Raw genomic sequence first — 65,825 nt, 5'->3', positions numbered from 1 at the left:
CTCCACAGCCCCTGTTATGTAACTGGTTTCTGTCAGACTGAGGCAGGCAGGGAGGGGGCGAGAGACTGGTTTTCTTCCTGTCTCCTCCTCCTCCTCCTCCTCCTCCCCACTCGCTATACATTAAGCCTCAACCTCTCAGAAAACCAGGCCGCCGCCTTGCAGCAATGAGCTATGGGAAAAGAGGGCGGGGGAGGGGAGGGGGTGTTAGGAAGGGACGTCAAAAGAGGTCACGTCTGGCTGCGGGCGGAGATTATGGCTTTGTATGTAAACATACATACATACATGTAGTATTTCTGCGATCTTTGGCTCGTTATTCATGGCAGTTATGATTTCTTTAACCCTTTAAAAGCTGAAAAAAAATGGGCTCTTTAAAAACACGAGAGAAGTAATTACAAATTTACAAAAGTTAGCAAGAAATGAGTAAAAAATACAAGAATATTAAACGAAAATAAGTTAAAAAAAAAAAAAAAAGAAAACATTACTTTATAAATCAATTACAATAATAATAAATAGAATTTTTCCGTAGCTGTTCTCTCTGTGGAACATTTCTTACCAAGTTGCAAATTAACTTGACCTAATTAAAAACATGAGGAGAAAGAAATTACAAATACCCAAATGTTGGGAAAAAGGACTAAAAACTACATGAAAATAAGTTTAATTTTTTTAAGTGCTTAAAAATTGTATTAATTCTTTAAAATCATTTGAAACATGTAATTATGATTATAATGCGAGAAATCTGTAAAAAAAAAAAAAAAAAAAGTACAAGAAAATAAAATATAAAATAAAAAGAGCAATAAAAAAGATTACATGAAAATGTGCTTAAAATGTATAATAATTCTGTAACTTAATTTAAAATATGTAATCATTTCTCCCTAACGTTTGTCCTTTTCCATAGACATTTTTCCCAAGCTTTTTGATTGATGATTTTTTTATGTTTTGCTTTGACTAAGTAGCTCATTACCTTTTTCCCACGTTTTTGAAATGAATTGCATCATTTTGCTCAGAGGTCAAAGGTTAAATACTCGAGAAAGCATCGGTCAGAAACACGTTTCATGTTATGCACATAAAGTTCCTGCCACATATTATTTGTATGTTGAGGTTTATTTAGCCTGGTGTCATTTCGCTTTGTGTCACTGCTGTGAAGCTTCGTTCTGAGAGAACACACACACACACACACACACACACACACACACACACACACACACACACATTAATAAATCTCTGCATGGTTACAGAAAACTAATAAAAGCCAGCGGCTGCCAAAATCAGATCTGGGTTACTGGGGGAAACTCTTGTAAACAAGGTGAGTGCTTCCTGAGTAATTTCATGTCGGCCGGCTCCGTGCACTCCGGGGAAATATTATTTTTGGTTCCCGTTTCACACTCTGTTCTGGTTTTACGAGAGTTTTTTGTCCTTCCTGTGCAGGAAACTTCCTACATGAAGACATCACGTGTGCACTCTTCACCGGATTCAAATGACAAATGAGTCATGGCATGTCAAAAAAGGTCGCAGCTCCTCCGCTACGATATTATTTGCTTGCAAGTAAAAGGTGGCGTGACAGGCTCTGCTGCCCGCTGTGAGGCGGAGGAAGCTTTACTGTCAGCGTGACATTTGAGGTCCAGAAGTGAAAAACCTTTAATCCTAAATTTAACCTGATGTGTGTCTCCGTCACCTACCTGAAGCCACGATGTCTCCACCTGTAGCTCTGGAGCCAAACTCGTACAATCACGTCTGACGGTCCAACGCTGACGCGGACGATGCTGCCTTCATCCTGAAATTTAAACACAAAAAATGAATCCAGGGACGCTCAACTTGCTTTGGGGTCGTTTTTTGAACTTTAGGACAATTTTTTTATTTTATTGTCTTATTCATAACTTTTATATAAGCAGAAAAAAATCTTGAGATTCTAAAATTATTTTTTAAGACTGTCTTTGCCGAGATCTGCAGCAGCAAAAATTACAGTCAGACAACATTTTTTGCAAGTTTCTAGGGTTTTATGACATTTCTGTTTTTGCAGTTTCTGGCTGTGATGAATTGTATCATTTTGCAGATTTTTGTTTTTTTATGGCCCACCATTTAGAAGGCATGTTTTTCTTTAAAAAATCCCAAAATTGTGTTAAGGAAAAACATTTTTTTAAATAAATAAAAAAAATTAAGTTTAAAGAAAAACTATTGCCCAAAATTTCTATGGAAAAAGCGCCAAAAAATGTAAAAAAAATCACCAACATTTTTCAGAGAAAAAAATATGCCAACAAAAAGAAAGAATAAGAGAATCATTCTAAAGAAAATTTAAAAATCTCCCAAAAAAGTTTAGAGACAAAGTAAAATCTGCAGAATTTTTTAAAACATTTAAACAAAAAAAATCAACAATGTTTTTTACAGAAAAAATAGAGATAAAGAAAACCTGCAATTAAAAAAAAAAACAATTAAACAATTCTGTTTAAAAGAAAAAAAAAAAACTGGAAAAAAAATGCCAATTTTGAAACTATCACCAAACATTTTAGAGAGGAAAAAAACACAAACCTTTTAACATGTTTTAACCAGTTTTCTTTTAAAAATGAGAGTAATTTCTTTTGTGACAGGGGTCCGGGGGTCCAGCCCCCGTGAGCTAAAATCCTAGAAGCACCCCTGGTTTTCACTAATTCCACTTTATTTTTGCAATAAATGTTAAATTTCATTGCATTTGCAGCCCACTGATACTAATAACTTGAGGAGAAACGCGGAGCTCCGCTGTCACACACGCAGGACGGACAGGAGGTCTCCAGGAGCCCCCCGTGGCACAGTCTGCGCAGACCTGCGTGGATCTGTGACAGCAGAGGAATGCGGCCGGTGGCGGTGCAGCGTATCACGCAGAGGGGCCGTATATCCAAGTACATACCGCGGCGGCAGCAGCCTATAGACTGCCTATATGTTGGCTCAAAGCCCGATCTCTGCACCGCCACCTCCGCCTGGATAACATCTCTCACGCGCACAGACTGCGCGGCCATGTAGGGCAGAGTGGAGGTTAACAGGTCTCTGACTGCAACGATCGCGCGCTCTGGAGCCCTACCTGACTTAGGTGCATCAACACAACCCCGCGACAGGAAGCACATGGCTTCAGCTGCAGCGGCTCTTCCTCACGCGGCTGCCGGAGGAGAGGTCCGGAGTCCCGGGGCCGGTGCGCGGCCGGTTCGCGTTAACTTACATGTATACAGTAGAGTACAGTAAGCGGCGGCGGCGGGGCCGGTGCAGAGCGGAGCAGCGGCCGGGTTGACATGAGGACAGCGCTCACGTTGCACCGCCGCCCCGTAAAGCACCGTCACCGTATGTGGCTCCGTGCAAACTCACTCACCGGAGCTCCACTCGCGGAAAAGATCCTCCCGAGCCGCCGACATGAAGCCCAAAAAAACCAGCCGGAGCGGAGAAACGGCGGCACAAACAACAGCGAGTCCAGCCGCCGGTGAGGCGTCTCCAACGGCGCAGCTAACGCGTGTCCCTCCCGGTGGTCGCTCCCCGGTCAGTCCGCTGCGAGCAGAGAGGAGACGGGGACTGCCACTGCCATGTTCGCTCCGCACGGGAACTCGAGCGTGTTACTTAGCGCTGCGTGCTCGGTCCTCCCCCCGCCTGTACAGTACGGGTGAATGCGGGTCAGCAGCAGCAGAGAGCCGAACACGCGCACGCGCGTGCACACACACACACACACACACACACACACACACACACACACACACACACACTTCTTCGGTAGGCACCAGTCCGCCCTCTACCGGCCCGATGGTGGCGTTACAACGGGGGGTTGCATAATCCCGAGAGCCCGGAGAGTTAACCCTTTGAAACCTCAGCATTGGCTTGATTTCTTAAAAAATAAAATAAAATAAAAAAAAACACAGCAATGAGCAGCTGTTGAATAAATGACTCCAAAATGAACAAGACATTAGTGAAAAAAAAAAAGAAATTATAAAACCATACACAAAATTGACCCAAAACCGTTAACATTTATCCCTAGGTTTTTATAAAAAATGAGAATCAGTGAGAGACATTTTATTTTTTAATATTTACATACTAGTGCTGATAGTGCACTGTTACTGTATTTATTATTATTATTTATTTATTTATTTATTTTACATTTTGTGCTGGTATTTATGATTCTGATAAATAAATAAATAAATGACATCATAAGAGGCAGCTGGACAACTGTTTTTCCTGTGCATCGGTGCTTTTTATTGCAATAATACATCTGCATGTTGTTATATATTTACACACACACACACACACACACACACACACACACACCAATGGTCCAGACAAAACAAGAACATGGACAAAGCACTGAACACATGACATGAGAAAAACCCACAAATTAACCACCAACTGTTGAAACCTGGACACACACACACACACACACACACACACACACACACACACACACACACGCTCACATTCAAAAACACTACCTGCCAATCACACACACACACACACACGCTCTGACACACTGGACACATGCAGCGTTTAGTTGCCCACACATGCACACCCACCGCTGAGATACTGAAGGTTCTTTAGACTCGATGTTAAAAGTGCAGAATATTTTTTAATCGTTAACACTGATTTTTTAGCGACACGAGCTCGACTGAACTGAACTGCACGCAAACACAGACAGACGGCCAACAATCCAACATTTACGTCCACGGTTACAGCAACCCGGGAAAGAAGAACCATACTGATACAGAACCAAACAGACCCGTCGTTTAAAGGATCATCCTCATGATATACTGCTTCTGTCTATATATACTATGTACAGAACATGAACATACTGTGTGTTTAAAGGGTTAACATTCACACATGAAACAGCTTCGTTTTTACAGCCACTACAGCAGAGACGCTCGACTCACTTCCCTCAGGGGCCACGTTTACAAAACGACAGGAAGCCAGGGGCCAGCGGGACTTCAGGACATTTTCCGGACTTGAGGACATTTCTAGGATTTTACGTTTGTAAGATTTTAGGACGTTTTCCGGATTTTATAATATTTCTCCAATTTTAGGAAATTTCTAGTGTTTTAGAACATTTCTAAGATTTTAGGATGTTTCCAGGACTTGAGAATATTTCTGGGATTTTCCGACATATACTGTATACGATTTTAGGACGTTTCCCAGATTTTAGGATATTTCTCGAATTTCAGGACATTTTTAGGACTTTAGGACATATCTGTGATTTTAGGACCTTTCTAGGATTTTAGGACATTTTTCAGATTTTAGGATATTTCTCGAATTTAGGACATTTCTAGGACTTTAGGAGGTTTCTTGGATTTGAGAACATTTCTAGGATTTCAGGATGCTTTCTGATTTTAGGACATTTCTTGTATTTTTCAGACATTTCTAGGATTTAAGGATGTTTCTCGTATTTTAAGACGTTTCTCAGATTTAGTACATTCCTAGGGTTCTAGGACATTTCTAGGATTTTAAGACATTTCTCATAATTTAGGACATTAAGGCCTTTTTATCGGAGATGAAAAAATGTTTGCGGGGCCACTCGGCATGCCATCAGGGACATATTTGTCCCGCGGGCCGTAAGTTGAGTGTCACTGCTCTACATATTCACTAAAAGCCTCTCATAGATTCACATCTTAAATATTCTAATGGCTTGTGTCAGTTGTGTTTATTCTGCTTGTGAGGACACGTTTCGTACTAACACTAACTATCTTTAGCAGGACGAAGGAAATGCAACAAATACAACAAACACTAGAGCTGAAAACATACTTTTTTTGTTGTTTTTTTTTACGCACGATGCACAAAACAGCACTTTTTACAATCATCTATTGCAGTTTTCTTTACAGATAACAGATTGTTTAACAGTACGACTTCCAGTAGTTTTGCTGTGATATGTCCATAAGTAGAGATGATGGTGGCGATGAAGAGGAGGAGGACGGTGATACGGCGGTACTGCCTACAGAAACATGCTGAGACCGAGAGCGTGTTCCTCTCTTTGAACGGGTGAGTATTTAGATGGACGGATGGACGGACGGAGGAAGACATCTTCTGCTTTTCCTCTTCCTCGTTTTGTCCCACTGACGGCGTGTTGACGGCGCGATGCTTCATCCTCCAGCTCCTCTACTCATAGAAGCTGCGATCACTAAAAAGGAGAAAAAGCAGAAGTTTTTTCAGTTTCCTGTTGGTTGTGTTGCAGTACTTCCTCACTAAAACGCTCCCCATTTAAAGGGACAGTTCACATTTTTTGAAGTGGAGTTTACGAGGTGCTTATAGTACATATACTACAGTCACTCAGTGTGTAACATACAGTGGATGTCAGGCGGCACGCGCCGAGTTTGGAGACGCAGGCTGGAATACCGTCACAGAAGAAGAAGAAAAAGTACTGCTGAGGACGCAGCTAAACAGATTTGAGACAACATCATAATATTTTATATTTTTTTACATTTTGTATTTTGTACTTTTATTTGGTAAATTTACATGTTTTTCTAGTATATTCTTGATATTATATAATTTGTAGACATTCTTTCTCTCTTTATCTATCTATCTATCTATCTATCTATCTATCTATCTATCTATCTATCTATTCTACAATCTGCTGCCACATATTAATTTTATACATTTGGAGCTGGACTGTTTATTAGTAGCACTATTTATATATATATATATATAAAATATATTGGTCATTGATTGGTACATTGATTGTACGACACTGTCAGTGTGCAGAGCGTACTCTGGGCACAGACGGAGCAGCAGAACATCAGATGCAGTGAAAGTGAAACTTAAACATTCAAGTTTGCTTTCACTGGCTTCTGCAGCAGCTGCTCCTCTCGTCCACTGATTACAGCCGACTGACGTCCACTGTGACGTTGACTATGAAAACATAACAACCCAAACCCAAAAGTTGTGAACTGTCCCTTTAAGAGTGCCCATTTTTATCAACTCCAGAGTACTCACACAACACCAGCACAACGCTGGGCGGTGTCTTGAGTAAAATAAAAAACGGCGAGCTGGCTTTAACCGGCTATAAAACAAGAAGAGAGCCACAACAGAACAGCATCACTCACTGAACTTTACTGCACTCTACGCTGTGTACGGAGGGGCGCCAGAATACCGAACCACGGCAAGCCCGAAACCTCCGACACATCATCCAAAAAAAAATACTGTTGAAAGATTTCACTGGAGCCCTGCAGGCTTTCACTCCATCGACTCTGGATTCAGGGTGACTGCAGGAATCAGACACTTAAATTTAATGCTTTTAAATCAGATTGCATCTGTCATTAAAAAGATTATAAGAAGTCGGCTGGGGTGCAACTGACTCCTGAAACCTGCAGGACTTAAAATTATAATCAAAATATAAAATTTAAAACATGCTAAAAAAATCTTAACACTCTGAAGAATCACAGATGTTCAGAAATAAACACAGTTGAGCTACAATGAGTCAAAATATTGATTAAAACAATAACATATTGATGAGGGGGAGTAAAAAATGCAATATGACATTTAGAATGTCATGTTCTATAAAATCAATAAATATTCTGAATGATTATGTGATCTGTCGGGGCAGACGCAGACTGTGTGTGAGATGCACCGGGCGTAGAAATGTCAAACGTCCCGTTTAAAGATCCTTTTAGCTAAAAACAGACATGAAGATGAAGATGCAAAGAGCCTTAAAATATAACTGAGAGTATTTAAGTGACACTTAAACCTAAATTTCTGTAACAAACTACACGCTCAACGGATAAGAAATAAAAAACAGGGTTCCCAGACATATTCAAGGACAATTTTTCCCCAAAACTGTTATGTTTTCTTGCAAAAAAAAAAAAAGAATAAAACAAATAAAAATAGAAAATACATGTTTAAATGAAGTATTTTGGTGATATGCTTTCTTTAAAAATCACCAAAAATGACACTAGTTGTCACAGCCAGAAACTGTAAAAAAAAAAAAAACAGAAATTATCATTGGATTTTCAAATTTCTAACAGACCTTGAACACATCGCATGTTACTTAACAGGTTTGTGAAATGAATGTGCATAATTTCCTCCAAAACTGTCAAGGTATATTTCATTTTCAAAAGCTTTTCCAGGCCTGGAAAATGCTATTTGCAAATTCGTTGAGTTTTCCAATGTTTTTTTATGACTGTGCAACCCTACCAAGTATTAAAAAAACACTGAAAAAATAAAATAATAAATAAAAAATTCACACATATATATGTGTATAAATATATATGTATTTTTTTTTAGAATTTACATTTTGTACAGTGTTGTGGAAACATTAATTATGAATATATCTTACAACACATTTCAATTAATTGGGCATGAAGTGTCATCTGTAATTTCAGTTACTATCAGATCAACATTAGATTAATAATTGAGCAGCGTGGAATTACCAAAATCTTGCTCAGGGACAAGGAAATACAGCAAAAACACACATTAAAGACCACTTTTATACACTTTTATAAATAATTTATGATTTAATTTTTCTATGTTACTTTTGGTTTTCAAGCACTTGTGAGAAAAATAAAATAAAAAATGCGATTTTTTTATGAATTTCTGACAGGGACACAACAACAGCTGAAGAATCACCTGTACGTGTGTTTCCAGTGAAATGCACTAAAAATACCATTTAAAAAAATGCAATAAAAAAAAAACAGGGAAATAAATGTAAATACTAGTTTGGTATCTAAGGGGGAACTACAGGTTTAGCACATTTAACTAGCGGCTCTAGTCTGGTGGTTCTGCTGTTGATCTTACCGGAGCTCAGCCAGAGAGACCGACTGCTTAAATTCGGATTTGATCGCCTTCGTTCAGCCTGGTGATCGCAGAAAAAACCGTTAAGGTCAGTAGGTAGTGATGGGGGGTTTGCCTGTCTGTTCTGTGTGTGTGTGTGTTGTGTGTGTGTGTGTGTGTGTGTGTGTGTGTGTGTGTGTGTGTGTGTGTGTGCAGCATTAATGGAGTCAGTCAATACGTTTATGGAAACAACAAACTGACAAAAAAGAAAACAAGTTTAAGGAGCAAATTAAGATGGAGATGCGAATAAAAGAGGAGGCGGGACGACAGAAATGTTAATGATTGTGATTGGTGCAGAGCGGCTGTACTCACGCCCCCTCGTCTCTGAGCAGAGACAGGAACTTGGACACTCTGTAGTCCTGGTCCATCTATAGAGACGCAGAGACAGAGAGAGCAGAGGGACAGACACTGAGCTGACTGCTGACACGAGAACTCACCTCACTGAAAAAGTTCAACAGTTTGAGAAAAACTGTTAATTTCTTTTCTTTTTTTTTTTTGACAAAACTTGACTTGAAACGTTCAAAATAATTTTTTTCAATTTCAAAACAAACATTTGTGACAATGGTCAGAGGATTTTTTCCCCCACAAATTCATTATAACTTATTTTTTTAAATAAGTAGTTTTTTTATTTCATATTTATTACTTTAATTTCAGAGAATTTTTGAGGTTTTCCCCACAAATTTCTGATTCCAAAATCTCTGATAATATTCCCTTTTTTCTAATAAATTAGTTTTTTTTCTATGAATAAATACTTTATTTAATTATTTCTGTACAGAGAAGTTAAATGTTTACCTGATGTTGTTTATTTCTGCGTTTGTACATTCAGAATAATAAAAAAAAAAGATTTTTATTCCTTTAATGTGTTCACACTGACTTTTTTAAAGCTGATTCTGACTCTGCCTGCATACCCAATTACCGTGTCATTTCCTGCAGTCCTCTTTTCTCTCCTGTAAATCTGCTGTCTAACATGTCACCGGTGACGCGTGCGTCCGTACCTGCAGCGACATCTCGATGAGCACCAGCAGCTTTTTGATGCCGATCCAGACTCGCTTCCCTTTGAGCTGCTGCGCGATGCTGGCGCGCTCTTTATCTGTGAAGCTCCCCAGCAGCTGCAAACACAACAAAGACGTCAGAAAAGAAAGGTGGAGCCTTTTTCATCGCCGCCTTCAAAACCCGCGACCGAAAAAAGCAAAACGAAGGAAGAGCGCCGGTGAAAAGATCTTTTAATTAGGTTTCTGCCCCTTACTTTTTTCTCTACCTTTAGTGAATGGAGCTTTTTCCTCACAAACACAGAGTACACAGTCGAGGCTGTGTGTGTGTGTGTGTGTGTGTGTGTGTGTGTGTGTGTGTGTGTGTGTGTGTGTGTGCGCGCGCTCTTGAGAATGCCGGATGGTTTATGTATAATTCAACACATTCATCTGTGTGTCCTTGTCCGGACAATCTTTACCTTCAAGCAACCGAATGTGTTGATTACATTAAAGTGAAGCCTGTGTGTGTGTGTGTGTGTGTGTGTGTGTGTGTGTGTGTGTATACCTCTAAAGCGTCGACTAGCTGCTCTCCAGTAGAGATGTTGGGGATGTGGATGGTGGTGCTGAAGGCGTCCAACATCTCCATCTCCTGCAGGACGTCCTTCCTGCTGGTGGTGCCGATGATGAGCAGCTTCCGACCCTGAAGACCAACAAACGCTTTATTCTTCCTTCTGTTAATTACGACGCACGAAAAATTCTCCAGTTGATCTCCACGATGCAGAATTATTATTCAAAGCGTAACACTCATGACTGTGAGTGTTAGAGAGCTCTAATCACAGTGATACTCAACTCACGGCCCGCGGGCCAAATCTGGCCCCTGATGGGGTGCCGGGTGGCCCCCTGACGTTTTCTAATTCACAATAAAAATAAAGTGATTGACACTGAGAATTGTTTTTGTACTTTTAGTCTCCATAAGGTGTCAGAGAGCATAAAACAGCATCAAATAGAGCTTGTTGATCAAAAAAAGCGCCAGAGCAGGATCCCCCACACCCCCGACAGAGGACACAGCTGAGACACTGATGTCCTAAAATCATGAAAACAAGCAAAAATCCTTTAACTGTACTAAAATCCTATACTCCTAGAAATGAATTAAAATCCTAGAAACCTCATAAAATCCTTAAAACTTTACTAAAATCCAAGAAATACCTTAAAATTATAAAAACATCCCCAAAAATCCTAGAAAATTCTTAGCATCCTACAAATGTCAAAAAAATCATAGATTTGTGCTGAAATAGAAAAAAACTTAAAATATCTAAAATCCAAAAAACTTCCTAAATCCTAAAAATGTCCGAAAATCTTAGAAATTCCCTAAAATCTAAGAAAGATCCTAAAATCTGGGAAATTTTCCAAAGTCTTGGAAATATCTTGGAAACTATCTTGGAAATCCTGGACATCCTGTAATCCTAGATGTGTCCAAAAATCCCAGAAATGTCCTTAAATCTTTGGAAAATTCTTACAATCCTAGAAATGTTCTAAAACCCTAAATAAATGTTGTGAAATCCTAGAAACATCCTATAATGCTCAAAATGTCCTAAAATCCGACAAATTTCCTAAAGTCTTTGAAATTTCCTAAAATCTGAAAAATATCCTAACATCCTAAAGCCGCTCTAATATCGCCGTAATTTCTTCGTCTCGGATCAGAGTGAAGAAGATCTCGGTCTCTTCCTCCGTCCTCACACACCGAGCCGTGTTTTGGAGGATGTCACATGACTTCGTTTTTCTTCTTTTTTGGGTTTTCATCCATAAAGTCGCATCACCGCCGCCCGCTGTTACACATCGTACGAGCTTTAAAGGCGAAAAAAAAGTGTTTCTTTTGCAGTTTTGCCAAATCTGAAATTTCACCTCATGCCAGCGTGAAAACTTTTGCAGTAAACGGGAGTTTTTTTCCTGAAATTGACGTGTGTTTCCATTAGGCGTATTTCGTATTCGCAATTTCAATTTGTGGCGTTTGAGGGTTAATGGAAACCCGCCTCGTAAGAATGATGACCTCTGACCTTTGGCGGAGCTTTCTTCAGCAGCACCAGCAGAGCCTGGAGCACCAGGTTGGAGAAACGAGGCCCGATGGGGACGTAGTCCAGCAGACGCTCGATGTCGTCCACCACCACGCAGCTGAGCTGAGACTTGTAGGCGTCGTCAAAGACCTGAGACGGAGGACAAAGAGACGGGGGGACGGCTGATGAGGACATGGACAAAGGACAGACAACAGCCGGTGTCTAACCCTCTGAAACCTGCGTGTACTGACCTGATTCAAAGACATAAGAAGAAGGAAATGAGTAATTTTACAAGAAATGACCCAAAGTCTTACCAAGAAATAAAAAAAGAAATGACAAATAAAGAAAAAAGCAAACAAGGAAATGAAATGACCCCTAAAGAAGCACAGAAATAGATTTCAAATACATAACTTTAATAATTCTGAATACTGTTTTCAGGCTTTTTTTAAAAATGAAATTCAGAATAATTTTCTTTCTCTCTTTCTCGTCACCTTTTATTATTTTTTGCAGTTTGCGGGACATTTCTCGGGACAAGTTGCTCATTGCCTTTTTGCCGTGTTTTTTCCAAATAAATCAAACCAATCTGCTCGCGCTTCAGAGGTTTGAAATGCTTGTGAAAGGTGTCTGAGTGCAGCACAAGAAAAGTGATGAGGATCCAGGTTTCAAAGGGTTAAATGAAAAATGCCTCTCTTTTTGCCGACACGCTCGAAGGGTTAACCCTCGGCAGCACGTACCTTTTTGATTGCCTGGCACTTGGAGATCTCTGAGTGTCCAATCATCTTGTCCGGAGAGCAGATCTTAATGAAGGGGAACTGCGAGTCCTCTGCAATCTTCGCCGCCAGGGCCGTCTTTCCACTGTGGGGGGGTCCTGAGACATAAATGTAGTCCAGATTGTGTATTTGAATGTAATCAGTGAATTTGCAGCTCAGCTCCTACAATAAGTCTAAAATACACTGTGGAAACTAAATAGTTACATTCAGACTGTTCAGGTCCAAAAATGCTCCATTGAAACCCATTCAAACTGACATTTTTGATCCCACAGCCATCAGAGCAGAAAAACAGGACTTGTATTATTTCTGGGTGTCATTCTGGGCTTTTGACTCTGAATTTGTCATTTTGACGGGTTGTTTACCTTCCAGCAGCACAGCCACCAGCGGCGTGCGGTCACTGTTCTTGGTCTGCTGCACCAGCAGCTCGCCGTCATCCAGCACGTGAGTCACCGGGTCGCCCCACTTGATGATGCCGTTCATGATGTAGCTGGAGTAATCCTCCTGGTTCGTACCAAAGGCCTGCAGAGCAAAGGGGAGAGTCAGGAGCAGCAGGATTACACTGTACTCTAAAGCCTGAGGAGGCCTGAGGAGGCCTGAGGGGACCTGAGGGGACCTGAGGAGATCTGAGGAGGCCTGAGGAGGCCTGAGGGACCTGAGGGACCTGAGGAGCCCTGACCTGAGGAGCCCTGAGGAGGCCTGAGGGGACCTGAGGGGACCTGAGGAGGCCTGAGGAGGCCTGAGGGGACCTGAGGGGACCTGGGGGACCTGAGGAGGCCTGAGGAGACCTGAGGAGACCTGAGGAGCCCTGAGGAGGCCTGAGGAGGCCTGAGGAGGCCTGAGGAGATCTGAAAGACCTGAGGAGACCTGGTACGTACTGGTTTAATGTCGTTGTTGAGGGACCCCATGAAGTCGTCTCTGGTGACCTGCAGCTTCTCGGCTCGCTCCATGTCCACCTCCACTGTGGACGTGGCCTGGACGAGAAGAGACACATATAACTGCATCAAAACAATGTCAGCTTTAACGGAAACTCCACCAATTAAAGAGACCGAGTTCAGTTTATTATAATAATATTAATAATAAGAATTTAATCTTTTTTTATATAGCACTTTTAAGCTTAAGCACAAAGTGCTTCTCAGATTTAAAGATTTACACAATTAAAATAATATAGAAATAAAATCAGAAACTCATGTAGCGAGAGTTGTTTGTAAGATAGTGAATCTTGTGTGTATTGTTTTTTAATGTTATGAATATGTTTTTTTTAAAAACAAGAAGGTGACTCAGCCTGAGTGCCCTGCTGTTGTAGTTGTATAAAAAAAAAAAAAAAAAAAAAAAAAGTATTATTATTAATCATATATTATTATTTTTGAAAAAGAAAAAACATACAAAAATCTAAAAATAAAAAAAAATAAAAAAAATAAAATAAAAAACTACTAAATAAGAAGACAGAACATCCAAAAAAAAGAAATTGACTGAACTGGTGATTTTATTTTTTTGTGAATATTATTCACAAAATTAAAAAAATAATAATTTTAAAAAAAACACACATCACATTGGACACATCTCTTGACTTCTCGCTGCAGAACATCCCAGCCCTCATGTGAGAATATTTGCTCTGTGTGTGTGTGTGTGTGTGTGTGTGTGTGTGTGTGTGTGTGTGTGTGTGTGTGTGTGTGTGTGTGAGGACCTTGATGTGTCGGTTCATGGCGGTGGACTGGGCGGCCCTGACCAGCCCCTCCAGCTCGGCGCCGCTGTAGTTCTTGGTCTCTGCCGCCAGCTCCAGGATGTTGACGTCGGCGGCGAGCAGGTTGAAATTTCGCATCTTGTTGGTGTGGATGGTGAGGATCTGCACACGGCCCTTCTCATCAGGCAGACCTGGAGGAGAGACGAGGAGGACGCAGAGAGGGAGAGAGGAGAAGATGGACGGAAAAGAGCGGTGGAAAAAATGTGAGAGAACAGAAGGAGAGAGGGAAGGATGGAGAGACAGAGGAGGAAATCAACATGAAAGAGAAAATTAGGAATGTGACACGAATACGAAAGTCCCTGTTCAACTCCACGCTGATTTATTGGCACCATGTTGTGATTAAAAACATAACATATATGTATATGAATGTAGGAATGCTTATACATATATAATATTTCTATTCTATTACTATTATTATACAGATAAGATTTTTTCATTATTTTTTTTGTATTTTTTTTTATTTTATTATTTATTTATTTCTGTGAGTTTGTTTTTCCTTCTTCTTTTTAAAATTGATCAATTAATGTGAAATTATATGACATCACAGGTCACTCTACGCAGCTGGGCTGAGTAAGGGAGGGAGGTTTTTTTTTTTCTTTTTTTTGATTGTTAATGAGCACAATGTATGAGATACGGCTGCATATACGTGATCTGATATACTAATTGTTAACTAAAGAAAAATGTGATCATAAAAAACATAATGCTAAACAGTACAAACAGTGAATACATAAAAAGTAAAATACATACTACAGGAAATGAAAGTAGTACACTTACTGTATTGTATTTCAGTATTACGATAAAAAGGTGTTAAAACTGAAAAGGTCACAACATTTAAGTATCTTGGTTTTACTTTTGATCAAAACTTGTCATCCAAACCATTCAATGTAAACCGTGTTTCCAAGGAATAAATCCTGTTCTTCCCTCCAGTAAAGAAACACTTGATGTCAGCAACATTTTGACCGTTTTTGGACTGCGGTGATTTTTTTTCTACTTGCCTTTTCCACCACAAAAAAACAACCTTTTCACTTCTAGCGTTCATGTTTGTTGCGAATGTCGTAATTACGGCTGCACAACTGGGAAGTACAATATTTCTGAGGAGCACATGAAGGCAGCAATTTCTGTGTCATCTGACTCATTTTAAAATAAAAGACTTGAAACTGAACAGAAAGGCAGAGAGAGGAAGAAGTCCCGTTAAACACTCACTGATTTCCATCTTGACCTCAAACCTGCCGGGCCTCATCAGAGCGTCATCGATCAGGTCGGGCCTGTTGGTCATTCCTGCAGAGAAAAGAGGAAAAACAGACTGAGAGGGAGGAAGGAGGGCGGACGCAGAATCAAACGAACATTATTTAACCCTTAAAAACTGTTTTCTTGCACAGTTTTTAGATGCCATTTGTAAGTATTTTAAACCTTTCAAATAGGGCTGGGTGATATGGAATAAAGTTTTATCACAATATTTTTTTATCAGTCGATATTGATATATATCACGATATACATCAAATCACTGTTTCTGTCGAGCTTAAAGGTTCCTTTGACTCCTCAGTGAGATATGAAGATATCATCAGGTTCATTTTGGTTTAAATATTTATTTTCTGTCAGACATTGAACATGACAAATATACTGTAGAACAGCATCACCAACTGGAGGACCTATTCTACTAAAACTCACAGAGAGCCAGGCACTAAAATGTCCTCCCAGCAAAGGTCCGAGCCTCAAACCTAAAATCAATATCACCATTAACTGAACATTTTACTTCACGATTATATTATATATATTATATTGTATAAAAATGAAAAGCTCCATCTGAAACAAACTTCAGGTAAATTGAAGCACATTGTGCTGATAATAGGCCAACCTCTCCTGACTGCAGGACTCTGACTTCAGCTTCTGTCAAACTTCTGTGCTATTAATCATTTTACTCAGGAATTAAAAACTTTTGAGTCGGCCTACTTCTCCTATAGCTGCCGACAGCCTGCCGACATTCACAGTTAGAGAAAGGCTGAAAATAAGCTCATGTGCTTGTGGCCCCGGGCCCCCAAAACATTACATCTGCCCCTGGTAATAATAATGAGAGCTCAGCGCGAGCGGCCGGATGAGACACGGAGCGATATAACACCTTTCATTTATAAAATGCAGCACAAAGTGCTGCACATGTGAGAGCGCTAAAAATAATAATAAAAATATATATAATTATAAATGAATAAAAATAAATAAATAAAGAAAAGAAAACAAACAAAATATAAGAATTAAAAAATTAAAATATACGGAGATAAGTATGACAAGAAGATGATTACAAAAAATACAATAAAATAAAATTTAAAAATAAAAAAATAATAATTAAATATTCCTACTCATCTTACCCAGATGATAATGTAAAAGGACTACTACTCTAAATGCACTGCGTGTACACATATACTGACTTTGTACATGTATACACATGCCTACACATTCATATAGTATTCATATAAATACTGACCGATGACCAGGATGTTGTTCAGCTGCTCCACGCCGTCGATCTTGGACAGCAGCTGGTTGACCACGGTGTCGTGCACGCCCGTGCTGCTGGCGCCCGTTCCTCTCTGCTTGCAGATGGCGTCCAGCTCATCGAAGAGATGATGATGTGGAGGCCGCTGTTGGCTCCCAGCTGCAGAGAGGTCGGGTTTAGAAAGGATGAATTTGGTTGTTACAGAATATATAGAAAAGCACGCCGAGCGTCTCTCACCCTCTTCTGCTCTTCCTCTGCATCGGCGAACAGTTTGCGGATGTTGGCCTCAGACTCTCCCACGTACTTGTTGAGGATCTCGGGGCCGTTGACGACCTTTGGCTCGCGGGCGTTGAGCATCTTTCCGATCTGCCGGGCCATCAGTGTTTTACCACAACCAGGAGGCCCAAACAGCAGGATGCCCTTCACGTGCTTACACCCTGAAACGAGGAAGAGGGGACGAGGAGGAGGAGGAGGAGGAGAGGAAGATGAAACGTGCAATAAGAATCAGAGAGGAGAGAGAGAAAGGAAGGAGACAGGAGAGGAAAAGATGTATTCATGTTGTAAAATGGTTTAGTGCTCAAAGCCAGCGGGAAAAGAAAGCAGATTAATAAAATGAATCATAACAGCGATGAATTTATTGTCTTACTTGTGTGTGTGTGTGTGTGTGTGTGTGTGTGTGTGTGTGTGTGTGTGTGTGTGTGTGTGTGTGTCTCTGCTGCACTGCGACTAACCCTGTTTCCTCCATTACATTACTGAATATTACATTCTGCCGCCGGCGGGAATACGCCGCACCCGCAGAGTCAGGTTATGCAAAACAAATGTTTAAACCAGAAAATAAAATCAGTTTTTTCTCTATAATCACGTTCACAGACGAAAGGAAAGAACCTGCATTACTTATATGTCAGCGAGCAGCGGTGGAAGAAGTATTCAGAGCCGTTACTTCAGTAAAAGTATTAAAACCACAATGTGAAAATACTGTTACAAGTTAAAGTCCTGCACTGAAAATGAAAAAAATGAAAAAAACAAGGAAAAAAAAAAACAACCAAAAATAATTTAATTAAACAAATAGAAAAACATCCCTAAACCCCCAAGTTATTACAAAAATAATAAAAACACCTGAAACTTTAAGATTAAAAAAAGGAGAAAACCCTAGCACTAAAAAATATTTTTTTTAAAAAGGACAAAAAATATCAATAAAAAATAGAAAAAAAAACAACTTCAAAAGTTAAAATAAATAAATAAAAATGAATGAAAAAGGAAGTAAAAAAAGACACCCAGAAATTACTCTAACAAGAAGAAGAATTAACATCCAAAAAAAACTCAAAATTATAAACAAAAATGAAAATAATACCCCATAGAATTAAAAACTATTTTAAAAAATAGAATAAGATTTTTCATCAAAATACTTATTAAAGTTATTTTTTTGTGAACCAATTGATTACTCAAGTAATGTTTTCAAACCCTTCTTATCTATTTATGCAAAATCTTAATCATAAGTGACTAAAGCTGCAAAATAAATGTAGTAAATGTAGTGGAGTAAAAGTATAAAGTGGCACCCTCAAACCCCTAAATTATAAAAAGTTGAAAAAAAACTTCCAAATTATAAAAAGAAAAAAAATACAATTATAAATTTCTATAGCTAATCTAAGCTAATCTAAATAAATAATAATAAAAAGCAAAATTCAAAAAGTAAAAAAAGAAACAAGAAGAAGAAACACACCAAAAACTTCATACTTAAATACAGTGCTTGAGTAAATGTACTTAGTTACATTCCACACTGTATATGAGGACAGAGAAATTTTAAATTTCATGTAATGACAGCTCGTAAAGGGCAGGTTAAAGGGCAGGTTAAAGGGCAGGTTAAAGGGCAGGTTAAAGGGCAGGTTAAAGGGCAGGTTAAAGGACGGCGGAAGGAGTGAAAACAACGCGAGTGTCTCACCCATCTGCTCCACGATGTCCGGAGGGAAGACTCGGGATGCAAAGGCTCTGCGGAAAATGTCGGAGAATTCCCGGTCCAGACCTCCGATTCCCATCTTCTCAAAGTTCCAGTCGGGGTTGATGATTGTCTGTCGTGCCTCCTTAGTCTTTGCCTTTCCTGTTGAAACAGACAAGAGAAACACACACAAAAAAGTTCCTTATTTCAAGAAAACTGGGATTTCAAATGAGCTCAATGAAACATTAAAACTCCTAACATTAACGTTTGGACTTTAAATCTTTCCTGGGCTTTTTCTCAGCAGCTGGTAATCTGAGGAGGACCACACATCAGTGAGAAAACACTTTAATGTGTTTTTACCGCCATCGTGTGGAGGAAAGTGATACAGGAGCGCTGCACGCAGCTGCCTGAGTTTACATGAAATGATGAATGTTTTTCAAATAAAGAAATTTATCTAAAATAATAAGTAAATAAATAAATAAATATATTCACTTTTAAATACTTCATGCTGCACTTAACCTAAATTTAAAATTATGCCAAGAAAAACAGAGAAAAAGAAGTTCTGACCAAATATATATTTAAAGTCTAGATCCTTAGGTCATTAAACTTCCAAAACCTGAGAAAATTGGTTTGATTTATTTTTGAAAACATGGGAAAAAGGCAATGAGCAAGTTGGCAACAAGAAGTTTCCCCTTAAATTGCAAAACAGCAGAAAATGACCTAAAAATTAGCTGTAGGTGATGATTGGATATTTAAAAAAAAAAAAAAAAAAAGTAAAAAGGAAGTTGCTCACTGCCTTGTCCCAATGCTTTTGAAAGAAATCAAGCTAATTTAGTAAACAACAAGAAATGTCTGTCAATTTGCAAAAAAATGTAAAAGGTGAGGAGGAAATGACCTGAAATTAGCTGGAGGTGATAATTAGATATTACTTAAATCAAGCTAATTTGCTCTGGTTTTCAAAGGGTTAAGGTTCTGAGAAATTAGGAGCATACCGACTAGTGTGAGGGAGGAGCTCTCGGCCTTCTCAAAAATCACCTGGCTGTTTCCCACCATCAGCCCGCAGTCGATCTGTCACAGGAAACACAGAAACAGTCTGCACTCAGCGAACATTCAGACTTTTATTCATTCACCTCCAACATTACAAAATGATCCGTGTGTGTTTTTAGACCTGTGATCATTTCTGCAGCCGATGACTCAGATACGGTTCATCATATACGAGGCCGTCTGCTGAAATATGTCCTGATCAAAGCATCAGCTGAGGACTCGTGTTAACATGCAGAACATGAATGCACTGTGGCCCTAAAACGTGCACGGTGCATGTGTTTGTGCAATAGCATACTTTTGCTTGATTTATTATTTTTTAGATTAACCGCCTTTTTACATACATTTATATGTATAGATGAATATAATTTAAACCGTTTTTTTTACCTCAGTAATGTGCATAAATAAATAATGATGCGATAAAGCGGGGCGGGAAGCTCTTCTGTTCTGCGGTGACGGCAGCTGTCAGGCGGATGTTTATGAGGATGGAGATGATGCTTAAACGTGAGATTAATGATTCACGGCGCTGCAGCAGTGTGTGGTAAACATATGGCGGGTTATTGATCAGAGTTTGCTCCTGTGACGCTGAGCTCACCTTGATTTCAGGTGATTTCTGGAGCTCAACATTTCTCTGATGTGTTTTAATGAGAGTTTAATTACAGAGCGGCTACTGTGCGGCGGTGCGGTTCACAGGAGATGCGCTGAGGGGAGATCGGCTGTTTGAAGCCGCGCTCAGGTTACCTTCTGTTTCTTTCCCGAGGCCGGCTCGCCTTTGAGGATGCTGGCGTCCATGGCCTCGATGTCTTTCACCACCAAACCAAACAGCTTGTCGCAGAAGCTGAAGACGAGCTGAGACGAGAGAGAAAAAAAATGAAACAACCTGCGGAGCGGCGTCAGAGCAAAACACAAAGCAAAATGTGTGTGTCTGACACTGTGAGGAGTGTGAGTGTGAACCTGCTGGGTGACGGAGAAGGCCTGGTTGTTGAACTGCTGGATGAACTCGGCGGCCATCTTGTCCGAGTCGTAGGGGGAGGAGTCTGTGCTCTTCTTCTGCAGGAAGTCGATTTCGATCGTCATGGCGCCGATGCACTGCTTGGACTTGTCAAAGTTGTAGTTGGCAACTGAAAGGACAGACGGGAAAAAAATCAGTAAACGCAACATCTTGGATCAGACGAGCACGCTTTCGAGATCCTAAAGTCCGTCAGCTCATCGATCCCAAACTGAAAACTTTGTGCAATAGTGAGACACAAACCGTCTCATTTAAATCTAAATTAAGACGATGATGGACCCTAAATCGGTGGGGGAACACACTGCTGTTATCATACATGATACCCACATCAGCCCGGTCTGCTCGCACAAGTATTTGTATAAACTCGGACGACACCTTCAGCTGGAAGGTCCACGTCGAAAGTCTGTGTAATCGTTTCCAGCAGAGACTTTGCTTCATACGCAGCGTGGACCAGAGGGTCACGGTTTTCGGCCCGCCTCACACAGCGCGCGTCAGAAGTGCGTGACTTCGCCTAACTGCAGCGTGTTTCAGGCTTGTGGTGTTCAGACATGCAGCGTTGTTGCAACGTTGCTGCTGCGTCGCTGCCTGCAGATACGAGTACTGTATTTCCATATTTGTGAGCACAAATTTCTCTGATTCATGAAGTCGTGCAGCTCCTGCACAACGCGCTCCTGATGTGTTCCCGACGTGTTCCCGACGTGTTCCTGACGTGTTCCCGACGTGTTCCCGACGTGTTCCCGACGTGTTCCCGACGTGTTCCCGACGTGTTCCTGACGTGTTCCTGACACGCTCCTGACATGCGCCGTGTGAAAGGGGCCTTATTTTATCCGGCCGTTCTGGAGAGCTTGATCAGATACCGGCAGTCAGCATAGTGTGGAAACTTAACTGTGCAGCTCAAAATGAACACAATTGTTCATCTAGTGCATTCAGCCATGACGGTGATGGGGAGGACTGAACACCGGACCCTCAGGTCCGTACACGAGCAGTCTGTACAAGGCCCAGAGGACAGCGACTGACCCGTCTTATGTCCTCTGCTCAGAATATGAGCTCTTGTCTTCTGGCAGACAAGACAGAGTCCCCCACTGCAACCTCAATCTTTTTATAATGTTTTAAAGAAAAAGCAACAGTAAATAGGGCCGGCAGGGCTCGATTGTTCTGTCAGCAGAGTTAATAACCAACATTTAAATTGTCAAATGGCGTACCTTCAACCTCCTGGCCAATGGACAGACCGGCCCATTTCCTCTACAGGAGAGAAGTAGAAAGAGAGGCAAGTAAAAAGGTGAGAAAAGAGATTAAAAAAGCGAGATAAGCAGCGAGAGAGATACTGAAGTTAACAGCTTTGACCCAAAATTAAAATTCATTCATTATCTACTCACACTAATGCAGATGAAAAGAAACGTTTGTATCAGGAAAAAAAACACAAAAAAACAAACATGCATCACAGCTCCAACACTCGGAACCACCGGCTAAAACAAGGCTAAAAACATGACGACAGTGACGTTTTTCAAAACAAGTTGGCATGTCGGGGCTTCAGGACACTTGGATCCTGCTCACTATTTGCCTCAATTGTTTGGGAGATGAGTGCGACGCCTTTTCACCGTGAAACACCGTCAGTGTTTTTGTGAACTATAAAACTTCAGCCGACTTTCCATCGGCATGAGGGGGAGGAGATAATGACCGAATTTTCATTTCTGGGTGAACTATCCCTTTAAGGTACGAGAGGTAAGTAAACAGAGAAAAGTATTAAGGGATAAGTAAAGAGAAATGAGGAAAATGTGTGTGTGTGTGTGTGTGTGTGTGTGTGTGTGTGTGTACCTGCGGCAGACTGAAGGCGATGCTCCCAGGTGCCACAGTGTGATGGGTCTTCACTGTAAACACATACTTGTGGTTGGGCGTGGTCTTCACAGTCACATGTCTGCAGACACAGGACACAGGTGGTTATTCACCCCTTAGGGGCCACTCTATCATCACACACACTCGCATCGCTCTGCGCACAAAATGGGCTTTTCAAAATCAGTTTCTAAAAAATATTTGACATTAATATGGTTTTCTACTTTCATTGAGGTTTTTTTTAACCAGCGTCAGTCCTAATCATAAATATCAACTATGCATTAATTTTCAGAATTTTAATCCTTTAAATGCCAGGTTTTTTGATGGAAAGCCCCCACAAAAAATGAATTATTTTCAATATGCTACAGGCAAAGTAGATTTTCTTAGCCGCTACATTGACTGTGACAGGTCACCTAGTGGAAATAGCATGTATTTCCTCCATATGCCAAATATGGTCAAAATGACCTCATCAGGTGGAAAATAGTCAAAATGACAAATTCAGAGTCAAAAGCCCAGAATGACACCCAGAAATAATACAAGTCCTGTTTTTCTGCTCTGATGGCTGTGGGATCAAAAATGTCAGTTTGAATGGGTTTCAATGGAGCATTTTTGGACCTGAACAGTCTGAATGTAACTATTTAGTTTCCACAGTGTATTTTAGACTTATTGTAGGAGCTGAGCTGCAAATTCACTGATTACACTCAAATACACAATCTGGACTACATTTAGGACACATGCATCAACACACACACAGTTATCACAACATGGAGAGTGAAAATGAAAATATGCCAAACGGTTCCTAAGAGTTAAGAAATCACATCTCAATAATGCCCCTGTGAAACAGGCTAATTACACAGTGCTGCATGACCTCCACACACACTGACAGTGTTTCCCTCTCAGCTTCTGGGATATGACCTGACGGACTGTAAAATGTCCTCGGGTCTGGGATTTCTCTGCAGAATATTTGACTTTTTTTTAAGCTGTCTTGATTTTGCAACAAACAGCAGACAAAGTTCGCAAAGAGCAGTCCAACATAATAAGAGTGAGTGTTACTCATGTTTCCTCTGTTTCAACAAGCGTTTGTTACCTTTCGAAGTTTAAGTCAAACCATCTTTTAATGTCGTTGCATAGGAATGAATCACATGACGTCACTGCAGTAATTAACGCCTTCACTTCCAACATTCATGTCACCTTGTTGCTAGGCGACGACAGACACTTGTTTGAGTCGTGACTTTAGAAAATTACAGTATCTCGCAGCAGATAATCTGCATACACTCATCACCAGAAAATGTCATTTCCACCTGAGTAAAGAGCTGTTCCTGAGTGAGGCGAGCGCACAGCCTCCTGCTGGTGGCGGTGACATCACCACCGCTCGGTGGCACTGAATGATAACGGCGAGGCTGCAGTTGCCATGGCAGTAAAATGTAGGACAAACTTAGATAACATGTTTATTTTGAGATCTGAAACCTGGCTTCCACTAAAACACGTCTGATGTGAGCTCTTATCAATTAATGTTTCACCTGATTCCTTTTTGTAAGCTTTTTATTTCCAGCTGTTTGATGCTTCGCTGCTGCAGCGAGCGTGTCGTGTCTCTGAAACTGTTGTTTGTCAGCAGCTCAACTCCATTATTTCTTTTTATGAGCGACACACAGAGACAAAAAGGCAGCAGGAACACGAGGACATCTGAACTGTCTCAGTGCTCATCATGCAAAACCAACTGGAGGAGCTTTAATTTCACAGAGGCACAAAAAGTGCTGACAAGGACAAAATAATGCAGACTGAAAAAAAAGAAAAGAAGGGGTGTGTGTAGCTGTCTGCAGCAGATTCTGATTTTCTCTATGCTATTTCTCATCCAATCATTAACGGATGGCTGAAAAGGGCCAACAAGCAAGTTGGCAAGAGATATTCTGCAAATTGCAAGAAATAAGGAAAATATGACAGGAAAACGAACTGAGTATTAGTTAAAAACGACAGAAAAGAGAGAGACAGAGAGAGAAAAATATTTGACAATAATTTTTCTAAAGCAATTATTTAATTTTAATTATATTTTTAAAGTTAACTGCATTTTTTTTTTGCATTTTTTCCAAAGACATTTTCTTGTTTAATTGTATTATAACTATTTTTTCGTTATTGGTTTTTCTTTTTTTCATGTGCTAATTTTCCAGTAACTTTCTTTTACCTTTTTACTAACTGCTTGCTAATGTTGGGTGGCTTCTTGTGAAGTTGTTCATTGCCTCACATGTTTCTGATCTGAGACTGAGCCTCTTCACTCAGGTTTCAGCTAAAAAACTGTGATAATCACACAGTGGAAGTCCTGCAGCCTGAGTGATGGCTGAGAAGGTGGACGAATGATAAAATGATTGGAGACGGCCGGCCGTGTGCCTGCATTGACAGGCGCGTTGATGAAGAGGCGATAATGACTACTCACTGTCCGGACTGCAGATCCTTCTCGCTCACCACGGCGCAGTTAGTCAGCGACAGCTCATCCGTCGGGCATCGCGCCGCTTGCATGGTCTGCAAAGACAGAGAGGAGAAAAAGAGCAATGTTTAACCCTTAGGGACTGTTTGGTGCATTTCACCCACTTTTTATACTTCATTTCATGGTCATTTTGTACTCTTTGGTTCCAAAAATCATAAAACCCAACAATCTAGTTGAGCCGCAGCTCCCGTGTGCCGTGAGGTAAAATTACTGTTTTTGTTAATGGAGTCTGGCGGCTTTGAAGAGAGTGATATAATCACTTCAAAGAGATAAAACAGCACAGTGAAGCCATGAAAAAATTGAATGCACTTTTCATTTTTTATTTTTTGATAATCGTGTGTGTGTTCATGCTTATGTCATAATTGTAATCCAGGCCCACGCTGCCTTATTCTCATTTCAGCGTGACTGGAGAGTCTCTGCAGAACGGCCCTCTCTGCAGCACCAGAGAAGAAGAAAGGTGCGAATATTCAGCCGCAGGGCTCAGCAGATCGAGAAATTCCAATACACATCCCTGCAGCCTGAACTGGTAACCATGGTAACTGCATTAAGCAATCACACAGAGCCCGTGACGATAAACCTGAAATTACTGCCGGCTGGAGGTGTCCCTCCGAGGCAGCAAAGGTTAATCTGACACGCGATTCAACTGTTTTGTTAACCCTTTGAAACCTGGAAGGACTGGCTTTGTTGTACATGTAAAAAACAAAAAAGGGCAAAAACAAAACTGAAATTACCTGGAAATAAAAATAAATAAATTAAAATAAAATAAACAAACCAAAAAAGAGTTTAAAAAAAACAAGCAGGGGAGATGCCAGAAATTTAGAGACCTCTTTTTCTCTCTCTCTTGCTTCTGTTTTGTTTCCTTGTTTGTTCACTTCTGTCTTACTATGTTTTTTAACCTTGGATTATATTTATCACTGCTGATTTGTCATACTTGTATATTTTTGTGTTTCTTTCCTGATGATCGAACCCTAACCCCGCCCAAAATCACCCAGAGTACACCGGGCTTAACTCACAGTGTCGTGTTTTTGTACAGGATCTGTTCATCTATAAAGATGACACGTAAACAAACTTAAAGCATCGTCACGGCAACAAGCAAAGTTGCAGCCTCAGCATCAAAACAGCACACAGACGCTTTTCAGCAGCCAAACTGTCTGCTCATCAGGAGCCACAGACCGAGAACAAAAACTGTTTCACAGATGAAACTCCAGATCCAGATCACGGCCAAAAAACTCCAGTAACCAACCGATGTTTCGCTTAATCACCATTTCAAATTTCAGCCAAATCCAGAAACTACAGCAAGTCGAGTTAATGACCTGCCTGCTGGCTGCAGCTCTACTAACAAGGTGTTCAATCCGTCTTTTTATCCTTTTATCCTTTTACAGCCAGCAGGATGAATTTTAATAATTTTTTCCTTTTTTCTTTTTCCATCGGTACTTGAGCCACCTGTTGATTCTCATAAATCAGCACTCACATGGAAACAAGGATTTAAAGAAGAGGAAGAAACGTGAAGACAGATATGAGAGCGCTGTGGTTTTGTTCTGCTCTGTGTTTGTGCGCCGGAGAAGACGCAGACAGTGGGTGTCCGGAGCTAACGGAGACAAACAGGTGGGAACACTGCAGTGCTGGCTCTCTGCCCACGTCACCTGCTCTCTGTAGTCTGAGCAGACAGAGGTGAGACGGAGCGAGACCGCCGTGTCAGAGGACGGAAAGGGGACGCTCGCCCAGAGCAAATACCACGTTTTCCCCTTTCTTATCTTTAGTCGGATTAATTTTTTTATTAAGAGGATTTCATCATGAAATTCAGATCATTTATCGAGTACATTTCTTACTATTTTTTTGGCCATGTCTTCTTAACGTAGGTCTAAAAGGGTTAACAGAAAGTCTTTTAAATGTTTCGCTTCCATAGAAATTTTTAAAAAATAAGTCACAGTTTCCTGTCGACCCCATGACACAAATTACTCTAAGACTAAAATAAATCATTTATGAAGAGTTATGCGATGCACTAACTCCGACTTTGACGTTGATGGTGTATCATGCAGACGCAACAGGTGGTATTTGGTGGATCTGATCCTGGAATTACTGTAAAAGTGGCGATATTTGGGATAAAAACGAGCTGTTTATGCTCTGTTTTGGTCTCCACCAGCTCTGAGGTAAACATTAAGCTCTTGTGTTTACCTTACTAATGTCTCATAATGCTTCTTGGTGCTGTGCAGATAGTTTACAAGGCTCTTTTTTTCGGAAACAGCTGTAGCTAAACAGAAAATCTGATGAGAGTGAACCAAAACAGTAAAGTCAGTAGCTGAAAGACGCTACAACGCTCTGCAAAGCTGAGGGACCCTGCAGACTCAGCTGATAGTTTTATCAACATGGAGCCCTTTTATTATCACTCATGCTATAACTGATCCATCATCAATACTAAAGCATTGATTAGTGCAGCTTTAACGTTGTAAAACCAGTAAATTTATTATGGACTGTCCACTGACTGAAACACTTGTTAGAATAAGACGATTCTCTCTGAATTGTCTCTGAACATGTGGACATAAATATAACTGCTCAAACTGCAGCACATCAAAAATAATCCTGTATTTCTCATATATTATATATTACACATCATCAGTGCTTATATGCATCAGGACAATGATCTCCTGGCACGTATGAGAACAAAATATACATTTCATACTTCAGAAAGGTTGTGTTCATCGCTACTCTGACGAGTTCAAATACTCCAAAGTGTTCACAGTGTTTGCAAAACATAGTAAAAAAGAAGAAAACTCATTTTCTGATGGAAAGGGCGTGAGCTGCAAACGTCCTCTCGTGGAGCACAAAACAAATGTGAAACATGATGAGAAACATTTTATGGTTGATGGAGACGGGAAGTATTGCTTTCAGCAGGGACATTAAAGTGGCAAACAAAAATCAATCTGGATGACAGACAGGGCCCTAAAGAGCCAAAGTGTCGTGAAATACTTGCTATATAAATGCATGATAGCCATGTTTATCTGCAGGCTGCATCCCGTGGAGGATTTCCCAGAAAGCATCTGGGTAACCCAGAAAACAGCGAAAATAATGTGGTTTATTTAAAGCTCAGAGCGACGACGTTTCATGAGTGTGCTGCACTCGTGATCTAGTTAGAAGCATAACTATACGGTTAATATTGTTTTTTACTGTTTTAAACCTGGATCAGCATCAGTTTTCTTTTGCTGCGTTCAGACGCCTTTCACAAGCTATTTAACCCTTCGAAACCCGAGCAGGGGAAAAAGGCAACGTGGGAATAAATGTCCCACAAATTAGGAAAAAAATCAGTAAAATGTCACAAGAAAATTACCTATTTTTTTTTTTTAAAGAAACAAAAATATGAAAATGTCCAGAAAACAATAGTTACAATTACTATAATTTTAATTTTGAGATTATGTTAATACATACACATTAACATAATACATATACATTTGAGCACTTTTTGGGTTATTTTCCCTGTTCTTACTTCTCTTTTTGGTGCTTATTTTCAGGTAATTTATAACTTTTTTTTAAACTAATTTCTTGATATTCTGATATATTTTTATATGTAACGTTGGACATAACTACCATATTACACAATACATATGACCAATCATTGACTTTAGGATTTTAGGACATTTTTCAGAGTTTAGGACATTAATCAGATTTTTGGATATTTCTCGAATTTTAGGACGTTTTTTTGATTTTAGGATATTTCTAGGATTTTTTGGACATTTTTGGGTTTCTAGAATAGGCTATTTCTAGGGTTTTATGACATTTCTCTGATTTTAGGACGTTTCTAGGATTTTTCGGACATTCCTGCCCGCCATGTTTATGCATTTATGACGTCAAGTCGACGGCTCAGTATTGTGATGTTGTTATCAATGCTAGTTTACCCGCCTGACGTGCTTAAAAGTTTGCATGCTTGCTGCAGCTAATAGATGCAGATACTAAAATGTGCAACTACTAAAAGTAAATCATATCTGAGGACAAAATAACCGAATATATCTTTTTTTTATTGTCAGTTGTTGACATCATTTTCATGCTTTGCGCCATTTCTGCCGCCCTGAAATAACTCATAAATACGATATTTCTGAGGAACATGTGAAGGCAGCATTATATGTTAGCAAAACACAGCTAATGTGCTAACATACTGAGCGGGTCTAATCTGGATTCGGACTAGCTGCCGCATGAATCAAAATGGAACGCTCCTCACGGAACAAATCCATTTTGTTCAGGCCTTCAGAGACTACGCTCTCTGTGCGAGCTCTGGTGCGACAGGGGAGTCGATTAATGGATGCTAACGAGTTAGCGTTTCCATTCAGTCAGCACATGACACCAGCTTGACGTTGCAGCTCTCTGGGTTGCAACGGTGCCAGATAATCTAGATTCTACTCGTCCTGCAGCGAGGGGCTGAAAGCACTGACGCACGTCCTCTAAGAGAGCCACAGACAGCTGATACACTCCACAGGACGCGGAGGACGGCTGCTCGTTCTGAGAGTTGAACAGGTGTGTATCCATACATACCTTGAAAAATATTACCACCTTGTGGGCGCCAGCGAAGGCAAGCAGAGAGGAAGGACAGAAGAGAGTATTTGAGACGGGGGGACTCAGAGCAGCGAGCTGGGGCTGAGGGGGCCGAAGCCGTGGTGCATTCAAGGTGCATTTCTGTGTATGGATTCACTCATGCAGGTCGCACTCATATAATGAGGTCAGAGGGGATGGTGTGAGGAGCATGCAGGCCAGATTTGGGGTTTGTTCAGATTAAAAACCAAATTTCAACCAGAAAACACACTGCATGTTTCTGTCCTTTTGTTCATTTTTTTCCCAAATTTACACTTTATCGTGCTATAAATTATGCCCCAAATCTGGAAGTGTTTGGAGGGTGTGAGCCGTATGCAGAGTGCCATGCCAAACATACACGGTTCTGTTGAACCAAACCGATCACCAGAGAAATGTGGCATTGTAGGTTTTTGCAAACGACTGATTCGTTACATTTGTAAGTTATTTCTTAGTGCAGAAATCTTCAACATTTTTCAAGCAAAGAAAAATGGTGGTCGCAGCAGCCCCAAACATGTTTCTAGGATGTTAGGGCAGTTCCCGGACTTTAGGACATTTTAGGTCATTTCTAGGATGTGACAAGGTTTCTATGATTTCGGGACATTTTTTTGATTTTAGGATATTTCTCTGAATTTCAGGATATTACTCAGATTTTAGGGTGTTTCTAAGATTTTCAGTATATGTTTCAAGGATTTTAGGACATTTCTTGGATTTTACAAAAATTCTAGGATTTTCGGTCATTTCAAGGGATTTAGGATATTTTAAGATTTTTCTCTAAATTTAAGACAGTTCACAAATTTTGAGACATTTCTCAGATTTTAGGATATTCCTCAGATTTTATGATGTTAGAGTTTGGGACATGGGCTTTCAGGATTCTTCTTGGGTTTTAGGATGTTTATAGGATTTTAGAAAATTTCTCTGAATTTTAGATACTCTTAGATTTTTTTGGACGATTCAAGATTTTAGGACATTTTTTGGATTTTGGGACATTTCTCAAATTTTAGGACGTTTCTAGGAATTTAGGATATTTTAGGATGTGTCTAGGATTTTAAGACATTTATCAGACTTTACCATATTTCTTGTGTTTTGGGACGTTTAATGATGTTTCTCTGATTTTAGGACATTTCTATGAATCTTGGATATTCCAGGGATTTTTGGACTTTTCAAGGATTTTAGGACATTTCAATGCTTTCAGGACATTTCTTGGATTCTGAGACAGTTTACATTGTGGGACATTTCTAGGATTTTATGAAAGCACCTGTTAGGAGACGGGTTGGGGCGGTTCATGGGTCACAAAAGATGGGACTTTAAGGTACACTGTCAGCATGTTTCTTTCCCGAAACATAACTTGACGCACTTAACGTCATTCATGGGTGCTAATTCGTAGGATATCATACGAACCTATGGACGTCTCTTTGAATTGAGTCTTTAATAAAGTTTTGAATTGAACTGAATTGAATTGAACCGTATGAGAAAACGTTCTGATACGACACACATGAAACGCTCAAATGTAACGTATTTGTGGTTTGCTGAACGTACAATGCTAACATTTTCTCGTGGTGACTGTCTGGTTTGTCAGAAGGCGGGGACTCTTCCCCACAACAGAGACAAAGTGTCTCCTTGTGGTAAGAGACATGGACACCAGAGAAGAAACCGGCTGATTTCGCTCTCTGATGGATGAATGTTGTTGGTTAACGGATGAGATGGATGACAGCATGTGACCTTTACTGTGAAATGCCCGTATTTAACTCCACATTTCAGTCAATAAATCAGTCAATCATGGATATTACATTTGAAAATCCATCACTTCTTATTGAATCCCCGGTGCTGAGAGGAGGGCAGAGATTCACACCAGTGCCAGTCCGGTTATCGCTCTGCGTTGTGTTGTTTGGATTGTCAGCATTAGCCGGCATGCTCAAACAGGCAAAACATCACAGGTGGTGGAGCACAAAATACATTTTTACAACAAGTTTTTATCAAGTATTCATGTGAACATGAGTCGTCCTGCGTGGATTGCCTGTCTGACTTCCTGACTTTCTGAGCGGACCGGTGTGTAACTTTGCCTCGAGGAAGCTCTGAGCTGCCGCTGACAGCTCGTTAAACTCACGAGGATCAGCAACTTCCAGGAAAGCATCCTCAGACAAAACTATCAAAATGTGCAGGATGAAAAGTGCGTGAAATTTGCACAAAAAAAAAAGATTTTTCAGTTTCTAATCTTTGCGTCTCCCTCTCATGAGCCTGTAACACATCTGCTGTACGATCTCTATTTCTGCAATATTCATTATTCAGAGCGTCTCTCCTGTGTGAGCAGGGAGTGGCCGGATAGGATCTCCCCCGACTGGCTCTAAATATTCCTCTCTTTCTAAGCGGCTGTTAAATAATTCATCGTGCTGAGCCTCGGGGGCTGGGTCCAGTCACACGCCTGCAGTAGCTATCGATGGGTGGATGGCGACACAGCAGAGAGCGCTGTATCTGCCATATTCCCCACTGAGCTGGACTATAAAATTAATCCTTTTTTTGGGGGGGGGGGGGTGAAAAAAAGTAACAACATATAAACGGTCTCCAAAATAAAAACAGATTTCAGATTTTCTTCTCAGTTAGTTATTTTCTGCTTTCATCAAACAGTCCATGTTTCTGCTGCTTCAAACACACATTATTATATTTTTTGTCCTCATAATGAGAGTGGACGAGAGTTTTTATGCACGAGGGAAAGAAATAAAAGCCTGATGATGGTGTGAAACACTTAAGCTGACGCCTCCCATCCTCTGGACTCGGTTTGGTTTTGCGATGTTGCCACAGATTATCAGAAAAATCAATGTCTGACAAATTTGTTGCATTAACTTTGCTGCCAGTAAATTTGAAACCATTGTAGTCGAATTTTTCTTCCCAAGTGAATGAAATATGAGCTGAGCCGCCTGCTTTCCCCACTCTGAGCTGTGCTTCAGAATTTATACAATAACACGTATTAATACTACACGTTAGGTACAGACACAGTTTAAAAGCTCTTGATCTGATATTCAGCAGTTTGATTCAGATCATAAAAAGCCGAGTTACAAAGAATGAAACAAAGTGGGAGCTTTGGACCGGTTCCTCTTTGGCGCAGACGCTCAGTCGATCCTGCACTTTATGAAATTAATCAGCTGCCTCAAAGAGCCGACTCACTTTCTATTTAACTAAACCACACTGAGTCATTCCTCTGCAGCTTCTGTATCAAACCAAGAGGGTGTCAGGCACGCGGCGCTTTCCTGCTCCGCTGAGTCATTCAGGCGCTCTTCATCAACGTTAATTTAAAAAAAATTCAATAATTGGGGCATGGGGAGGCTCGGGTGGTAGAGTACGCGCCCTGCATACACATACGAAGGGTCCGAGTCCGACTGTGGCCCTTTGCTGCATCGCATCTCCATTTCCTGTCATCTGTCGAGCTGTCCTATGAAAGAAAGGCCATAAAAGCTATAAAATAAAATAAATGAAAAAATAAAATAAGTAATTAAATGAATAAATGCCAAAATATTTAACTGAAACATAAATAAATATTTATCTAGCCATTTAAAGCGTTACAAAGCATAAATAAAGCACATGATCAGGTCTGTAGAGCAACTCGTTCCTCATCAAAACTGCATCGTAGCAGGAAAGTTTGGCCGTGATTTGTTTTTATTAAATGGATCATTAATAATCCAGACGTGTTTAACGTGCTGCAGCCGTGTTCAGCTCTGGAGCCACACTGGGTGAGTGAGCGATCATTCAAACACTGTAAAGTGCTTTTCAGTCTTCTGCTGTCACTTCCTGCTTAAAGCGTCGCCACGGTGATCGTGAGCAGAGAGACGAGGGAGCTTCACTTAGAGGCTCAGAGTTTACACATCGACCAAAAACCCAAAAAACACTGGAACTCCACCACTTTAACTCCAACTAAAGAAAAAGCAACACGAACCGACGGCGAGGAGCAGTGACGGCGGTTACATGCACACCAAGACTTCCTCCATTATATGAAAATATTTATTTGATTTTGATGGTATAAAGAGCATATTCTGTTTAAATATTAAAAATCAGGCAGTTTTATGGATTTATTATTTTCATATTGAGATGTGGGATATGCCGTTATTATTCGGGTTTTAGGAGCATTATTTGGACTTCAGGCTGGGCGACAAATCGATTTTATCAGTTAATGCAAATTTGTGGTTTAGGACGATTTTTAAATTTTCTCTTTAACTTCCTCTGCTGCATTAAGTTGATGTTTTTTGTTGTTGTTGTTGTTTGGTATGGTTTTAGTTTGTTAAGTTTTTGGGGTGTTTTTTCTTTTTAGAGTTGTTTGTTTTCTCAGTTTTTTTAAATATAAGTTTTTGGGTAATTTTTTTTTTAATGTTGAGCTTTTGGCAGTTTTTTTCCTTTTTCCTGTTTTCTAAGATTTTTCTGCATTTAATACTAAAGCATGATTGTCTGAAGTTTGTCTAAAGTTTTCAATGCAGGACTTGTACTTGAGTATTTTCACATTGTGGTTTCTACTTTTACTTAAGTAAAGGATCTGAATGGCCTTCCTCTGTTATTGTGTGTGTGTGTGTGTGTGTGCGTGCGTGCATGCGTGCATGTGTGTGTGTATTGTGTTGTCTGGTTCACAGCAGAGTGCACCGCTTTCTAAAAATAGCTCCGGCTCAGAGCTCACGGAGGAAGGCCCCACAACGAGACAGCCGGGGATTAACCGTTACTCTCCCTCTCACACACACGTACACACACGTACACACACATACAGTCCCACACACTCACTCACATACTAAACACTGATGCGTAATCGCTTCGCCTCAAGCCCCGCAGTTCTGTCGCATCAGGTCGAACCAATAATGGTAATGACTTAAATCATGCATTTTTAATTGCTATCTGGTAAATTTTAGAACTCAATCAGAGAGACTTTTTGCATGCTGTATTTTAATGATCTATACTATATGAGAAAAATACACAAAAATATAGTCTCAACAATAAGAATAGGCCTAAAAGACTGTTCTTTATTCATCAGATTAAAGGGTGGCTGTTTTTTTTTATAATCCCCAAAGCGACAAATATTTTCTTTGAGCCTCTGAGTGAAAATGCACGAAGAGTTCGTCCCACATGATGAGCTCAAGCACCGTTTCTGTTTTTACAGTTTCTGGCTGTAATTATTGGTGTCATTTTGGCAACTGTTTGGCAGGCATGTGGGTTTGGAAGGCATATTTTCATTAAAAATATCCAAAATGACAAAATACACTGGATCTAATAATCTGTCCACACTTAAACTTGACTAAATGCAGTTAGATTTTGCCACTTTTAACAAAAGTACAGACTATTTTTCCAACTCTAATCAATTAAATGTTTAATGATAGCAGCTGTAAAGTGTTTGGTTTCTACTCAGCACTGTTTACGAACAATATTTTCAACATCAATATTCAGAATTTAAGTTTCAAAAAAAGGTGCCAGAGTGCATGAAAAAAACTATCCTCAAATCCTAGAAACGCTCCTGCTGAGAGGCAAAGAAAACGCTGCTGCCGCTGTAGATAAAATTGATAAAATTTGTTAAAAAAAAGAAAAAACAGTGAAAAGCCGCTCGGGTGTTTTGGAGTAAGCGATGAGCTCGTGGATGCAGAGGTAGTCTAACAGCCTGCGACCTCGCCGCTGCAGTCTGCTGCCTCCAAAATTGGGTGTGGGTGCGAAAACACAAGCGGGAGCAGAGAAACAAATAACAGCCTCCTGACAGAAAGCTGCAGAGTAAAAGACGGCTGAGCTACAGGGAGAATATGAGAGAGATAAAGCTATTAACGAGGAGCGAGGAGGAGGCGCGCGCACACACACACACACACACACACACACACACACACACACACACACACACACACACACACACAGCTGCCATCTTTTGTAGCCCACTCTCTTGTTCCATCACACGAGTGGGCGTCCTTTCTCTCTTTTTTTCCGCTTGCTGGTTGTGGGATTCAAAGCGCCCGAGCTTTTTCTATTGATTCTGACAAAATCACGTCGATGGTGTCGTCCTTGAAGCACAGCGAGCAGCTTCTGCTCGGAGAATAAATAACTGTTGACTGAAGGGAGCACCTGAAACCAACCGTCAGAGTGGTTTTTGCTGTGTCACATCTGCGACACGCAGCAAACAGAGTCCACAGAGTCGCTGGTTATTTTTCAGAGTAACACGTTCAGCGTCCTCGCTCTGACTGAGGTCTAATTCCTCCTAAGCTGTTTACCTCCGACTCTGTAAGGCAGTAAACCGAATATTTGTGTCCCAAGATGGAACTGCGTGCCAGCAAAAAAGGGGTTAAAAATCACTTGATCAACTAAATGTTATGGAAACTACCAGTTTAACCCTTTGAAACCTGGATCCACATCAGTTTTCTTGTGCTATTAAAGTGTTTGACTCTTCCCAAGGGACTTTGGATGAATTTTGAACTAATTCTGGCATTTTTGTACTTTATTTATTAATTTGCACTGTCCCCTTTTAGAATAAACTAAAGCGAAACCTTTGAAAGCTGAGCAAACTGGTTCACTTTCTTTTAAAAATGACCTGAAATTTTGTTTAGAAAGAGAGAGTGAGAAATTAAGATAATAATAATAATAATAATGTCCAGAAAACTATATTGAGATTTGTTATAATAATAATAATAATAATAATAATAATAATAAATAATAATAATAATAATAATGTTATTTTATTAATATTATTTATATATATGATTTATTTATTTTTTATTCTTTTTATTTTTTTTTACTTTTTTATTTATTTATTTTTACCTTTTTTATACATTTTTTCTTGTCTTTATAGTGCTAAATTTCAGGTGCTTTTCTTGTTATAACTCATGAGTATGTTTTCTGAAAGGTTTCAGAGGGTTCATTTCTTGAAACTGGTAAAAAAAAAAAAAAAAAAAAATGGTATCAATATTGATAAAAATTAACGATCGCCATCCCTCGACAAGATAGTATTAAATGTAGTTTATTCTGAGCTGAGACCTTCAAAAGCCCGGCGGAGAGTCAGTGAGAGCTGCAAACAGCCTCAGATCAGAGCAGGGAAACCACAGCGGTTCTTATTTTGGCATCAGAGATGAATCCTCGCTCTGCCTTCAGGGAAATCGTGCTGATTTCTGACGGGGTCAGACACAGGAAGTCAGTGCCAGAGGCTTGTCAACACGCACACACACGTCTCAGATTCACTGGCAGCAAAACGAGGAAAAACGGACGAGTATAACGACTGTGGAAAGGACTTCACCTGCTTTAAACGTGAGAATTACAAAACGGTTTCTCTCCCGGCAGCATGGGGCGAACTGTCGATAAATCTAAATTTTCAACACCCAACCAACATCAGATTCACCCTTAAATTAACTTTTATCCCATCTTTTAACCCTTTGAAACTGCGGCGAATTAGCGTTACTTCTATCAAACACACTTGGAAGAAGGCAATGAGCAACTTAAGAAGAAATGACCAAGAAACTAGTAAAAAGTACCAAAAAATTTCCATGAAACTAAGCACAAAAAAACAAAGTACGAAAACTTAACAATAAGTGAAAAAAATGCTAATAATTGTGATAAAATCATTTTAAAAATATAATTTTGATGATGCTAATAATTATAAATAAAGTCTTCTGTACGCTTATTTTAAAATATTTTTTTAATCTATCAATTTTATGCGATTCCTTGCCAAGTTGCTAATTGCCTCATTGAAATCAAACCAGTTTTTTCAGGGTTCAAAGTGTCGGGCGATAAAATGATACGATATCAGTCGCAATATGACTTTAACGTACGCTCTCATTCTCCGCCGGTGTCTCCGAATGTCTGCTCCACGCTCCACTTTCATTTTCCGCAGGTGTCTGTGACAGTGTCTCCGAATGTCCGCTCGATCTTATTTTTTGCCAGTGTCTCCACCAGTGTCTCCGAATGTCCACTCGCTCTCATTTTCAGCTGGTGTCTCCGAATGTCCGCTCCGCTCTCATTTTCAGCCGTGTTTCTGCCGCTGTCTTCGAATGTCCGCTGGCTCTCATTCTCCACCCTTGTCTCTGCCGGTGTCTCAAATTTCCGCTCGCTCATTTACTGCCGGTGTCTCCAAATGTCCGTTCCGCTCTCATTTTCCGCCCGTGTCTCTGCCGGTGTCTCCAAATGTCCGCTCGCTCTCATTTACTGCCGGTGTCTCCAAATGTCCATTCCGCTCTCATTTTCCGCCAGCGTCTCTGCCGGTGCCTGTAAATGTCCACTCCGCTCTCATTCTTCGGTTATCGGTATATTATCGGCCACAAGAAGCTTATGAGAAATTATCGGTTTATCGTATCGGTTGAAATAATTATCATGGTGCATCACTGGTTCTGATATCTTCATGTCTCACTGAGGAGTCAAAGGGAACCTTTAAGTTTGACAGAAACAGTGATTTGATGTATATTGTGATATATATCGATATCGACTGATATGAAAAAATATATAGTGATAAGACTTTTTTGCATATCGCCCAGCCCTAGTTAAAAGGTTAAAGTGCTTGAGAAAAGACATCTGAATGCAGCACAAGAACACTGATGTCGAATCAGGTTTCAAAGGGTTAAAGCTGACGTTGAGTCTATGGTGGCGTCCGTCTGTGGACGCGTTTGTTTGGTCCTGACTTCTCCTGACAGGCTGCAGTACGCCCGGCGACACACGCTGCTGGGCGAGTCGGGGAGAAGGTGTGTGTGTGTGTGTGTGTGTGTGTGTGTGTGTGTGTGTGTGTGTGTGTGTGTGTGTGTGTGTGTGTGTGTGTGTGTGTGTGTGTGTCAGCAGCTGAACAACACGCCGTCAGACACTTTTGACTCATGCATGATGACCACAAGGACGAATGCACCATCAAACACACGTGACACGTTATTCTAATCTTCAGTTTCGTGCTGCAGAATCTGCTCTGAGCTCAACACGACAAACACATCCTGATCTTTTACATCCACTGTTTTTTGTTTTTTTACATCTACGTGTTAAAACGCTGCGTTGCATTATCGCTTAATATCTTATTGATTGCATGCAGTCAATATTAATAACTCATCATGCATGGGCAATAAAAACGAAGCTGGTGAAGGAGAACGGAGCAGGTTTTTGCAGAAAATGTTTCCTGTGCGTCCATAACGCACTCAAATGAATCCTGAAAATATCTGATTTAAGCTGTTTAAATTCTAGAAAAGACCTAAAGTTTAATACAAATGAAGCAGTGAGCGCTCAGTACAAAAAAACATAATAAAGACTGTGATGCAAAGTCTACAGAGGAGGGGGCTGGGTGGGGACTTCAATACAATATGATATCATGATATTTTGTTTGCTAATATGGTATCGATACACGGATGCCAAGTATTGACTTTTTTTAATGAAATAAAAAGTATTTTAAAGATAAATTTAATTAATTTAATATGTTTTGCGACATTTTGCTGCGATAAAAATGATTAATTTGTGACGTTTATGTAATTAGAAAAAAATGACAAAATTTTCCTTTGAGGACAGAATTTACAGCTGAATAAAGGTAATATATTGAAATAAATGTTATCGCAATACATAAAAAAAAAAAAAAATAAAATCACCAAAATATTTTATTATGACGTCAAATCTGAAACCCAAAAGTAATGGGAAGTAAGTATTTTTTTTTACTGATTACATTTTTAACAGGTAATTAGAATTTTATAATAATGCATTTTTAAGGAAACCCTCCAGCCCTGGTTAGTTTCATTTGAAAGCAGATTCATTCAAAATTTACAGCTTTCAAATGTTAAATTCATCCAGAAATCCTGTTCAGGTGGTTCAAGTGTTTCAGGGCTGTCACGTGACATTTTAGTGAAAAGTTTGATGTGGCACATTTTCCCCTCAGACTGTGATCATATTCAAAGCCTCAAAAAATAAGAAATGACCGAGCCGTCCTCTGAGACATGATGTGTCCCCTCTGCAGCCCTGAAGGCGCTCTGATGAACAGAGCACTCAGGTTTTTTAATAATTACCTAAAGAACTCCACCGGTCCATTCCCCATTTAAAAATGGACTTATGAAAACACGCAGTCCTTTAAGGCGGTATTGACCGAGCTCCCTCGGGGGTGATTCACGGATCAGCCAGCGGTCGGACTGCTACACCAAAGGCTGCTGATGTCGCCTGTCTGAGTCTGCAGCGAGAATAAACCTGCAGGTCAGCGCTGAAAAATCAGGTTTCATACACTTCTGCTTGTTTTTGGGCTTTTTGAACAGAACTATTAACCCTTTGAGACCTGGCTAACTTAACAAGAAACAGCCAAAAAATGAGAAAGAATTCCACTTAAAAAGAAATGAAACAAAAAAATTACCTAAGAATAAGCAAAAAAAGAAAAGTTAAAAAAGCAAAAGAAAATGAATTTAAAAAATATTTTAAAATGTATGTAGATTTTTTTTTACATTAAATTAAAGTAATTATAAATATTGTTTTCAAATGAAATAAAAATAGATAAAAAATAGAATATCTGTATCTATATATATGTATATATTATTCTTTTCTCTCTGCAGCACAATTTTATAATGAAATTATTACAATGATGAAAATAGTTTTCAGGACATTTTTTTTTTTTTTTTGGAAAACTTTATAATAATCCTCTACTTCTTTTAGAAATAATTTTTAGGTATTTTTCTTGTCACATTTTACTGTTGTTTTTTATTTTTAATTTGTGCGGAAATTTCTTCCCAGGATGGCCACTGCGTTTTTCCCTACTTTAAAAAAAAAACAAACATGTCAGACCAAAGTGCTCAGGTTTTAAGGGGTTAAATGGCCTGTGAAAGGTGGATAAAACTCCACCTGATGATGCGCGTTGGCCCGAGCTGCACGTGCTCGTCTTCGTGTCTCACCTGCGAGCTCGACACGTGCACGGCTGCTCTGAGAGCCGATGAACGAGCTGCATGCTGAAATCTATCGAACCCAGCTGCACAAAGCGACACCCTCATTCACGAATGTAAATGATTTACATTCTCTCCCTTTGTGGTTCAACGTCATCAGCACAACCAGAAAATCCTGCTGAGTAATGCTACGGCTGTTAGCAGCTTGTATCATGACTCGGCAGGACCAGGGGGCTCATCCCAAATTCAAAAAACTGAAATAACATGTAGGAGAGAGGCAGACCCAGAGGATTATACTCTTAAACTACACCACAGTCCAGTCAAATTAAAAAGTAAAAATAAAATAGTCAGTAAAATGTGACAAGAAAATGATTTCTTTAAAGAAATAAAAATATATATAATAAAAAAAATGAAAACAATATTTCTAATTACTAGGATTTTAATCTAAAAATGAGGTTACATAAAAATATAAGCATATATTTTCACAGTAAATTTCATCACTTTTTGGTGATTTTCTCCCTGTTTTTTTCTTATTTTTAGGTACTTTTCTTGTAACATTTTTACTAAATTCTTAATATTTTTTGGGCATGTCTTGTTAAGCTGACCAGGTCTCTAAGGGTTAAGGGGCGGAGAGAATTATTACAAAAACTATCAGAAAAATAGGGAAAATGACCAGACCAGAAAATTATATTTCATATTTACAATAATTATATTATATATATATAATATAGTATATATGTATAATAAACAATATTTCTTGCTCATTTATGGGCCATGTATTCTTAAGTTGCTCGTTTTTTTTTTTGCACCAAGTTTTTAAAAGAAATCAAACCAATTTCCACAAGATGAAGGTACTGTGAAGACCTGAGCACAAGATGTATTTAAAGAGTTTTCACTTCCTGCATTAAAATGACAGAGGAACGGCTCAGTGTGAGAGAGAAAAAAAACCCAATTTTTCAAAAAAGAAGCCTGTAGAGCATGTATGACTGTTTAAATAACAAAAAGAATATAGACAGATAATTGTATAAAATGTTTCTAAATTTATATCAGGAAAATGCCTCTCTGATGCAGATTCTTACAGGAAAAGATCTGCTTAAAATGAATCCAAATCTTGCATTTTATACAATCTTCCTGCAGGTATTATGAGTTAATATTTGGGTTAAATGTTCAGTTTATCAGCTGTTCTGTGCCGTTATTGTTATGCTTTGGATATAATATGAAATATCTTTTAAATATGTCACCTAGTGAGGGGTCGTCAGTCTACTCAGCAATGAAAAGAGGGTCTGGAGCACAGATTTCCACCCTGAGTCTCCTCACATGTAGAAAATCTGTCTGCGGTGGGACTGCCTGCAGCGTGCACACTGATGATTTTGGCTCGACTTTTTCGCTTTCTGACAAAGATTTAATGAAAAACATGAGCGTCATGTCTGTGGTGAATATGAGGCTCCACTCAGCAGCTTGTTAGTTCAGCACAGAGACGGAAACTCAAGCGTCAGAGTCAATTCACTGTTTTCTGAGCGGTTTGGGTGTCAGGCAGCTTCTTGCCTCTAAACAGTTACCAGGCAACCGTCACAGGCCGCAGGAAGTGGCTGCTTCCAGCCGAGAAATCAGTGGAGGATGAAGCACCTGAAAAGCCCAGCTTGAGTAAAAGAGCAGATATTTTACCAGAAAAGGACTTTGGTAAAAGTTAAAGCCGCCTGTTTGAATATTATTCGAGTGAGGACTCAATCTGACAAAAAATATCTCAATATCTCTGCCAAAATTTACCCACCCGTCCACGCCGTTTGAGGACATTTTCTTTTTTTTTTTTTTCACATATTTTTCTTGTAACTTTCTGTATTTTTTTTTTTCTAATTTTTGGTCCATGTCTGTTTGAGTTTCCTTTTTGACTTTTCTGCCCTTTTTTTCCTCTAATTTCTTGCTAATTTTTGGGACATATCTTGTTAGGTTTTTTGTTTCTTTCACCCCATTATATTTATATTGATAATAACTTATATAATAAAATAAGTACATATATATATTTAATTTCAGCACTTTTTGAGAACATTTTTGTGTTTTGTTTTGAGTTTTTTGTTCATTTTCTGGTAAATCTTTTTTTTAACTTTCTTAACTTCTTTTTTTTGCTCAATTTTGGTCCATGTCTTTTTAAGTTGCTTTTCGTCTTCTCCCCGTGTTTTTGAAAAAAATCAAACAAATTTTTCTCAAGTTTCAAAGGGTTATTATATATCAATCAAAATGAAAACTATGATGTTCAGGAGCTTCTATAAACCTGATGGAAAATATTAAGAATACATTACGCCATAAACTCTGCTGCTGTAGTGTATATGATATATTACCTCATACAATGAAAACCTCCAGCCATTTGCCACACCACACCGCACACATGTGAATACGGCGTATGCATGTATGTATATGCATTGTGCCATATATTTTTCTAACCTCTTATTATTTAATTCTCTCCGAACATATGTATTATTTTATTCTTAATTTTCTCTTTGTACTTCTTTGCACCATGAACACGGAGAGAAACGTATCTTAAATTCCTGTACGTTTGCATGTCAGAATTGACAATGAATGACTTCGACCTAAAAGAACAAATATGTCCACAAATATGTCAAACTGTACAACCAGTGCTGCTCCCAGAAGACCACAAACCAACTGGACTTACATATATATGGCGTGTGTATATATATCTGGTGTATATATATATATACATTTTTGTGTATGATGTGTATATATATATACTGTATATGGTGTTTTTATTTTTTAACTGTTGAGTTTGGCACCTTGTTTGATACTATTTTGCACCTTGTTTTTTATTATATGGGACCTTGCTCTTTAATAATATATCTCACTGTTTATATTTTGGACTAATAAAGGATTATCTGATCTTAGCTGCTATGAATTTACTAAGTGTAATGCAAAGCTGCTTCCACTTTAAATATGATGATGCAGCAGATGCAGCAGCTGGCTGGCCCTCCTCTGACTCATTACAGGTTTATTTTAATGTTATTTTTTTTAATCAGCGGAGCCTTTCAGAATCGGCTCCGTGGCGTCACTCGGGCCTGCGACGAGACCGACACACATCAGGGCAGGTTGACACCGGCCACCTGACATCATCCTCTCTGTGCGCGGACAGGCTCTGCACTGAAATCCTGAAATCCGCACCGCAGCGCTCTGCTGCTGCTGCACAGCGCAAACAGCGCAAACGCACTGCAGCCAGGAGGCTCGGGCGCACTGTTTTCACCATCAAACGCACCCTGGCGTGTCTGGTTAGGACGATTGTGCACGATGTGTCGCGCTGTATGAGCACTCACAAACATCCGCTGTTTTTCGTTTTCAAATGAAAATCTCATAAAAGCTTCTCAGTGGCCGTTTTTCGTTGTTTTTTACGCAGCAGCGGCTCAAGGGCACGCAGAGCCCCGGATTACCCAGCGACAGCTCCTCAGAAAGCAGCGCTGGAAGCGTGACGCCGCAGCGGATCTGTGACATGACTCCTCCTGACACATGTGAGGGTGACAGAGCTGCAGCATCGCGTCAAATAAACAGCAGATTCTGCTCTCACGGTGACATTCAGCCCGTAAAAGACGCTCACGGTGCGAGAGGAAACGCTCCCGCGACATTTAACGCCATGTTTCCCCTCATCACTCAAACACAAACACCGGGATGTTGCATGTTTTTTTGGGCAAAAATAAACAAATCATATATGTGTGTGTGTGTTTTTTCTCTTACCCGGGCCGCCATCTTCACGGTCGCGGTGGATCAGGGCTGCAGCTCGGGTCAGTGATTCACGGGACGGCGGGGACGGTGAACGGGAAAAGGCTCGGTAGCTGATGGGTTTATAAGCTGCGGCGCACCTCGCTCTGATTGGCCGACTCAAGCGGAAGCGCTCCGATTAGCTCGCGTGCGGTTTGAGGAGGATCACCTCGCGTCTCTCGTGATCCTCCGCCGTGCAGTAACGGTCACGTGGCAGATGGACAACAGAAGACATGTGTGACAGAGCTGTGCGCGCGGGGTCGACGGTTAATGATGCGCAGTGGCACGTGCACACGCATTTGGCTGCTCTTTTTCATTCATTGACGTTTTTTTTAAAAAAAAAAATTAATTTAATTATTTTAAATTAATTAAATTCTAGTTTAGTATATTCTTCTTCTTATTATTATTATTATTAGTAGTAGTAGTAGTAGTGATAGTAGTATTATATCATTATTTTATTTATTTATTTATTTTAATTTGTATAATATCTTATTCATCTCCCCCCTTTAATTTATAATTTATTTTCTCTTCTTTATTTACATTATTTGATTCTTCTTCTTGTTTTTCTTTATTATCATTATTACTACTAGTATTATTAGTATCAATGTTATTGTTATTTGTTATTGTCTCTTTTTTGCAGTGTATTTATTTCTCCATTCATTTCTGTATAATAATGCTGTGATTCTGCTTCTTGGAAATGTTGGCTCCCCCTGCTGGGATGCAGTGAGTGGTTTTAGGTGTGGACATAATTAATATACTGGTGTAAGATTTTCTTTGTGTTAGTGCTGGTGTACATGCTGAAGAAAGCCGTCTGGCCCGGAACATCCGCGTGGCAATAAAAATATTTAAACAAAAAAACAACTAAAACAACGACTGCTTTGATGTCATCACTGACGACTATTGTATAAAGACTGTAAATGGGATTAAGCTCATAAATCCGGAGGTATATTGCATTTCAAAACTAAAACTAAAACAAAAACAAACAAACAAAAATATTTATCGATAACATTTCTACTTACATTGATGACCCTTACCTGCCATTTCCGCCGTGATTTTAGGAAACAGCTTCTTTTGTTTTGGTGAGTATCGGCTTCAGCACCACGGACAGCGCCCCCTCCGTCTCCATGTGAAGAGCTCTGTCAATCTAAGAAGGAAAAACAGCAAAATAAAATACAAAAAATAAATATGAAATGGCCAATGAAACAGGACATTATCAACAGCTAAACACGCTAAACATGGGAAAAAGGCAATTAGCAAATAAAGAAAAATGACCCAAAACATGGCAAAAAAATAGTAGTACAAAGTATTAGAAAATTACCTGAAAATAAGTTTAAAAAAAATAAATAATTAAAAACAAAACAAGGTAAAAAAAAAAAAAAAAAAAAAAGGGCAAACAAGATCTGTAAAAAGTGCTTAAGAAATTGCAAAAACTAGACATTTCCCCAGCTTTAAAAAAATGCATTTCTAATGATTCCATTAATTACTTACAGTTTGAGGAACATTTCTATGCCTGTCCCAAAGATACGCTTGCTTGATGAGTTCAGTTACTTGAGCACATAATAGCTCGGGCGAGTAATCAATGTTTTATGGTAGATGTAAAACAGCTGTCAAGTTACAATAGCAAAGACGCTCGAATACCTTTGTAACATTTCTAAAATAGCTGATTATTGATGCACAAGACAGTAAATTGTTTATTTTTTTAATGTTGTTATTATTATTATTATTTTATTACTGTTAATGTTGTTGTGTTTTCTAAATTTAATTCAATTTTATGACTTGGGATATCGCACTGGGACTATAATACATCAGATTTGATTTTTTTTGGGATGAGATAAGGGTAATCTACGGTGTGCTGGGTGGGTGTATGTGTTTTGCTTTAGGGTAATATGTATGTGTTTGTATGTCATGTATCGGTGACAGCAGCCTGATCGAACCCCTTCAGCACCACGGAGAGCACCACTAACACTGCACAGAGCGACCAGATCAACAAACACACCGATTTTTACATTTGCATCTGCTTTTTCTCTGCAAAAAAACTTTATTCAACACTCAAAAAGTAAAATCTTTGGCATGCATAAGGATTACTTAGAAATGGTAATTATCAGCATTTTAAATACAAGTAACTTAGAACTTCAATATAATAAGTTTAATTTCTTTCGTGTATAATCACTTGAAAATAACAAAAAAAAAAAATTGCATTTATTACCTTAAAATGAGCCCCTTAGCATCAAGAGCATTGGAAAATCTGATTTTTTTTTTTTACACGAATCTGGAATTTAGCTCCCGGTAAAAACCTCCTGGACACATCAGCATGTGGTGGGTGAGCCGCCCGTCTCCGACATGCCAAACATCATAGAGGAAACTCTGATTTGTAACATGAAACAGCTTTATTGAGTGTTTTTATTGGTTTTAATCAAACTGGCCTGGTTGTTTTGGAGAGGAAGAGACCTCTGTGGATAATTCAGCTCCTGGTAACAATTAACACTTAAGGAATTCTAATCAGGAGAGGTTTCAGCAGACTGAAATCTGCAGTTCTCCCAGCTAGATATCACTTAATCTTTCTAAATATTGCAAAGTGCTTCTTTAAAGTGATTAAATGAACTGAAGCTGGCTCACAAGATAAAAAGTAAAGATGTACTAGAGGTTGTTTAACAATAAAATTTAAAAATATAGAAGAAATTACTCAAAATAGTTGATTCTTTTTCAGTGGATGCACACTTTGCCATTTAGTTTCTCTAGTTAAAGCGTTAAACTGTTGACAATCAAAGAGATGAAATCAGAGTGTGTGATGGTGAACAGAGTGACCTTTGAGCTTCAGTCAGCAGTGTCTCTGTCCACAGGAGACACTCTCAGACCTGCAGAGGACACAGAGACACTGAGGAACCAGGTAAGCAAACCATAAACCCAGGATAAAGAGGTTCAGTGAACGTGGTGTTGAAGGTGTGGAGGTGGATCAGTTTGCCAGAGGAGACTTTGAAGAAGGACAGAGAGCCAGCAGGATAGTCCACATACACTGCTACTCTGTGAGAGACAGAGGACGAGAGGCATGTTTTTTGTTTGTCGTGCCAGACAGAGTAACCATCATCATCACAACACCACAGACTCCAGGACTGATCATTCCATCCAAACCAGCAGTCTTTAGTGCGTCCTCTCCTGATTCGTCTGTAACTCACTGATATTTCAACTCTTTCTCGCCACTTCACCTCCCAGTAACAGCGACCAGTCAGACCAGTTCTACACAGCAGCTGAGGCCAGTAGTCAAATCTGTCTAGATGATCAGGATATGGCTGATCCTCTTTCACACGAGTCACCTTCCTGTTGTTGTTGGACAGTTTGAGGTTTCTGTTCATTGTGTTTGTGTCCAGTTCCAGTTCACAGACGTCTGATGGAGACAAAGAGACACCAAACAGCTGCAGGTTATCATCTGCTGATTCAACCCAGTCTCACTCTGAAGTCGTCACATGGTGATGGACGGACAGTGACCGTCCACGTCAACCTATAACGGGTTAGGTATCCCTGCCACGTCCAGCTTTGACATTCTGAGCTCAGAGTAAGAACGGGATGCGTAATATTAAGGAGCACGTATGTGTTTAGAGGGGGGTCGGTGGGGAGGTGGACGGGCCACTCAAACAACTAACTTTCCTGCGGGAGACTGAAGAACGTGTCCTGTGTTGATGCGTGTGCGCCTTTGTGCTCAAGGGCACTTAACACCATCCAGCCCCTCCTGCTACACGACAAGATGACGAGCATGCAAGTCGACCACACCGCGTGACCTGGATCATAGACTATCTAACTGGCAGACTACAATTTTTAAGGTTGGGAGTTTTTCCAAGACAGTGACCAGCAGCACTGGAGCACCTCGGGAGACTGTGCTGCCCCCTCTGTGGTGGACCAGAGAACTCGGTCCAGACTTTAGGCAGCATTGGACAATGCCAATCACCCTCTGCACACGGCCATCACACAGCAGAGGAGCATGTTCAGTGGCAGGCTGCAGTCACAGAGCTGCTCCACAGAAAGGCTCAGAAAGTCCTTTTTCCCCCGGGCCATCAGACTTTACAACTCCTCTGTCAGGAGGGGAGGGGGAGGAGGGAAGTTGTGGGCAGTTAACCAAATGACTGATGGGGGGCTGGGAGTCTAACTGCATCCTACTATGTTACTGCAGAACAAAGCATTTCTTAATCATCTGCTTTATAAAACTCCTCTATAATACCAATGGTAAATGGACCTGCACTCCATTCTGGTCTTCCAACCACTCAAAGCGCTTATACACTACTTGTTACATTCACCCTTACACACACATTTGGGAGCAATTTAGGGTTCAGTATCTCACACAAGGATACTTTGACATGTTGACCTGAGGAGCCGGAAGTTCACATTGATTAGTTCTGTTGAAACAGAAAGTTGTTCAGTTTGTTGTTTTGTGGATTTTCAGTTGACTGAATTCAAACATCTTTTCAGCCACGCTAACAGAACAGGGGCTGAATCTTCACTGAAACTAAGCGTCAGGTGTAACCTGCAGCCGAGTTCTCATGAATGAAAATTAAAACACACTCACACTTCTTCACACCAGGTATCAGTCTGTGCGGTCCACCATGGTCCAACCTGCAGGACGAGACAAAGACTCAAACACCTTCATTCAGATCCTCCGTTAAACACGACCTACAGGTCACCAGAGACACAGTGTCCAGTCTGTCTGTCCATACCTCAGAGTGTCCAGTCTGTCTGTCCATACCTCAGAGTGTCCAGTCTCCAGAGTGGATCCTTCAGTCCAGCAGACAGCAGTCTGTCTCCTAAGACTCCTGGATAATTGTAGCGCAGGTCCAGCTCTCTCAGATGGGACGGGTTGGAGCTCAGAGCTGAGGCCAGAGACGAACAGCCTCTCTCTGAGACCTGACAGCCTGCGAGACTGAAAACACAAACACACATGCACACAGTCAGCATTAGTCACAACTGTATATTAATGACTGTTTTCCCAAATATACACTAATTTCAGTAACTTAATGCAGCGGCGATTACTCAATTTTAAAACCTCCCCCTCTGATGATCTCGGATTACTACAAGTATTTTAAGGTCTTGGTCAAGAGCAAAAGTAGAAGTAAAAGGCTCATTCAGCAACAGGAGATCAGAGACTGCTCCGCACACATCTTCACAGAGACATGGTTAACCCTTAATATCCCGGATCAAGTTATTGCACTGGATGGGCAGACCATGTTCAGAGCCGACAGGACACAAGACACTGAGACAAAGTCAAAAACTGCACTGAAGGAATCGTATGATGCCATCAGCAGCAACATGTCCAAGCAACTGGATGATATTTTCATAGGAGCTGGTGATTTTAAATCAACTCATCTTTAAAGTCCAAAGATGTAGCAGGAACAAAGATAAAGTGTAATTTTGTACGTTGTACTTATTTGCTGTGAACCAAGACACTTTACTGGTTACATGCTCCTCAATCAGTTAACCCCTTCAGAACAATATTGTGTGACATTTAAGACAGGATCATAAAAATGTTTAATATGAGTTGTTACTCAGGTGCAGCTCTCTTAGACTAGAGAACTAGACACTGACACCTGAAGACAGAGCTCCACAGCTGCTCCCTGTAAACAGACAGCTACTAAACCAAAAGGACTCAAATGTACAGAGGCTGTGTCCTTGCCGCAGCAGCCGTGGATTTGACTCCAGCCTTGACCTTTTACTGCATGTCAACCCCTCTCTCTACCCTTTTCACACTTAGTCTGGCCTACCAATTAAAGGCAAAAAGGTGAAAAAAGATGAGTTCAATAATGAGTTCATAAAGGAAATAAGAGTTCATAAGGGTCAACATTTTACAAAGATAAACAACCATAAACTCACTTGAGAGTTTCCAGACTGCAGTTTGGACTCTGCAGTCCATCACATAGCAGTTTCACTCCTGAGTCCTGCAGGTCGTTGTTACTCAGGTCCAGGTGTCTCAGACTAGAGGACTGGGAGCTGAGAACCGAAGACAGAGCTTCACAGCTTCTCTCTGAGAGCTTACAGCCACTCAGCCTGGAGAGGAGTCAAAAAAACATAATAAACAATTACAAATATTTTTGCATTTGAATAAAGGAAAACACATTTAATCTGAATGGTTATGTGTCCACCTACAGAGCTTTGTTGGAGGCTTTGACCACTGGCAGCAGCCTCAGAAGAGCCTCCTCTGAAGCAAAGTATTTCTTCAGGTCAAACACGTCCAGATCTGTTTCTGTTGACAGTAAGATGAAGACCAGAGCTGACCACTGAGCAGAAGACAGTTTATCTTTGTAAAGCTGTCCTGATTTCAGGTACTGTCGGATGTCCTCTACCAGAGAACGATCATTCAGTTCATTCAGACAGTGGAACAGATTGATGCATTTCTCTGGAGACAGATTCTCATTGATTTTCTCCTTGATGTACTCGACTGTTTTCTGATTCGTCTGTACGCTGCTTCCTGTCTGTGTCAGCAGACCTTGTAGGTGTTTCTGATTGGTTTTAAGAGAAAGACCCAGCAGGAAGCGGAGGAACAAGTCCAGGTGTCCATTTGGACTCTGTAAGGTCTTGTCCACAGCACTCTGGTAAAAACATTTTGTTTTGCCTCTTAATACTTCAGATAGTCGGGACTTTGTTTGTTGTTCTTCCATCAGATTGACTCCAGAGTTGATGAAGGTCAGATGGACATGAAGAGCAGCCAGAAACTCCTGAACACTCAGATGGATGAAGCAGAAGACCTTGTCCTGGTACAGTCCTCTCTCCTCTTTAAAGACCTGTGTGAACACTCCTGAGTACACTGAGGCTGCTCTGATATCGATGCCACACTCTGTCAGGTCGGACTCATAGAAGATCAGGTTTCCTTTCTGCAGCTGCTCAAAAGCCAGTTTTCCCAGAGACTCCATCATCTTTCTGCTCTCTGGACTCCAGTGTGGATCTGTCTCAGCTCTTCTGTCATACTTGACGTTCTTCAGTTTGGTCTGAACCACCAGGAAGTGGATGTACATCTCAGTCAGGGTCTTGGGCAGCTGTCCTCCCTCTCTGGTCTCCAACATGTCCTCCAGGACTGTAGCAGTGATCCAGCAGAAGACTGGGATGTGGCACATGATGTGGAGGCTTCGGGAAGTCTTGATGTGGGAGATGATCCTGCTGAACTGCTCCTCCTCTCTGAACCTCCTCATGAAGTACTCCTCCTTCTGTGGGTCGGTGAACCCTCTGACCTCTGTCACCATGTCAACACACTCAGGAGGGATCTGATTGGCTGCTGCAGGTCGTGTGGTTATCCAGAGGCGAGCGGAGGGAAGCAGTTTCCCCCTGATGAGGTTTGTCAGCAGCACATCCACTGAGGTGGACTCTGAGACGTCGGTCAGGATCTCGTTGTTGTGGAAGTCCAGAGGAAGTCGACACTCATCCAGACCGTCAAAGATGAAGACGACCTGGAAGTCTTCAAACCTGCAGATTCCTGCTTCTTTGGTTTCAGTAAAGAAGTGATGAACAAGCTCCACCAAGCTGTACTTTTTCTCTTTCAGCACATTCAGCTCTCTGAACGTGAATGGAAATGTGAACTGGATGTCCCGGTTGGCTTTGTCTTCAGCCCAGTCCAGAGTGAACTTCTGTGTTAGCACCGTTTTCCCGATGCCAGCCACTCCCTTTGTCATCACTGTTCTGATCGGTTCGTCTCGTCCAGGTGAGCCTTTAAAGACGTCTTCTTGTCTGATGGTTGTTTCTGGTCTGTCTGGTTTCCTGGATGCTTTTTCTATCTGTCTGACCTCATGTTGATCATTGACCTCTGCAGTCCCTCCCTCTGTGATGTAGAGCTCTGTGTAGATCTGATTCAGGAGAGTCGGGTTTCCTGCTTTAGTGATCCCCTCAAACACACACTGGAACTTCTTCTGCAGGCTAGACTTGAATTTATGTCTGCACAGTGGAGCAACAGTTCCTGAAACAACAAAGAACAAATGAAATCAGTGAGTGGATCTATAGTTTTTTTATCCATCAGTTTTATTTAGCTCATCAGAGACGAATAAAGAGCCTCTGATCTGATGCAGAGCTTGAAATGTAAACGTCTCCCATGTTGCCTCCATTTCCTGTTTCTATCATGTTAAATCTGTAAAATCCTCTTACGTCGCTCCAGACGGTCAGCCAGCTCGTCCTGCTTTAATTTCCTCAGGAAGTTCAGTGTGATCTTCAGAAATGCCTCTCTGCTGCCTCTCCTCAGCTCTTCATCATCACTGTCCAGCACCTCCTTATCCTCCGTCTGATTCCCGAAACTCTCTGGGTAATCTGGACACAGACCTTTCTGGAACATCTTCAGCTCGTTCTTCACAAAAGTAACAATGTTCTCTTCCAGCACCTGAAACGGGATATTACATGAATGACACAATACCATAGAACCAAACATCAAATCTGTGGTGGACTGAGCAACAATCAACTGGTCTTAAAGTGCAGCATGGAGATGACAGACAACAGAATAGATGTGTAAGTAGTTGCTGTACATGTACAGACCACAAATATGGAGTCCAGGTGTGTCTGATGTGGCTGGGCAGAGTGACCACTGGGATCCTCTGAGCACTCCTGATCCACTCTGTGGGGGAATCATGAAAAATAAGAATTCATTTATAATATACCCAACACCGATATCAATACATCCAGGTTTTATGCAAAATTATACAAAGTTCTTCCCAAAATACAAAATCCTTTGTTTTCTAAGGGTGCTGTGGTGGCTTGAGGAATTTGTAAGACTGAGTTTACTTAGCAGAGTTTAAGTTGAATGGGTGGTAATCTGCTGGTTCAGCTGACAGCCTATCAAAGGGGACTACGATGAATGAAAGGGTCAAACCTGACAACCCTTGAGAGATGCAGGGAGTGGGAGGGCAGCCAACAGTTAGTACAAAAAAGTACTAAATTGTGATCCAACGAAATGAGCAGAGAAACATGCAGAGTGTGGGGCTTTAGTTTAGTGACTGTGAGAGCAGTTGAGTTTACGTTGGTAGGCAGATCAAGAGAGGATAACACTACCCCAGAAGACGACAAGAGAGCACTCCTGGACTTGGTCCTTGGACATCGTGTTCTTTTTTTGGCATTGGCATTTAGATTTAAAACTTTTTGTTTTTCGTAAGGGACCTTTTTAGGTAATTGATCGATCCATCCATTGTTGTCCGCTTATCTGAGCAAAACACTCCAGATGTCTCTCTCCCCAGCAATGCTCTGCAGATCTATCTGGCTGACCTCGAGGTGTTCCTGGGCTAGACAAGAGATATAATCCCTCCAACGCGTTCTGGGTCTGCCCCAGGGCCTCCTACCAGTAGGACATGCCCAGAACACCTCTCAATGGAGGTGCCCAGGATGCATCCTCATCAGATGCCTGAACCACCTGAACTGGCCCCTTTCAACACCAAGGAACAGTGACTCTACTACGAGCTCCCCCAGATGTCTGAGCTCCTCACCCTATCTCTAAGGCATAGCCTTAGAGATACCCTACAGAGGAAACTTATTACGGCCACTTGTATCTGTGATCTCATTCTTTCAGTCGCTTCGCAGAGCTCATGACCATAGGTGAGGGTCGGAATATGGATGGATGGTAAATCGAGAGCTTTGCCCTCAGCTCCTTCTTCACCATGACAGTCTGACGCATCACTTGGATGCTGCACCAAACCGCCTGTCCATCTCATGCTGCATTCTACCTTCACTTGTGAACAAGTCCCGAGATACTTGAACTCCTTCACTTGGGGCTGGAACTCCCTCCCCACACAGAGGAGGTAATCCACCGATTTCCAGCAGAGAACTATGGCCTTAGATTTGGAGGTGCTGACTCTCATCCTGACTGCTTCACATTTGGCTGGAAACCACCCCAGTGCACACTGGAGGTCATGGTGTGATGAAGCCAAAAGAACCACATCATCTGCAAAGAGCAGAGATGCAATTCTGAGGTCCCCAAACCGTACCCTTTCATCCCCCCAGCTGTACCTTAAGATCCCATCCATGATCATCACAAACAGAATCAGAGACAAGGGTCAACCCTGGTGGGGGCCAACACCCACCGGAAACGTCTTTGACTTTACACTGATTATGCAGATACACCTCTCACTTTGGTCATACAGGGAAGGGATGGGTCAGCGAGGTGAACAGCAGGGGACTTTCTAAGTGCAGGTGTTTTGTTTAGCATTTCAAAACATGTATTCCTGTAAGTCTGCGTTCTAATGTACGTGGCTTCCTGCTTGAAAACGTCTCAGTCTATTGTATCAAAAACAGTCCTGGAGTGCGGGGTGGCACCCTCTGGCCAACACGATCTGCTTCAGAACTGGTTTGGTCACTTTTACCTTAGGCCTGTATGCTGACTTTAGCATAACTGTATCATGGTCGGAGATTTCAATGTGGGTGAGGCAGCCTTATGTGCTCGTTTGTTGTGAAAACAAGACAAATGTTTGTTATTCCCTTATTTTGGAAAATCTATGTATTTGTTTAGCTTGTGTTACACGGTCTTTAGGTTGGCATGGTTAAAATCCCCAGAAAGAAAGAGAAATCCTCCTGTGGCACTTGATGATCATAAAGTCCATCAGCACTTAACAGTGTTTAGAAACCATGATAGCATGCTGATCCCCGGCATCACTGATGTAAACACACACTCCATTGCTCCAGGTCTCCAGCTGTACGCCAGACTCTGGGACGTTGGTACAAAGCCAGGGCCCGGCGAAAACTGGCGAGTAGAATGGATAGCAACGGCGGCCTGTAAACCTCCATGGTTGTCTCGCTTATGCTTCCTGTGGAGCTTCCTTTCCATTATGAAACAGTATTCTAGTTCAGAAGTTAAAAAGCGTAATTTACACTTTTAACTTTTCGTTGATTATTTGTTAACTTTTAAACTGAGGCTGCTGCAAAGTGAGCTGACCTGACACATGCCTTCACCGTCCATTAAAAAATGTTTTATAAACATTTAAGATCTAGAGATTTCACAGCTGAGAGTCTGAACATAACACATCATCAGTTTGAAGTCCTCACCTTTGACCTACAGAGTGCGGTCTGTCTTTGAAGAATAAAGGAGGATCCTTGGACCGGTTGCTCATCATAGACACACAGCTGGGTTCAGGTTCAGGTTCAGGTTCAGGTTCAGGTTCAGGTTCAGGTTCAGGTTCAGGTTCAGGTTCAGGTGAGTCTGGTCTCAGCTGCTCTGGGCTTTAGTACAACACACACAGAGTGTGAATCATGACTGTGGAGTGAGCTGAGTGCAGATCTCTGACATGGAGAAGAATCGTGGACCGTTAAAGACGATCTTGTTACCTCTGAACTTTGGTGTGTCTGGTTTTTGGGAGAGGGACTTCCTCCCCAGTGTCCTCACAGTGATCCATAGAGGAGTCCACACCTTCACAACAGCAACAAACAAACAACAAACTCAACAACCTGCAGAAAGCTCACACATTATTTCACATGAGTGAATTCAAATATCTTGTGGTGCTCATTAATTCAAACCTTTCATTTAAGTCACATGGTAAAAGAATTTAATCTTTTAATCTTGCAAATTTTTGATTAATTAGAAATCCCATGTCTACAAAGTAGGCCTGGACGATAAAACGATAACGATATCATTCACGAAAAATAACTTTTCCTCGATTGAAATATGAGACGTAGTCGATAGAATGTCGATAGTCATGTTTTGACAGACAACACGAACAGCCAATGATAATAAGAATAGCGCCGCGGAGAACCAAATGCAGTGAAGGACTTTGACTGTCAAACAGCTGAGTGTTTGACAGCCACAGCGCTGAAACAGACACATTTGCAGAGGTGAAAGTGACTTCTTTAGACTCTACAGACGACTTTGTGTTAGTTTCAGCTTTAATCAGACTTTGGATGAATTATTTAGAAACACCAGGACACATCGCTCCGTGTCTCATCCGGCCGCTCGCGCTGAGCTCTCATTATTATTACCAGGGGCAGATGTAATGTTTTGGGGGCCCGGGGCCACAAGCACATGAGCTTATTTTCAGCCTTTCTCTAACTGTGAATGTCGGCAGGCTGTCGGCAGCTATAGGAGAAGTAGGCCGACTCAAAAGTTTTTAATTCCTGAGTAAAATGATTAATAGCACAGAAGTTTGACAGAAGCTGAAGTCAGAGTCCTGCAGTCAGGAGAGGTTGGCCTATTATCAGCACAACGTGCTTAAATCTACCTGAAGTTTCTTAAATATGGAGCTTTAAATCTTTATATAATGCAGGGAAGTTTAATAAATAGCAATAATTAGTTGAATACCCCTGCTGTAAACCATCTTCAAGGTGATAACACAATTATCTTCATGGGTCATCAGACCGATTATTGATGATTAATTAACAGCTCTCACATTTAAACAGACTTTTCAAATTACTGCACAATTCAGGATAAAAAAAATCATGAACAGGGAAATGATGGCTTAAATGCAAGCCGCAGCCTGCTCCAACGCAGACATGTCTGCAGCCCACTTCAGCGCGGACATGTCCGACAGGCTCCAAGTCTTTGAATCTGTACGCTCTTTGTCTCTGCTCTTTTGCTTTTCTGTTTCGTGGGAAGCTTTTTGCAACACCTCAGCCGGAGGACTACAGATAAAAAAAATAGCCTCCTGGTTAATTCTGGCACTTTTATACCTGGTTTATTTATTAATTTGCACTATCCCCTTTAAATAAACTAAATCTTACCTAACCTAATCATTCCTCGCAGTCACATGACAATCACAGAGAGCTCAGACTGGAGGAAACCTACGAATTCACCACAACATTAAATACAGTCATGTAATAGTTTCAGAGACTTTCCACCTTCAGCTGTCCAGGAAACTCTGAGAGCAACGTCATCACGCAATCATCTTTAACATCATTTTCCCTCAGACATCAATTCAAATCAGTTACGTTATCTCAAACAATCACAGCTCCACTTACTGAACATTCACGAGCTTTATCCGTGTGCAGCTCTCCTCTGTCCTCAGCAGGTCTGTGCTTCGCTTCGACCTCAACGTCCATCAGACAGAGTGACTGTTTCTCATCCCACACAGTATTTATGTCCTGAACTCGCTGTAAAAACATGCAGTCTAACCAGCTGGACTGAAACTTAATGTGAGCTGCGGTCATGGATCAAATATTTCCATAAACACATCCTCACAGCTCCGAGAGTCCTCCAGGATCAAAATCTGCAACTGTGGAAAAAAACCAAAACCAAAACATTACAACAGACTTGCTTTGACAACAGAATGAATTCACCAGATAGTTTAGAGCAGCGATATTTAACTTACAGGCAAATCTGGCCCCTGATAGGGTGCCAGGTGGCCCCCCAACCATTTTCTAATTGACAATAAAAATAAAGTGATTCAGACAGGAATTGTTGTTGTACTTTTAGTATCCATCAGGTGCCAGAGTGCATAAAACAGCATCGAAATAGATCCCTCACACCCCCTGACAGAGGTCCTAAGCAAAGACACTAAAGTCCTAAAATCCCAGAAATGTCCTAAAATCCCAGAAATGTCCTAAAATCTGAGAAACATACTTAAATCCTAGAATTGTGCTAAAATCCTAGAAATGTTCAAAAATCCGGAAACTAGAAAAACACGTTTCCTTGAGTTTAAAGTGGTAAGTGAGATGTGTGTGTTATGAGTTTTAATTAGGTTACTTACCGTAATAATTCCTGAATTGCTGGAAAGTGTCGGCCTTCCCTCCTTAAACACGGTGCAGAAACACGTCCGGAAAAGTCACATTTGGCAGCTCCTTAAAATCGCTCGAGACTCCTCGTGTTCACGCGTTAAATTCCTTTCAGTTTTCAAAGTAGCTCCTTCATTTCCTTTTTCAGCTTCTCTCCGTATGCTGGTTGGTGTATGTAATATATATATTTATATATATTTTTTTTTTCGTACTTTGTTTTTTGTTTTGTGTTTTGGGGTTTTGGGTTTTTTTTTTCAAATGATCTAGTATTTTTACAGTTACTTTTATGTTGTCATTTAAATTTCTGTCTGTTGATGTTTTTGTTGCTTTCTTCCTTATAGCCTAAAATTGTGACATTTTAACCTTTTCTTTTGGGTTGAGGCTTAAACTCCCAGAAGGTAACTAAGATAAATAAATAATCAATACATTTCTTGAAATTTTATTTATCAGGTCACTCTTGTCAACACAGAAGGAAAAAGGATACAAAGAACTACAATGAAACAGAAAAGGTGAAATCATGACAAAGGTAAAACACAAAATGGAAAAAATAAAGAAAAAACACACGCATATATATTTCTGTTATTAGTTTGCCATCACTTTTACGTTGTCATGTAAATTTATATGTGTTTTTTTGCAGCCTAACATTGTGAAATTTTAACTTTTTCTTTTGGTTTGCACTGTTTACTGTGTTATTTTTTAATGTTGTGTATCTGTAAATTCTTAAAAAGAAAAACCCAAAAACCTTTTGGCTGCTCCTGGCGCCTCTAAATCCCCGTGAATGTGACAGCTGCTGCTCTCAGAGGGACACTGTTGGACTTTAAACCAGCTGTGTGTCCTCACAGTGTCCTCAGTGTGTGCAGACAAACTGCAGTCAACTTACCGCAGAGTCTTCCTCCTCATGTCTCAGCCCTCCTCCTGTTTCCTCATGTCTCCTCGTGTCTCCTTGTGTCTCCTTGTGTCTTCTCGTGTCTTCTAACGTGTCCTCCGGGCCACTAATGTCTCCTCAAACGTCCACGCTGCTCTCGCGCTGTTACTCGAAAAACTACTTCCGCGTTTTTGAATTCCCGCCCTCACGGACCCAAAGAGTAAAGAAGTGAATCAAGAGAGATATCCGTCCCTTTTTGTCTCTTTGTCAAACTCGGATCAAACCCTCAAACACCAAGTGTTAATATACATATGAATATAAACCAAGATTATGTCACTGCACGATCTATTTCTCTCCTAAAATGTTTCCAGAAACACATTTTACAGCACAGTTAGGCTGAAAATATGATAATTTGTAAACAGGAAGTGGGCGCCATGCTGTTTCCTGTGTCAGAGACACTTAGATGTGTTTCCCCCACTGAATCTGATCCAAACCTTTAGATTTTAATTGTTTGACACTTAAAGCACTTATCACTTTAAGGATTTATTAAAAACCCAAGTGTGTTTTAATTATCTTAGGACTTATTTTTACTTCAAGCACTTACAAAATTCTATTTTAAATTATTTATCTTTTCCTTATTTTTATATTGGCTGCTTACTTTTCTGAAATTTTGAATATTTCCTCTTCTATTTTTTACTTCTTTTTTCTTTTTCTTTGTGCATATTTTATATGCTGTAATTTATAATGTTTAAACTGTCATTTTTAACCCCAAACTTTTGATCTATGCACCCAAACACTGGTGAACCATAGGAGCTGCTTAACCAATCCTTCCTCTCCTCCTCCTATTTTGTTTTATTAATTTTTTTGTTTTGTTTTGTTTTTATCAGGAAGGTTTGAAAAGCGCTGAGCGATATAAGTAAAGTGTTATTTCTTAGAAAGAACTTCAAGAAACAGATCTAAAGTAAACATTACTTAAGAATAGTTTTATTTACTTACCTTTTTCAAAGCCATCAACAATCTTGATTTTTTTATAGTAAAATCAGCTTGTATAAAACAAAAAGACAACAGCGTGCTTGTAAAGGTTTTTATATAAAGTTCCTGTAACAGTTGATCAAATTATTCATATTTCTCACATACATATTCATACATCCACAGAGTAAGAGACTGCAGCATCAGCACTCTAGAGGAACACTAGTAGCCTTTTGACTTTTGTTCAACAAAGATTCTTGTTTACACGACATGATCCACAAATGAAAAAGGAGGAAAAACCATCATCATCATAAGCGTCTGTATATGTTACACGATCCTTTCTGTCTTGTACGTGTTGCAAGATAAAATATGGCACATTAGTTATGAGTTGATCGATGGTGAGAGCGTGTACAGGAGGGGGCGAGGTCGGCCCATACTTCTCTCTACAGTTCAAGAAAAACAGTTTCCTGTCCTTGCTTCCTTTTCTCCTTTTTTAAAGATTTTTTTTGTATTGTCCCTGCACGGCTGGAAGGAGCGGAGCAGCTGGAAGCAAAAATAGTGAAAAATCTCAAGTTTGTTTCGCAGAGAAAAACATCGTCTCCTGTCTCGTCTGTCGAAAGCTGTCGTCCGACGTCCACGTGCTTTTGAATAATCAAGATGTAATAGTCTGAGCGGGGTGAGAGTGTGTGTTTAGTGTCGAGGGTCTGGCACCAAAACTTTAATTGACCGTTCTCGAAATCCCTTTGCAAGAGTTTGGATGGAGGCGTCTTTATAACTAATTACAGTTGTAACTCAACTTTATTTAGGTTTTAAAGTTTGCAGCTCTTTTCTGCTCTTTGCTGAATTTTGGGCGATTTACGCTCCAGATAACCCAGTCAGTCAGCACGTTTACATGATGTTAGAAAAAGTGGAATTATTGTGTTGGTTCGACTAAAACTGGACGTTTAAAATGTAAACATGTGAGTCGGACAGAAATCAAACTTAATTAAATTCATTGAAACTGGACTAAAACACCCAGATAATTTAATTGGAAGTTTTATCAGATATTTGAACCTTAAAAGATATCTCACATTTTTCCTCATCATTGTTACAATTCTGCAGCATGTATGTGAGCATTAAATGCACATTTTAAAGCCCTTTCAACATCATTTTAAAATGATTGAGCTTGAAATGATGTGAAGTGAACCAAAGATATAATTTTTATTATCTCAGTGAGCCACTGACGGCTCGATTAGGTGATATAGTCAGCCAGCGTTCTGGTTTTAGTCGACAAAATGAACCATTTTGTCGAGAAAGAAGCTGACAAACAAGTCTGAGCTAAATCTTCCTCCATTATCAGTGACTATGTTTACCTATTTTTAAACTTCACGAAAGACTTGGATATCAACAAGTTTTTGGATATGCACAAATGTTGCCACAGCAACCTTTTCAAGAGGGTGGCTTGGTAGGAAGATAGTTTTTTGGGGAGGAATACGGCAAAACTTGGAATAAGTTGTGCACGTAAATGTAGCCATAAAAAACTGCAAATGTTCTGTGCTACAGAAGGTGTTTGGGATGAGAGAACGGTCGATTAAACCACAAAGAATCCAGGTGACAGCTCTTGATTTCAGCATTCCTCGAATAATCTGAAATAATCAAAAACACTAATTTATGTTCATCGCCGTACGTGTCTAAGTTTCTACTTTCCACCAAACCTGACACGTAAAGTTTGTGTCTCTCAGTGCGACAAATTAAAAACAACATAAGAGATTATTCAACAGTCATGGTGGGAATGCTACTGTTCAACCCATCAGAAACAGCGCGGAGGAAGGACATGTAAACAAGCTGCTTCGCCGTGGATTCATTCTTCGGGTGCATATTTGTCTCATGAGGTCGGACTCTGCGTCGAGGCTACATTATGTTTTACAGCGTGGTTCCTTCTGCAGCCCGCTCGGTTCTTCTGAAACATGCTGAACGCTCCAGCTTTGGGTGAAAAACAAACATAAAACTTCACTGTGTGTTAACATCACAAGCTTTCCATTTCCACGTCCTCGCCATCCAAACAAAGTCCCTCTCCTCTGGTCTCTGACACATGACGCAGCGACGCTGTGAAAAAAACGTCCTCCTTTAAAGTCTTTGTTGTCCGTGAGTCTGAGACGTGGAGTTGGCTCGATGTTTTGTATGAAAGAATGAGTCTTTAGGATGATATGGCACAAGATCTCTGCCCCGTCTGGGAAGCCAGAGTTTTTGTAAAATTGAAGACAGTTTATTGGCGTCGGTTGGACTCAGTGATGTGACATCATCATGGCGAGGAATCTCCGGAGGCACTCGGTTTGGGAACACGAAGTTCAGCGGGATAATGTCTTCAGAGGGTTTGCGGGGACGCTCCAAACCTTGAAAAGTGTCAGCAGGGTCATCTAAGCTTAGACATGTGACCTAAAACTTATATACTGAAAGCTTGTTTACAAACTGGAGGTGTGAGGTTACAAAGAATTGTGGGAAATGTAGGATCCACCATTTTTGTAGATATATTAATATATTATATATATATTAGTGTTTATATATATAATAGTGTTTAAAAGTCAGGATGTTTTGGTGTCTGCTGCCTTAATTTCAACCATTCTTGAAATATGTAGGCCTATCTCATACATACAGAGCCCAAAAGTCCTGAAATATGATATTTTTTTCATTTTGTTCACACATGATAACGTTTTGGGAACAAATTATCTTGTTTGCGATGTCACTTTGTAATCTTCATGGCAACCCAAATGTTTCGCACACACTGCAAGAGCACATTTTCGGTTGTGCACCGTGGAAATGGGACATAAAGATTATATTAAGACTGCAAAACATCAGCGGTGGCCACGAACGAGGCCATGGACCGCCATCTGAAATGGGCAGCTACGAGACCTTTGATGCGATGTGCTGAAACCAGCCTGATCTCATTCCAAAGTCGTCAAACACTGCTGCTTTTGCAGTGCTTTCTCCTTAAGATTAAGACGCAAAGCAACCTATTGCTTCCACATGATACGCCGCTGAACGGTATCAGCTGATAATGATACTGTACGGCATTGGACGGCAGTACAACACTATGTGCGGCAACATAATACTCCGTTGAGAATGCAGTCAGATGGAAGCTGTGGCGTCCACATGATACGCCGCTGGACAGCATCAGGTTGAGACACTGGTAGGTCCAACAAACACCAGACTTCCATGCAGGAGTCTGGTGTTTGCTTACTGTCAGTCTCTTTTGGCTAATCCTAACCACATGCAGCGTCACCTGACTGCGTGCTTGTGTTGACATCATGGTAGCAGCATCTCGGATCATCAACAGCAGACACAGAAGGATACCTGAAGTGTAACATGTAGACGCAAAAGTCCACTGACAGAGCGGCGATATGTGACGACATGGGATGAGAACATGTGGGTCTTTGCTGCTGCTACGTATGCACATGGAAGGGCAGAGAGGTCCCAGAATAGAAGCATTCTGCCAAAATATCAAACCACAAACAGAAATTAAGTTTTCTTTGACCAAAGAGGTCTTGAGTGAATTTTTTTTGCACATACATGTGTGGAGCCATGAATGTGGTCACGGTATATTACTGGGACATTTTATCTCAGAGGGTCTTTTGGATCCCGAGCCAACACGGAACCAAGAACAGCAGAAATCCCGAAGAAGGATCTTCTCCTGTACTTTATGACGTATGTGCAGCGCAGGCGAAAACACATCGAATCTTTTCTTCATCAGAGAGTCATCGTGCCGAGTCGCCTGGATGTCACATCACTGAGTCCAGCTGTCGGCAGTTCAGCGTGGCGCCCGCTCCGTAACATCAGGTGCGGCGCGCCCAACACAAAGCAGCATGCTGGGAAACCTATAGAAGCACACATGCATGTCAAACGACTCGGTGAATAACTACGCCATCAGGTCCATGAACCAGAGAGTCTCTAGATATGGGACAGCTGAATCGGACTGGACAGGACTGGAGTGGTTGGAGGGAGGAGAGAGGAGGGGAGGCGACACTTCAGACAGCAGAGGAGGCTCCTCGGCTGAGTGCAGCGACATCGACGCGTCGTTTCGGAAGTCCCATCAGCCCGAAAACACCTGAAATATAGTCACAGTTTCTTTCCCTCTGACGTGTCGCCATTGGTTGAGACAGATCACATGATCCACTCTGAACATGTCCTTCACAACTGAGTCATTCACACAGCGTGAAGCAAACGAGATGAGCCCAGTCCTTTCTTTCTTTCTTTCTTTCTGTCTGTCTTTATTTGTCTTTCCGTCCTTCCTTCCTGTGGTCACTGAGGACAGCACCATTATGGACAGCAGGACAAAGTGCAGGGGAACAGGAAGGACTGAAATAATTCCTCGTGTAAAATCAGCCCCCGAGGAGTCACTATTGCATTTTCCCATATTTTTGTGAATGTAAACATCTTACAGAAGAGCTTCTTTAATTGTAAATCTGCAGCCAAGTGATCGGAGTCAAATGTTGGCACTGTTTGTTTCTGCAAAATAAAAATATTCAACATTTGTACGTTTCATATCAACCAGCTGACTTATAAGGACGGGGACTTCGCGGGGACGGTGGACGGGGGACGGCGTCTCACCTCAGCAGTCGAGCTGCAGACAGCTGTTCACCAACAAACGGAAGAGACGGCGATGCGTTTGCTGCTGATCTGTAAAAGTAAAGCGTTTGGTTTTTTTAAGTTGTGCCAATTCAGCAGATGTTTTTTAGAAAGATAACTGTGCCAAAAGCAAATGTTTTTTTCCAAGACAATGCTGCATTTCCAGAGTTTTTTAGTATAAAGTGTGGGTGTTTTTTAGCGACCCATCACCATTTTTCCACTGAGGAAAGTTTCCGAAAATTTTTAACTGTGATATTGTTGTGTTTCCTGCCAGGACATTGCTACCTTTTTTAGCTGCTTTTTAGCCACCAAACCTTTATTTTTAGGAACTCTTCACTGTTTTTCCTCCAAAGATAGTGCCACACAAGTGGCTCTTTTTTTGTGTCTGTTTAGTAGTAATAGTGCCATAAAAAGTGGCTCTTCTTTTACCAAGAGAATGGTGTGTTCATTGCCGTGATAGAGTATCATCAGTACATCTATGCGTTTCCTGTGAGGATTTTAACTCTGAAAGTGTTTTTTTTTTTTGTTGCTGAGAAATCTTAGCGGGATAACGCAACGAAAGGAATTACTCTTTACCCAGACACGGACAGCCTCTTCAGTCCTAATTGTGTCACCAAAGCCATTTTTTAAAGCCCAAACATGATCTTTTTCTAATCTTTTTGTGTGTAAACTTAACCACACGTTAACCACAAACATTAATTTTCAGTGTTTTCGATATACAACAGTGCAAATGTAATGTATTTTTGCAGAAACGTACAATGCCAACATTGTTTCCTCTGATCGGACTGTTATCTGTTTCCTCTTGATGTGCATTTAAAACTTGTAAAAATTAAATAACGAATCTCCTAATTCACAGCAGATTTGACTGAATGAACCCAAATATCCCCTTCAAAGTACAGTACTTTTATTCTACTACAATTACACCAAATAGCAAGGTAAATTTCACAGTAAGACTCGTCGTGTCGCGGGAATATCTGACGCTCTAAAAGGTTCATCAGTGACGTGGCAGCCAGTGTCGGTGAGTGCAATAAGCTCGCGCAGGACGGCGGGAAAAGGGAAAGTGGAGTTAGCAAAAAAGCAGGTGGTCGTGTGCAAGGACGTATGAAGTGACCTCATGCAAGGTGGCTCTTGATTTTCATCAGCGGACATTTCTCTACAGCGGAAATGTCCGGCTGCTATCACACACTTTCCTCGTGTCAACATACTGAGTCTGTGTATCGATAATATTCACCTTTCATTAGGAAATGTGTTGTCTGGCGTTTCAAAAGACAGAAAAATGTGTTTTTATCTCTGAGAAACAAGACACAGATCAGACTGATGAAGCAAAAGATACAAAGATCTCTTTCGCATCAGCACTCCTCCCGCCGTTTGATAAAACGTGTTTCTGTGCCGTCAGTTTGATGGTTCTTGAAATGATCGTATCTTTGCCTTAAAGCCTGTTGATGTCACGTCCTGATCCAAACGCTCCGGATCAACGAGCAGCCCGTCAGTCCCGAGAATCTAATCAGATCTAATCACGTCAAATAATGCGGCCGCAAAACGCAGCAGCCCTCGTTTTATCTGCTGTGTTGT

The 65,825-nt window shown here is 40.6% G+C and overlaps 2 protein-coding genes and 1 long non-coding RNA gene across 7 annotated transcripts in view; all 3 read right to left on the bottom strand.

Annotated features, from left to right (window-relative positions):
- Positions 1-1,745, bottom strand: part of LOC121957262 — a 42,503-nt gene extending 40,758 nt beyond the window's left edge. Inside the window, exon 1 of the long non-coding RNA XR_006106743.1 lies at positions 1,677-1,745. This is a non-coding gene — a long non-coding RNA (uncharacterized LOC121957262). The remainder of the gene's footprint in view (positions 1-1,676) is intronic.
- Positions 1,746-5,392: 3,647 nt separating this feature from the next.
- LOC121956683 (vesicle-fusing ATPase-like) lies at positions 5,393-44,356 on the bottom strand. Its single transcript, XM_042505040.1, is given in 22 exon segments — positions 5,393-6,106; positions 9,064-9,119; positions 9,747-9,860; positions 10,285-10,419; positions 11,774-11,920; positions 12,505-12,638; positions 12,903-13,059; positions 13,416-13,511; positions 14,225-14,412; positions 15,485-15,559; positions 16,758-16,890; positions 16,893-16,925; positions 17,004-17,203; positions 18,706-18,861; positions 19,692-19,767; positions 20,482-20,589; positions 20,695-20,861; positions 21,952-21,991; positions 22,565-22,664; positions 25,008-25,093; positions 29,580-29,597; positions 44,156-44,356. Coding segments are annotated over 22 exon segments (2,253 nt in total). The 5' UTR covers positions 44,168-44,356; the 3' UTR covers positions 5,393-6,084.
- Positions 44,357-45,259: 903 nt separating this feature from the next.
- Positions 45,260-57,144, bottom strand: LOC121956877 (NLR family CARD domain-containing protein 3-like). 5 transcript variants are annotated; one of them, XM_042505299.1, is made up of 11 exons: positions 57,065-57,144; positions 55,442-55,523; positions 55,163-55,336; positions 52,670-52,748; positions 52,289-52,517; positions 50,306-52,103; positions 50,033-50,206; positions 48,912-49,085; positions 48,735-48,781; positions 46,985-47,561; positions 45,260-45,323 (listed from the first exon to the last, which is right to left on the bottom strand). In XM_042505299.1, the coding sequence occupies exons 1-10, from the start codon at positions 57,069-57,071 to the stop codon at positions 47,029-47,031; spliced, it is 3,297 nt and encodes a 1,098-aa protein (XP_042361233.1). In that variant the 5' UTR covers positions 57,072-57,144; the 3' UTR covers positions 45,260-45,323; positions 46,985-47,028. The 5 variants fall into 5 exon arrangements, with proteins under 5 accessions (XP_042361233.1, XP_042361232.1, XP_042361235.1 ...); XM_042505303.1 differs by lacking the exon at positions 45,260-45,323 and having other exon boundaries at positions 47,009-47,200; positions 47,353-47,561; XM_042505298.1 differs by lacking the exon at positions 45,260-45,323 and having other exon boundaries at positions 46,406-47,561.
- Between the last annotated feature and the right edge of the window lie 8,681 nt (positions 57,145-65,825).

This window comes from Plectropomus leopardus, chromosome 17 (genome assembly GCF_008729295.1).
Source record: "Plectropomus leopardus isolate mb chromosome 17, YSFRI_Pleo_2.0, whole genome shotgun sequence".
Lineage (NCBI taxonomy): Eukaryota > Metazoa > Chordata > Actinopteri > Perciformes > Serranidae > Plectropomus > Plectropomus leopardus.
The sequence above is the reverse complement of the archived record's forward strand: the minus strand, read 5'-3'. Positions and strand labels throughout refer to the sequence as shown.

Excerpts from the sequence above, each read along its gene's own strand:
- LOC121956877 (XM_042505299.1), bottom strand. Across the intron at positions 49,086-50,032 it reads TGCAGTCTGGAAACTCTCAA|TCTCGCAGGCTGTCAGGTCT; the intron begins GTGAGTTTATGG and ends TTGTGTTTTCAG. Across the intron at positions 48,782-48,911 it reads TGGAGACTGGACACTCTGAG|GTTGGACCATGGTGGACCGC; the intron begins GTATGGACAGAC and ends CTCGTCCTGCAG.